Raw genomic sequence first — 72,089 nt, forward strand, 5'->3', positions numbered from 1 at the left:
GGCGAAAGTGAGCAAACAGCAGTGCAACCTAGCTGCCATTTGTCATTGCTGCTGATTGAAACTCATCTGCCTGTCATCCTTGCCGCCCCTGCCGCCTCTCCCCCACCGCCCCACCGTTTCGTTTCGGGAAGTTAAGGGAGAGAGGGAGCCCAAGTACAGGCCCTGGAACAAGCACGAGCGCGGCTGCCGGTAGAGGCAGCTGCCAAGTAAGAGCCCGGGGGGGGGGGGGCCACTCTGACTAGGTCCGACTGGCTGGTGGCACCCCCTGAGTGCTCCGCTCGTATGTAAAAACCGTCCCTCCGGACTTCCATTCTCCGCCCACTCCCATTTAAACCATTCAAACCAGAAGCCACTCAGCTCCCATCACCCAGAGTCTACACCAGCCGCAACACTCAAAGTACCGTGCAAGACAAAAAATGCGCTAAGGTACCAAACGTCAGGCCTCATCATATAAAGCACCACGCAGCAAAAAGTCTAAGAAGTCAGACGCACCAAAGCAAGCGCAAGCAACTCCACTCTTAGTTGCTTTGCGGCAAAGGGGGTGTGACGGCGACGGTGAGGGACTAGTAAGTCAGAAAGTCTCCCTCAGCCTCCATCCAGCCCAGGCCATTTACCAGGATCTCAATCAAAGATTAATAAATTTTTCTTTTTAAAAGACCCTGTCTCAGCTTTATTGTCATCAACAAGGGAATCAAGGAACTTACCAAGTCCTATTCATCCAGACAAGACACCAATCCATAGTTACCTAGGAACCTCAAACTGTGGCAAATTGCTGATGGATCATATTCAAGCCTTAGAATCCTCTATTCAACATCAACCGGAGTCACTAACTGAGCAACTGCCCAGAGCTATTAAAAAACTGAACTTGTTCAGGCAATGATTCACAACTCCAGTTCCCCACCAAAAAAACTCAAAACAACCAAGACTGGGCAAAATCTTGTCCTGCCCTCACCTATATCTCCAGGTCAGGAATCACTGGAAGTGCTGTTTAACGTCCTTAACAACAAGTCGATTATGGGGGACCACAATAATCCCCAAATTGCTCCCGGATTCAGTAAACCAACGGCGCACTCAATCAAGAGGTCCACGAGGCTGGACGTCCAGCTTGCCTCCCCATTTGGCTACCATCCTCCTAACTTGGATACTGAGTCATCGCTTCCGGTTCCAAATCAATCTTTGCACGAACTGAATCTAGATTTAAACTATGACCAAATGGTAGTGGAACAAAACCGGATTCCAGTGGCGTCCACGCCTCAAAAAATTGTCGCTTCAGGCTCAAACCACAGAATTCTGATTGACTACAGCTCTGGAAACAACAGCAGCCAACGAAAAAAACCAACACTGTCGCACATATCAATCTCTTCAACTAATACAACCCCACAACAGGAAGAGCAAAAAAAGAGCTACTGTAGTCAAGTGCCCACTGCGCCCTGGGGGAACACTTTGATTAGCACTTTGGACCAGGCCATAAAGGCCCTCAATTTTCAATCAGACAAGATGGAGGTTCAAATTGACCTGATAAACGTCATCGCAGAGCATATCGCCCAACTTAGCTCGAAAACAGACGCCATTATTACTCTTTTGACAAACAAAAAAATCACGGTTACTCCCCTTTCAAATCAGGCCCAAATAAACAAATGTTCTACTAGTCCCTTGTCTAGTTGTGGCTGCGGGAGCATCATGGAGAAACTGGCATCGCTCCCTGCAATTTTAAAAGATATTTTGGGGGCAGTAAAAAAAGGTAATAATCAGAAGTCTATATTAGACTCACCAGGAGAAAGTCACAACATGGAGAAATCAAGCATTCTAATCGCTCCCCCTCAGCACATAATAGCCCAGAAGGGGATAGGGATCCCGTATTGTCACACCATTTAATGGTTCGTCACAAAGCACCTCCAATCATGACTGCCCGCTTATCTATAGGCACGGAAAAATTTGACCTCCCGCACCTTGAAAACCAGACGAAAAAGCTAAGAAAAAAAGCGAGGAAAGCTAGGTCTAAATTAAAAAGCAACCAAAGGATTACAATCGACAACTTCTTCGCAAAACCTGTGTCCGTCTCGCCAAAAGAATTAGGATCAGCAAACATCTCCTCAAACACCGCCACTAATTCATTAGCAGGCCGTAACTTCTCACAGGAAAATGTTTTGTCCAAAAAATCGAAACAGGGGACGCAGTCCGGTGGCCCAAATCAGGCATCAATTGAAGATCTGAGCAAGTCCCATGATGCATTGATTGCTTGCACAAACTTAAGATCAGCCCCAACCCCCGCACTGGTAACAACATCAACGATGAAAAGTCATCACTCCTCTTCAAAAATTAGGCAGAAACCTGGACAAGGAAATCAAATAGCTCTCGGGGATGAGTTATCAAAAAAAAATCATTCACTAGAGCCACTACCAACGAGCACCAACGTACCAACAACTCAGCGCATGATGCATCGAAGTAGCGATCAAATTCTCGCTCAGGCAAAACACGACCTGACCCCCATAAAAATAATAAAAACTGGGATCGACCGAGAGTGCATAAAACAAAATCCAATGGCCCCAGCGGGAAGAATTCAATACAAAACTGGAACCAATGAATTACAAAGGATTAATTCTCCGATTATAATAACAAAAATCGGGTAAAATCGTAACTGTACAGTTCGGTCAAACCCCGTTATGCAATTTAATGACAACTACACGCGACAAACCCCCCCTTCTCCTGCCAGGGGTACTACTGACAAGGGCATCATAGGAAACGCGACTCAAAAAACAAATAATTATTTTTCCGTAAAACAGTCTGATTACATAGTTCCATGCTCGCAAGACCCGTCAACTACTCCAATCGCAGAACTTGAACCCATCCTGACATTCACTCCGGAATATGAGTCAAAGGGCCTGCACGATATCTTAAACAGAGGAAATTTGTTAAGACTATTCGGTCTTGTTCCCGAGTTGAGAGGAATTTCTTCGCAAGACCTAGTCTCAGTTGAGTTCGTCCCAAAAATTGATAATTCAAATATCGAATTCTCTGTGACCACCTGGGCCTCCAAGGAGATAGCAGTAAAGATCTTCGAAAACAAAGGCCCATTTGAACACTGGGGCATAACCATCACACAACATATGCGCCCAAGATACCCTTTCCCGCTTGCAAAAAGCATACAGAAAAAAACAGAGAGGAGCCACCTAACTGCAGGCAAATCTCGTGTCTCCAGGGTGCCCGTTCGGCCAAAGTAGTCCAAGAAGTTGGTGGACTCGACTCACATCTAACGCATCCTCGCATTGGGTCAGGGTGAGGCCCCTGTACAACCCATGGTTTGCCAACTTGATGCAGAGTAGTGTATAGTGCTGCTTTAAGTTATTATAGGCACATTTCCAACAGAAATCATGATTTGTGATGGAAAGTATTGGAAAAACTATGGGCATATATGTTTCAGGTACTTCTAAGTAGAGTTGGGAGAAATCTTTTTTTAAATACATGGTAAACACATGCAATATACCAGACAATACTTCTCAATTCCACTGGTTCACATCCACCTGCGGATCACTGACATAATATCAAGGGACAAAATATAGAGTACTAAAAATATTGATGCCAAAATATCAACAGACAAAATATCGAAGTTCTATGTACAAACAGGTAAGTACAAAAATATCAACTCCAAAATATTGTTTAAAAATATGTACTTCGTAAAAATATCGAATTTATAAAAATTAATGTAAAATTTAAAAAATATTAAAAATAAATAACTAAAATATACTTAAAAATACTTAAATAACCTTACAATTATTAAATAATTAATTTAAGTTATAAAAAAATAATACAATTTTATTTGTTAAAAAATATATATATTAACATAATATAGTAAAAAATATACAATATTATTACCGTAGGATAGCGGGAATGTTAAAATTACTATTCCCACTTCAATGAGTGCAACAGTAGGGAAAGCGTTGGATAGCGTAGGGGTAAAAATTACTATTCCCACTCCAGTGGGTGCAACAGTAGGGAAAGCGTTGGATAGCGTAGGGGTGAAAATTACTATTCCAACTCCAGTGAGTGTAACAGTAGGGAAAGCACTGGATACCGTAGGGCTAAAAATTACTATTCCCACTCCAGTGAGTGCAACAGTAGGGAAAGCGTTGGATAGCGTAGGGGTAAAAATTACTATTCCCACTCCAGTGAGTGCAACAGTAGGGAAAGCGCTGGATAGTGTAGGGGTAAAAATTACTATTCCCACTCCAGTGAGTGCAACAGTAGGGAAAGCGCTGGATAGCGTAGGGGTAAAAATTACTATTCCCACTCCAGAGAGTGTCACAGTAGGGAAAGCGTTGGATAGCGTAGGGGTAAAAATTACTATTCCCACTCCAGAGGGTGCAACAGTAGGGAAAGCGCTGGATAGCGTAGGGGTAAAAATTACTATTCCCACTCCAAAAAGTGCAACAGTAGGGAAAGCGTTGGATAGCTTAGGGGTAAAAATTACTATTCCCACTCCAAAGAGTGCAACAGTAGGGAAAGCGTTGGATAGCGTAGGGGTAAAAATTACTATTCCCACTCCAGTGAGTGCAACAGTAGGGAAAGCGTTGGATAGCGTAGAGGTAAAAATTACTATTCCCACTCCAGTGAGTGCAACAGTAGGGAAAGTAAATACTTCATATATTATTTAAAAAAATATATTTATATTAATATCTATAAAAATGTATTAAAAGAAATTACCAATTTGAAATCATATAATAATTAATAAACTTAAATTACACATTCAAATTATTTATCACAATTAGTAACCTACTAAAAAAATAATAATACAAATTAATTACAAATTAACAATTAATGAATTAACAATTACAAATGTATTAACAATTAATTCAAATTAAATACAAATAAATAAATTTAATTATTTAATTAATTATAATTAAATTACTTCTCACCCTATTCCCCTATAAACCCACAAGCCGCTACAGAAAATAAATTAGTAAAATTAACATAATTACCAATTAATCAATTAAATAAAATTAATTGGCAATTAAAATGTAATTAATTAACCTAAAAAATTAATTAACAATGAATTCAAAATAAATGCCAATAAATAAATTTACATATTTAATTAATTATAAATAAATTACTTCCCACCCAATTCCCCTATAAACCCACAACCCGCTACAGAAAATAAATTAGTTAAATTAACATAATTATCAATTAATCAATTAATTAAAATTAACTGCCAATTAAAATTTTATTAATTACCAAATAGAAATTAATTAAAAAATTATTAAAAATAAATACAAATAAATAAATTTACATATTTGATTAATTATAATTAAATTACTTCCCACCCTATTCCCCTATAAACCCACAACCCGCTACAGAATTAAATTACGCAAAAATTAAAAACCATAAAATTCATTAATTAAAATAAATCATAACATAAATACACACTTTTCACACATAAATTAACATAAAAAACACTATAAAAATTCAATATTATTAAAAATTCGATAATTTTAATAACCTATATTATATACTTCGATATTTTGACTTTCTATATTTTTAAAATTCGATATTACATTGCTTACCTTCAAAACGATATTTTTGATGACTATATTCTGTCCATTCGATATTTTGTCCATTCTATATTTTGAACTCGATATTATGTCCATTCGATATTTTTTACTCGATATTTTGACTGTTTACCACACCTGCCTGTGGTTAATAGACATAATGTAGGCAAAATGCCCTGCTAAACAAGAATTTGTTGTACCCCGCCATAAGGAAAGTGAAGAATGAGGAATACATGTGCCAAACAGCAAAGTAAGGGGCCTAGACAACGTAATTACTTTAATAACACGGCCCTACCATTGACAGTGCATGAAACGAAGTTTCCTAGCAGTGCAGCCAGTGTCTGGTTCCTGCCTGCTAGAGTGTCACAAGGACCCTGCTGGCCACAAGGATGAACAAAGGCTTCCCTGCTTTGAGTTTACTTCCTTAGGGGCAAGGGTAATGTATTTATCATAATGCAATTATCATTGAGGTAAATATATTGCCCGATCTCTCACAATGCTCCTTAAAGCAAATGAGTTGTTGGTGTCAGGCCTTTTTTCTCCACTCACTGAACCATTCTGATTCCATTCTGAAGGTTGGAAAAAACATAAAATATCCCCCATTTTGATATTTGATTGAACAGTTGGATAGCCCTACTTCTGATGTATGAGGAATTGGGTTGTTAGTTGAGGGAGTGAAACCCTACCAAAGTCATATTATTCATCTGGAATTTTAGGGGCATATTTACAAACCCCTATTGTCACCAGAACATTGTGGTGACGATAGGGGCTTCGCCTTATTTACAAGGCAGCGTTAAGCCACTTAACATGGTTTAACGCTGCCTTGTAAATAAGGCACCCTTTCACTCTGTACTTAGCGTGAAAGGGGACGACAATGAGTGTTGCAGTGGTTGTTTCATCGGAACACCCATTGATTTTAATTCTGCCCCCTATTTACAAGGTTGGCTTAAATAGGAGGCATCTCCAAAATTAAGACCAGGGAAAACCTTGTCTTAAAATGGCGAAATAAGGATAAATGCTTTATTTCTCCTCTTTTTTGCTGTTTCCATGTATGCTCATTGTGCAGCATACATAGAAACAGCAAATTGCCATTGATTGTTTATGTGCACCCTCCCTGCACATAAACCATGAAAATAAAAATGACTTTTTGCAACTTCTATGCGTGCTGCACTAAGCAGTACACATAAAAGTTACAAAATGCCATTTAAAGATTGCTTATGTGCAGGAAGGGAGACCTTCCTGCACATAGACAATCTTCCCCTCAACGCAGACAGTCTTGCAGACACACACACACAAACATACATACATATATTACAGAGTGGCAGTAGCCACCCTGTAGTTATAGTTATAGTTAGGGTTCATAGAGGTAGGAATTGCTCTGATTTTTGGTCGTTAATTACTTTTTTGCTCTTTATTCCTTTTTGTACATTGGCAGATGGTGCAAGGTTTTGCAGAGATTCATCAAGGGGGTGCAAGAAAAAAAGGGAGTTCCCAAAATGCATTTTGGCACCAATGCATTTTCCATGGACTTTGTACTCAGTTCTGACACTTTCCAACATGCCAGTCCACTCCACTGTACCAAGCACCACTCCACTCTACGAAAATGGATGAATGGGTTTAAAGGAAATTTAGATTATGATATGTAGATGACCCTTTCAGGTTAGTACAGGTAAGTAGAGTTGATATTTTGTAAGTTATAAGGCATTTTTGGTAAATTATATTTTACTGAAGTTTCAACATAAAACAATATAGCTTAGTCTACTGCATCCCTCCTCGCTGACCCACCCCGCTCATTTGTTGCATATCACCATACATTTTAGGCACCTGCCACAGTGAATGAGTTCTGTGTAGAAAGTAGACTTAAAAAAACATTAGAAAAATGTCCAATAATTTTTCCTCTTCGTCCCTGCCCCCATCACACACACCACTCAAGCTTCATCTGATGAAGCCCTAAATTCCTCCTGGGGTACTGTATTGGCCTCCATAAATGTCCTTTTGCAAGTAATGTATTCTACTACAGCTTGATTGGATCTCATCTCTAGTGGCTGCCAATCACCAGGAATCGGTCTGGACTTCACCATTGACGTAAGGTATCTCAGGAGAGGAACCATATTTTCTTGAACTTTTTGTTTTCCTTTCTTCGGTTGTATGTCAGTTTCTCCAGTGCCATCGTGTGCCTCAGATAGTGCACCCATAACTCCGGTGGTGGTGCCACTTTCTTCTTCCAAAAGAGCATAATTAGCTTTTTGGCTGCTCCTAGAAGGTGGCCTAATAGTGCCCTGCCTTTGGTCCCACTTTCCCTCCCACCATTCCCGAAAACATTCAGTAGAATCAGGGTAGGTTCTCTCTGTAGTGTAGTCTCCAGGATAGAGTCTATATGGTTGGCAATCTCATGCCAGCACCCCTGTCTTTTGGACAGGTCCACCAAATGCGTAGGCATGTACCCCTATCTATATAATCTCATGCCAGCACCCCTGTCCTTTGGACAGGTCCACCAAATGCGTAGGTATGTACCCATATCTATCCCATATCTCCAGCATCTGTCAGACGTATTGGGGTACATAGTTTTGAGTTTACAAGGTGTTAAGTACTGCCACATTAGTAGTTTATATTCCACCTCTCTATGATGTAGGCTCATAGCGTTTTTGTCTAGATTCTGCCAGTGTGCAGTCCACAGCTTGTCCCCAATTGTGTGAAGTAACTCTGTTTCCCATGTTATTTGGTATGATCATTTCAGTCTGCCAGACTCCTCTGTGAGAATCGTGTAGTGTTCCTATTAAACTCTTAGTCTTGGTGTAGGTGCGGAGAAACTTCTCAAACGTTTACCGCAGTATAGTGCAAAGTTAGTGCAGTATACTGTGGCAGAATATATAACTAAGTATCTTTACACTTCTAACTTTATGCTACTCCACTCTACGCTATTCTATTGTACACAACTCTACTGTATGACACTACACCTTATGGTATTCCACTGTATGCCACTCCACTCTATGCCGCTCAAGTGGATGCCACTCCACTGGATGCTATTCCACTGCACGCCACTCCACTGTATATCACTCTACTGTATGTCACTCCAGTAATCGCCACTACACTTCACACAACTCCACTCTATGTTATTACACTGTACATCCCTCAACTCCATGCCACTCAAATCGACGCCACTCCATGCTACTACTCTACTCCACTGTATGACACTCTACTCTGGGCCCCTCCAACTTATGCTATTACAATGTATACCACAACAGCCATCCCACTAAACTCTGTTGTTTGGTATGATCATTTCAGTCTGCCAGACTCCTCTGTGAGAATCAGATAGAGTGTTCCTATTAAACTCTTAATCTTGGTGTAGGTGCAGAGAAACCTCTCAAACGTTTACCGCAGTATAGTGCAAAGTTAGTGCAGTATACTGTGGCAGAATATATAACTAAGTATTTTAACACTTCTAACTTTATGCTACTCCACTCTATGCTACTCTACTGTATGACACTACACCTTATGGTATTCCACTGTATGCCACTCCAATCTATGCCACTCAAGTGTATGCTACTCCACTGGATGCTATTCCACTGCACGCCACTCCACTGTATATCACTCTACTGTATGTCACTCCAGTAATCGCCACTACACTCCACACAACTCCACTCTATGTTATTGCACTGTACATCGCTCAACTCGGTGTCACTCCACTCCATGCCACTCAAATGGATGTCACTCCATGCTACCACTCTACTCCACTGTATGACACTCTACTCTGTGCCACTCCAACTTATGCTATTACAATGTATACCACAACAGCCATCCCACTAAACTCTTCCCCATTCCACTCTACAGTATTCCACTCTACACCACTCCACTCTACGCCACTCCACACTACACCACTCTAGTTCACTCTTTGCCACGCCACTGTACGCCACTCCAGTCTACACTATTCCACTCTACACCACTACAGTGTACCTCACTACACTCTACATCACTCCACTGAAAGCCACTCCACTCTACCCAAGTACGGTGTACGCTATTCTACTGTACGCCATTCTACTTTATGCTACTCCACTCTACCCAATGCTATTCTACTATACAACACTACCCTGTACCTCTACTCTACAACACTCTACTGTGTGCTATGTCATTCAATGCTTCTCCACTCTACACCACTCCACTCTACGCCACTCCACTGTATGCCACTTCACTATATGCTATTCCACTTTATGCAAATACACTCTATGCCACTAACCTCTACGCTGATTGACTCTACACCACTCCACTCTATGCCATTCGCTCTACGTCATGCCACTGTGTGCTATTCTAGTCTATGCCAGTCCACACTATGTCGCTCCAGTATATGTCAATTCACCGTACTCAATGCTGTTTCAGTGTACGCTACTTTACTGTATGCTATTCCATTACATGCCACTCCAGTGTATGCCAACCCCCCTGTACACCACGTCACTGTATGCTATTCCATTGTATGCCACTCCACTGTACCCCACTCCACTCAACTCTACACCACATCACTGTGCACTTTTCTACTGTAAGCCACTCCACCCTACACCACCGCACTGTGTGCCTCTCTACTCTACACCATTAAACTCTACCCTATTCCACTGTACCTAAACTCCACTGTATGCCATTCCACTGTACACTAATCCACTGAACGCAACTCCACTTTATGCCTCTCCACTATATGCTACTCCACTCTATGCTACTCTATGCTACGTTATTCCAGTGTAACTCAATCCACTCTACCCAACTTCACTCCAAGTCACTCAACTGTACTCTGCTCAGCAACACTGTACTCCACTTAACAACAGTCTATGCCCCTCCACGCTAACACACTACACTCCACTCTATCACAATTCACAGTAAAACAATGTACTCCTGACAAAGCCAGTGTACAGCACTCTACTTTACTTTATACCGTCGTACAACACTCTATGACAGTCTGCGATACTCTATGCAAATCCCACTATGCCGCTCAACCCCCTTTATTATATTCTAGCCTATTAGACTCTACTCCACTACCTCACTCTATGCCACTCCACTGTTTGCTACTGTATGCCACTTAACTCTACAACAGTCAATACCACTCCACTACTGTACCGTACCATACTCTATTCCACCCAACTCTACTGTACAATACTTTAATCCACTCTGTGGCACTGCACTCTACTCCACTCTCAGTCAGTTCTGACACTTCCCAACATACCAGTCCAATCCACTGTACCACACACCACTCCACTCTATAGCACTTTACTCTGCAGTATGCTATGCCAGTCCACTCTATTCCACTCCATGAATATCGCTGTCAATACAGCGATATTCGGTGACAATGCTCTTAGCCATGTTATCCACCTCTCATTGGATAACATGGCTAAGAACTGGTCAGGGCAGGCGTTAGCTTTTGGAGATAGTCGCGCTTAGCGCAAATATTTCCAAAACTACGCCTGTGTGGATCATAGGCGATAGCGATTGCAGCGACTGTTTTCAGTCGCTGACATTTTGGCACGCCCACTTTGCATGTCATTAGCGATAATTATCGCTGACATGCAAAGCAGGCCCCAAAATGCCCGCTATCGCCTACAAGCTGTTGCTAACTGGTGTTAGCGACAGCTTGGTAATAGGGCGATAACATTATCGCCGCTTTAGCGGGAGAAAGTCCCCTAAAGCGGCGATAATGGCCCTTGGTAATATGCCCCTCTATTCTCCAACATATGTATCCATTCTATGCTATGCCACTCCACTGGACTCCACTCCACTCTACACTTTACCACACTCTATGGCATTGTACAATGCCCCACTCTACCACAATCTACTCCACTCAATGCAACTACACTCTACAAGACTCTACTACACTCTGTGACATTATACTACATTGTACTCCACTCTATGCCCTTACATTACACTGTACAACCCTCTACTCCACTTGATGCCACTCCACTTCACTGTACAGCAGTCTACAACCCTTTCGAACACTCTACATCACTTCACTGTACTGTACAATACGCCACTCCAGTTTGTAATACTTTACTCAATTCTACGCTATACCTGTCACCTCTAGTGCACCTCATGCCACTGAACAATTACTGTAAGTTGTGTACTGTCATACATAGTGTTGTCACCTCACTCATCACACTACATTAACTATAACTCACCACTCTACATGCACTGTGTTCTCACAATAATAGTGTGGCCAGTGAGCTGACAACACTGTGTATTGAGGTATTATGCTATATTATACTCTGTTGTTGTTATGTTATGTTATGTTATGTTAGCATTACTATAGCATGGTGAATTATCCTTGGAGGTATATCTCGGCACTCTGCTAAAGTATGAGACTAGTGAAGCTAACTAAAATAATCATGTTTTTAGGACTTTTGTAAACTTTCTCAGCACAATACACAAACAAATTTGTAAGGGAAGTTTATTGCAGTAGAGGGGGGCCAAATAGGAGAAAGACCTCCCTCCAAATCTGGAAGTTATGATTGGCAGAATTTGAAGTAGGGCTTTATCTGTGGATCTCAACTATTTAGTTGGATGATACTATCTGAGTCTATTTTGGAGGTAGGATGGAGCATTGCCATTCAAGGATTTATGAGTAATGCAGCACACTTTAAAAATAAGCCTTATTCTAAAAGGTAGACAATGCAGGTAGTGCAGTATTGGAGCAGAGGGAGAAGCAGATGGGAGATTGCATACAAGTCTGCAGTTTAGACAATAAAGTCTCTTTGGCACCCACAAGTAGAGCATTTCTATAGTCGATACAACTTGCGATTAAAGCCTGAACTAGGGATTTCCTAGAGGAAGGGGGAGCGGAGGAAATGCTTTCTACCATAGTCGCAAGGGGCAAAACAAGTTCCACAGTTGAAACATGTTCTTTGATGGACAAAGAAGTGTCCAGCTTAACACCAAGGTTTTTAACTACTTGTTTTGGGTGATGGGCCAAGTCCCAGTTCAGATCCCCATAAATCAGACTTCCACAGGTGTTGAGATTTCCCAAATAGGAAGTATTTCTGTCTTTTCTCCATTTAGTTGCAGGAAGTTATTAGACATCCAGGAAGCTATCTTTCTCATGCAGTCAGAGAAGTGGGCTTTCACCCCTTCCAGATCGGGACCAAAGGAGATGACCAACTGTGTGATATTGGAATACAATATTTTCTCTAAACCACATGCCTTGATGATTTGTGGAAAGGGGCAACATAGATATTGAATAATGTGTGGCTTAGTCTGGACCCCTGCTATACCCCTTTTCTGATCGGTATGGTACATGATTTTAAGGGGGTTTAAAGAGATGGTTTGAGTTCAGCCTTTCAAGAAAACAACAAACCTTTGGAGTGCTATGCCATAGGACCCAATGACATGCAGCCTGGGAATTAAGATAACATGGGAGACCATTTTGAAAGCCCCAGTAAAGTACAATAGCACAAGCAACACTGGGTTCCCCACATCCAGGGATGATTTGATAATATCAGTGACAGAGACTAGCACAGTCTCTGTACTGTGACATGTTCTAAAGTCTGACTGAGAGGGAAAGTGGAAAGCTGCTTGTTTATGATGTTCTCTAAATGTTTGCTAAGGAGAGGGAGCAGTGAGATAGGGCAGTAATTAGAGGGATTATTACGGTCAGTGTTAACCTTTTTTAAGATGGGGAGTCTTGGGATGTTTGCCAGATGATAGAGACTAAGCCAATGGGCCGGTTAAAAAAGGGACTTAATGGTGGGAGAAATTAAGCTGGAGAGAATGACCACAATACTGGGAGGTCACAAGTCTAATTGTGATCAGGATTTGGCAGTTTCAAGCAGCTTCTCTATCTGCCCCAAAGTGCAAGGAACAAAACTATCAATATAAAAAATTGCCTCAGCAGACAGCAGAATACGATCTGGTGAGGCATCCAGTTGGCTCCGGGTTGGTGGAAAATTCACATAGATATTGTTTATTTTCTCTTAAAAAAATTGGCTGAGTCACATAGCTCTCATGAAGCCAGGATGGCACGTGTTCAGGCATGAGGTTTGATAAAATCCTTAAGGGGCCTATCACAATGTTGGTCGGAAAGCCTCCGAACTGGGGTCAGAGGCTTCCTGACCGACATCGTCGGTTTCAATTCCGTCCACCTATTTATAATCTAGGTGGTCGGCATTGAAACCAACTGGTCATTCCGGCTGGATTTCGACAGGCCAGTCAGAGGCCGGCCCGTAATCCCAATGGAAGGCGTTTCTGCCATTGGAATTACGATGCTCGGTATTCGACAGGCTTTCCAGGCTGGGCTTTCCCAGATGGAAAGCCTGTCGGAAAGCAAATTAAGGGGCCCCTAGCAGGGCTCACTTCTCTTTGCGTACCCCAGCTGTGGTGCCACCCTGTTCATCCGGATATTAAAAAGGTGATGATGGACGGAGTGCTTGAGCAAATAAAACACTCACCCCAGTCAAATGATTTGGGTTTAATTCATCATCATTCTTTAGCTCACTGCACCACCCCAGTTCAGACATGGCCATATGCAAATAAGTCTGACCCTGTGCCTCATGGGAACAGTCCAGCCCGAATTGCCAAGCCATGTCTTCACTGGACCGGAAACATGCATCCTGGGACAGGTTTCTGGCTAATCAGCCGTCATCAGCCAGGCTAACTTGAATCCAGTGGCAAAGTGAGCAAGGAACCCACGTCTGGGCATACCCTGCACACTTAGGGCGAACAAAGCGATACCAAAGGGGATGATGGATGGAGCGCTTGAGAAAATCAAACACTCACCCCAGTCAACTGATCTGGGTTTAATCCATCATCATTCTTTAGCTTACTCCACCACCCCAGTTCAGACATGGCCATATGCAAATTAGTCTGACCCAGTGCCTCATGGGAACAGTCCAGCCTGACCTGCCAAGCCATGTCTTCCCTGGACCAGAAACAATCATCCTGGGACCGGTTTCTGGCTAATCAGCCGTCATCAGCCAGGCTAGCTGGAATCCAGTGGCAAAGTGAGCAAGGAACCCACGTCTGGGCATACCCTGCACACTTAGGGCAAACAAAGCGATACCAAAGGGGATGATGGATGGAACGCTTGAGCAAATCAATCACTCACCCCCACTCAACTGATCTGGGTTTAATCCATCATCATTCTTTAGCTCACTCCACCACCCCAGTTCAGACATGGCCATATGTAAATCAGTCTGACCCTGTGCCTCATGGGAACAGTCCAGCCCGAACTGCCAAGCCATGTCTTCCTTTGCCTGGAAACAAGCATCCTGGGACCAGTTTCTGGCTAATAAGCCGTCATCAGCCAGGCTAGCTTGAATCCAGTAGCAAAGTGAGCAAGGGACCCACGTCTGGGCACACCCTGCCAACTTAGGGTGAACAAAGCGATACCAAAGGGGATGATGGACGGAGCGTTTGAGCGAATCAAATACTCACCCCAATCAAATGATATGGGTTTAATCCATCATCATTCTTTAGCTCACTCCACCACCCCAGTTCAGACATGGCCATATGCAAATCAGTCTGACCCTGTGCCTCATGGGAACAGTCCACCCCGGACTGCCAAGCCATGTCTTCCCTGGAACGGAAACAAGCATCCTGGGATAGGTTTCTGGCTAATCAGCCGTCATCAGCCAGGCTAGCTTGAATCCAGTGGCAAAGTAAGCAAGGGACCCACGTCTGGGCATACCCTGCGAACTTAGAGCGAACAAAGTGATACCAAAGGGGATGATGGACGGAGTGCTTGAGCAAAGCAAACACTCCGATCTGTTCAGCATTCCATCCATCAATTGGGTGTCTTTTGCTTTCTCGCCCTAAGTGCGCCAGGTATGCCCAGATGTGGGTCCTGGGCTCACTGTGCCACTGGAATCAAGCTATCCTGGCTGAAGAGGGGTGAAACCTGAAACCGGTCATTGGATGCATGTTTCCGGTCCAGGGAGGACCTGGCTTGGCAGTTCGGGCTGGACTGTTCCCATGAGGCACAGGGTGAAGACTGATTTGCATATGGCTAGGTCTAAACTGGATTGGTATGGTGAGCAAAAGAATGATGGATTTAACCCAGATCTCTTTACTGGGGGTGAATGTTTTGATTTGTTCTGCATTCTGTCCATCAATTGTGTGTCTTTTCCTTTCTCCACCTTAGTGCGCCAGGTATGCCCAGACGTGGGTCCTGGGCTCACTGTGCCACTGAAATCAAGCTATCCTGGCCGAGGAGGGGTGAAACCCTGAATCCGGTCTTAGGATGCTTGTTCTGCATTCCGTCCATCAATTGTGTGTCTTTTGCTTTCTCACCCTGTTCATCCCTGCAACCTGTGGCAGGCAAGGTATTCTCTATGGAAGATTGTGACTCGGCCGGTTTACAGCCGCAGAACAAGCTTGTATCATAATTCTGTGGTCGGGACTGCTGACAAGTGGTCGGCCAATCCCAATTCTGTGATGATGTCGGTTGGAAGCAACTCGGACTGACATTATAATCAGGCCCTTTGGAATTTTTATGGAATTACCTGCCTGTTCGATCTTGTTTATTATAAAGTTTTGGACCATTTTAATAGTATTATCATAGGTCTTCAGCAGCTATTTAAATGTTTCTTTATCTGCGGGAGCCTTGGTCCTTTGGAACTCCTTTACAGCATTTTGCACTTGGATTTTGCAAATTTTAAGTTGGGCAAAAAAATCAAAGAAGACTATTTCTGCTGGAGGTGGCAGGAGTCTGTCTAAAACGATACTTTGGTCTAGTGCCTGGGAAAATGAAGATAAAACTTGGCAAAGGAGATTGGGGAGACAGATTTCCACCGTCTTGTGGCTTGTCTAACCATTCCGTTGGATTTTACCAACTCATTTGTTTTTGGAATTTGAAAGCTAATCCAATTGTGGACTGTCCAGAGAAGCGGTAAAGGGGGTTCACACCTAAGCTCAAAGGAGTTAGGTAAAATCAAGTCTAGGGCATGACAGGCCAAATTAGTAGGCCCACTGCAACCTGTTTAAGTCCTAGCATCTTCAAGTTGGCCAAAAGAATGGCACAACATTCTTTTGGATATTTTCACAGTGAAAACTCAAATCCTCCAAAAGTAAAAATTTTTTAGATGTTAGGATATGATGAGCAATACTCTCCGCTAATGGATGTTTGAAGTTTTTCTTAATTCTAGGATGACAGTAAATTAGCACACCCTTCCAAAAGTCTGTCGCTGAGAGCTCGATTCTAAAGATTCACATACCTTCACAATCAGCTAAGGAAGTCTCAATAACAGCTTTTTTCACTAATGTCTTTGAAAGTGATTGCCCCAACTCCTCCTGGTCTGGAGTTTCTATCCAGTTTGAGCAGTTGATACGTGAATAGATGAGTGACTTATAGTAATTTGAAGGTGTTGTATAAATAACATATATAAGTTATAAGTATAAGTATAAGTATAGAGGGGCAGATTTATGTTAACTGGCGCATTCCCAGGGATGCGCCAGTTAATGTGCGCCACAGTGCGCCACAGCTCCGCCACCCATGGTGCGCCGCATTTACAATGCGGTGCACCATGGTGCAAAAACGGCACAGTTGCGTGACGCATCTGTGCCGGAAAGGTGGCGCATTGCTGGAGTTGCGTCGCAAGCGCAATAATTGAACCTTGATTGGTTCCTATGAGAGCGTGTTGCAGTACCAGTGATTGGCCATGTTGAGTACTGGACTTTGTTTTTAGTAGTAGCTTAGACTCAGAGGGCCTGATTCACAAAGATAGCTCTCACTTTAGAGGAATTTACATTTTTGAGCGATTTTGCTACTTTTTGGTTTTCACTAACTGTGTTTTTGTTGTAACTTACACTTTTGTGAATTACACTTGTGCAGTTAGTCTGGCGCCACACATGTACAACCACTGGTACTAGATCACCCTCCCATAGAAAACTTGGAGGTAGGGATTAACTACAAAAGTGTAAATTACTATAAAAGTGTAAGTTAAGACAGAAATGCAATTTGTTGATACCAAAAATAGTAAACTTACTCAAAAGTGTAAGCTACTTCAAAAGTGCAGTTTGTGAATAGCACATTGTAGTAAGTGTTGTAATACTGCTGTAGCCTACAAAACATACTACATAGTGCAGTTTGTGAATGTAGGCCCAGAGTTTGTGAATGCCAAAGTAGTAAACTTACTCAAATGGGTAAACTTACTAAAAAGTGCAAACATCCTTAGGGTCTGAAGGGCCTCATTTATGAGGCTGTGTGTCACTTTTACGCCGCCGGTGCGTCACTTTTTGGGACGCACCAGTGGCGTAAAAAAAGACCCTTGTTGCACCATATTTACAAAGTGACGCATCTAGTTAGGTGCGTCACTTTGTAAACCCCTGCGCCACATTATACCTGCGCCAGGTATAATATATGCAAGGGGGGTGTTTTGACGCAAGAAAGGGTCATGGAAGGGACGCAGTGAAATCTATAAGATTTCACTGCGCCATTTCTTGGCCGCTAATGCATCAAAATCTTACGCCTGCTTCATGGCAGGCGTAAGACTGACGCAGGCACTAACAACATGGGACTTGCCCATGTGAAAGTACACGTTGCTGGAGTTGCGTCACTTTTGTGACACACTCCAGCAATGCATCACTTTTGCGCCTACAGATACGTCAGAAATACTTACGTATCTGTATCTGTAACTCCTTGCGACATGATGCGTCATATTATAAATATGACGCACCAATCATGTCGCAAGGAGTGCGCACAGAGAAGTGACGCATCGCTGCGTGAAAGCAGCGATGCATCATTTTTCATAAATGAGGCCCTGAATTGTTTAATCCTTACAGACTGACTTGGCCTATGATATCAGGTCCTAAGTCAAACAGTGAAATCTTTGACCAAAGAAAAACTGAGTGGTGTATTCGATCTGCACTCTATCTTGGTCAGCTTCAAATTGTGCCTACATCCTGGTCTACCACTAGCATGGACTTTCAACGTAACTTTCTGTTTTTTGGTGCTTTTATCCATTAACTGTTTAAATACTCATATCTTTGGTTCTCCTTACTGGATTGTTGTCATTTCGGTGTCCTTTTGTTTATTAAATGTTCGTCTATTTTATTAATGCATTTCCTATTATTTTGCATTTTATAACTATTTCGGTACTGCACAAATACTTTACACATTGCCCTAAGTAAGCCTGCCGGCTCTGTTCCATAGCTACTAGGAGGTTGAAATCAGGTTCATTTACTGACTTTGATGGTTCACCCTGGCAAAGGTTGTGATCATTCCTTGAGGTGAGTTATCACCCACCCCACATTTTTTTACACCATTGATATCCTAAATTGGTGTGTAAAGTTATTGAAGTAATCCTTGGCCATATAACTCTACGCTACAACAGTTGCTAAGATTAATATTTGCATTTTTATACTGATGATTCATGCAATGCGCCTCTTTTCCTGATAGCATTTAAATTGATTGCTTTAGTAAAATGTGCGTTCCTATATGCCTCCTCTGTCACCTTGTGCTTGGTGGACTGAAATGGGCACTACCCCCCAAGCATCAGTTTCTTCCCTCAGGTCTGCACACTTTTAACACCAATTATAATGGAGGGTTGCTCTCTGCGAAGTGTCACGGGCATCAAATGTGTATAACAGTATTTTTGGAAAAAATAGAACAGAAATGAAAAGTAAGCAATTTGAAGATTTGGGTTACATGCTGACCTTCCAATGTAATCTTCTAATATGGTCACATAAGACATGACAGCGCAACAATAGAGGGCAGTCAGATCTTAATTAACAGAGGAATAAATGCACATTTTCTACACAATTCCCACCCTGTAGCAACATTTTGAATGGTATTTTTGATTCGGAGGATTGAAAATGTAACAACTCACGTTTTTCTATAATTATCAAAATTTAACATTAATCACTGTGGAATAATTAATATTCCAGATGGTTTACCAAGTGATTAAAATGCTATCGTATCGCATGGAATGTGACTTTATTGTTTCCTGCAGTGCTCACTACTTATCTCATGGATTCTCCTTTCCTGCAGGGGTTCACAGTGTGATATTTAATAATAGTTTAATTTATCACGGAAACTGCACTTTCTATGTTAATGTAAATTCCAAAGTCACAGATATTTTTTATATGTGCAAATAGTTTAAAAACAGTATAGGTATCATTATAGCTATTGTTACAGCGTGTACCAATCAACATTTCACTACCACATACATTTGTGCACCAGGACCACTAGGTCATTTTTGCGAATCCCTTACGGAGCACTCCTACACTCTGACCGCTACCAACTCCTCATGTTTGATCCGGGGTGATCTAAACATCCATTTTGATAAAAAGGAAGTCAAACCTACTGCTGACCTGATAGCAGACCTCGAAACCCTTCAATTAAAATTACTAGGCCATCTACCTACTCACATCTTAGGACATCTGTTGGACCCAGTCTTTACCAACATCAACGATCTTACTGTCCTGGACCCCATTCCAGTCCCTTGGACTGACCATCTCCTTGTCCCTTTAAACTGGCAGGTCACTCGCGCTCCTCGTCCCACTGCCCCTCCTAGCAAGCCTTCACAATCCTGGTCTAAACTAGATGCAGAAATCTGGAAACAACATCTAGAGAGCTCCCCGCCTGCACTCAACAACAACCCCATTAGCGCTGATGCAGAATTTTCAGCATGGATAGGCAACACCCTAGACAAAACTCTCCCCAAAAAAATCTCCTGCAATCCACGGAACAAAGCCACCTCCCCCTGGTTCACTGATGAATTGCGACTCCTAAAAAAAGCCTGCAAAAGATCAGAAAGAGAATGGAGGAAAAATTTTGACCCCACCAGGAAAATTGAATACAAGACAACTCTTCTCACCTACAAAAAAGCAACCAAAGCCGCACAAACCAACTACTTTGAGGAGAAAATTAAATCATCCCTCAATTCAGCCCGAGAAACGTATCAAATAGCCAGGAAACTCCTCAAAATACCGGAGCCCCCCCCTCACCCCCCTGGTGGAACCCTCAGTTACTCGCTGCAATGAACTTGCAGAATTATTTTATTCAAAAATTGTTAACATCATCAAATCACTTCCCCCTACCCCCCTGGACGCTCCTACTGCTCTCCCGGACGCCAACCTGCCCACCCCACCTCCAATGTTATTCATCACTCAGCTGTCAGCCTTCAACCCGCTTACAACTGACACCACCCTCCTCATACTCAGTTCCATTAAAAGTGGCAGCCCAACTGACCCTGCTCCACTTAATATTTTGAAACTAGTCGGATCTACGATTCTACCTTATCTGACAAAACTTATCAACAATTCACTCACCCTAGGCATCGTCCCTCCCAGCTGGAAAAGAGCAATGGTGAAAGCATTGCTCAAAAAACCCCACCTTGACCCACTGGAACTCGGCAACTACAGGCCGATCTCCCTACTCCCAGGTATCAGCAAAATAGCTGAGAAACATGTCAACCAAAATCTCTCCCAATACCTCGAATCTAATAAACTACTGGAACCCTCCCAAACGGGAATCAGGCCAGGCCAGAGTACCGAGACCGCAATATTGGTGGTAGTCGAAGAGGCAAGGAAGATCATAGACTCAGGAGGATCAGTGGCAGTGATCCTCCTGGATCTCAGCGCTGCATTCGACACCGTCAACCACTCAATCCTGATCCAAAGACTCAGACATCTTGGAATCACAGGAACGGCTCTGGCCTGGTTAGAATCCTTCCTCAAAAACAGATCCTTCCAGGTGACAGAGGGCACCTTTACGTCCAGACCTACAGCCATCAACTGCGGGGTACCCCAGGGCTCGTCTCTGAGCCCAACCCTTTTTAATGTTTATATGTCCCCCCTCGAGAAAGTCGTCGCCCCTTACGGTATCAAACTACTGACCTATGCTGACGACACTCAACTGGTGGTCTCCCTTAACCAGCAAGACCACTCCATTCCCAACCTTCACACCTGTTTAATCGAAATAACGAAATGGATGAGTAGTTCCCACCTCAAGTTAAATAACGAAAAAACCGAGATAATGTTTTTAGGCAACACATCTTTATACAGCTCCATTTCCATTTGGCCGTCAGCCATGGGCCCTCCCCCTGTGTCCAAACCAGAAATTAAGAGCCTGGGCATTCGGTTAGACGAAGAGCTTAACTTCTCAGCCCAAGCGCGGAAAACTGCTGGAACCTGTCACGGCCTGCTTAGATCAGCTAGGAAAATCCTACCCTTGCTTCCGGCACAATCCCGCAAACTCCTCATCCACGGCCTTGTGCTATCCCGATTGGATTATGGCAACGCCCTGTACCTGGGGGCCCCCAAAAAAGTTCTAGCAAAACTTCAAACGGCTCAAAATGCGGCAGCTCGCATTCTTACAGGAACCCATCGTCGATGCTCAGCCAAACCCTCCTTGAAGGCCCTACATTGGCTCCCCATTCAAGAGAGAATCCAATTTAAGGCACTCTGCACGACCCACAAGATTCTGCACGGCATGGCCCCTCCCATACTCCAAAACCTTATCTCACCCCACACCACCTTTAGAACGCTCCGTTCTTCTAACTGCAATTTAGCCTCGGTACCCAGGATCAGAAAAGCCCGCTCAGGCGGCCGACTGTTTTCATTTAACGCGGCTAAACTATGGAACTCGCTTCCCTCAAACCTTAGAGCCCAACCTAACCTTCTCTCATTCCGCAGAGCACTTAAAACATGGCTTTTCCCATAAGGCACATCACACCAGGTTCTTGTCTATCAGCGCTGGGACGCCCATGGGCAGCCATGCGCTCTACAAATCTGTAAAATAAATAAATAAATAAAATGGAAATATATGCAAGCCCCTGGATTAGGGGAAATACACGAGGGGCATTGAGAAGTGTTTATTTTCTGGTTGCTTAAAACAACATATGTGCATTGAAATATTTTGGCATGTATCTGCCTGAAAGAGAAACTTGGAACTGCCCAATTTATAATCTGCAAAATATAATCCTACATCTTAAATTTAGGAAAGGTAACCACATGACTAGACGTATCACATGCAAACTAATCCGACCAATAAGAGATGCTCACATAATCTGGTTCAGAGAGTAAGGCTTAAATTAGTTAATGTTTTCCAAATACTCATGTGAAAAGCTCGAAAAGATCCACATTATAGAGACGCACCTTGAAACGATGGTAATAAACGCAGAGTTTAGACTAAACTACGCAGAGTATCCTGTATGGAGGAAAATACACATATGAGGGTGCATTGTTCAAATGTTAATCACCAGTGACAAAATCTCAAAAAATGTTCCCAAAGTAAGAGAGTTGGGTACGACTGCGATGACAAACAGTCCAAATTTAAATGTGCAAAACATTGTACATGCACATATCAAAATGACTAGCAAGTAGGTTCCCAGGGCAGCTTTGCTTTAATAATAGATGTCTGTCTCTCTTTAAGTTTTGCCTAGCCAATGCATACGAAGTAGGCATGCGCTAGGAAAAACTTAATGATATCTGTGTGTGGGGACTGGACCGTCCCCACTCTCTCATTGGCTAGCTCCATAAATGGAGGCTAGCCATTGGGAGAAGGCTCTGTCCGTCAATCTCGGACCAGATTCGGGGGCGTTCCCGAGAATTTTTGGCTTTTGGCTACGCCACGCTACGTCAGCCGAAAGCCGATTCTCGGGAACGCCCCCGAATCTGGTCCGGCATTGAGCCGGCACCCACCTTCGTGCTCATAGCGCTTTTCTGCCCTAGCGAGTGCTCACCTCGCTTTTTTGTAAATAAATTGTCCCCTGGCAGGCGCCCAGGGACCTTGCCGCTATTGTTTATTTTCACCTCGAGGGAGCCCACCCCTCGGTGAATTCACTCCCCGCCTGCAGTAGCTGAGACGGGCCGCCGCGCTGCCCGCGACGACCCGGAAGCTGAGGGGGCGACCCGGAAGTCCCGCCCCCCCAGCGCGGACAAGGAGAAGCAGCTGCACCCACCGGCAGGGCTCCATGGTGGAAGAGGAGCCCCGCCGCCGCCCGTGAGAGCACCCGGCCCCAAGAAGCGGGACCGGTTGAGGAAGAGCTGCAGTGAAGTCCCGCCCCCCCAGCGCGGACAAGGAGAAGCAGCTGCACCCACCGGCAGGGCTCCATGGTGGAAGAGGAGCCCCGCCGCCGCCCGTGAGAGCACCCGGCCCCAAGAAGCGGGACCGGGTGAGGAAGAGCTGCAGCGTCCAAGTACCGGTGAGTGCGGCCGCAGAGAAGGGAGGGGCGCCGGGACACGTCCATTACCCGGAACTCGCTACATGGACGCGCGGACCGGATGCGTCTTCTGACCTTCTGACTCAGATGAGAGCCATCTCGTCCACCCGATGCTGACCGCAGTAGCCCCTTATTATCTCTCTCTGACCTCATTCTTATTTTCCCTCCCAGGTCGCCTCGAATAGTTCTGGACGCACCCGTCCAGTACAGTACTACCACACGTCAAAGTTCCTGGCTTAGCTCGTGGTGTGGAGGATTCAGCCGTGCTTTGCTGTCCCACTAGTTCAACCAATGAGATCTCGAGTATGTCATTGATATCCCCTGTGACAAGAGCACTACACTTTCCATACTCTACTCTCTGGTATCACTGAGTAGAATTGCACCATAGTTTTCGTAACCACCTTTGGAAGGGTGTTTGAAGATCATTTTAGCTCCTAAATACACCGCCTGAGGGCTTTATTCCTACTCGGGCCATCACTGCTGCCACTCTGTGCTGGTGGTTTATAGTGTATTTTGCCGCCAGCCGCCATCATGGTTACAATTAGGGTTCCGTAGGGAGGTGGGGATGGGTGGCGTACACCAAAGAGCTATAGGTAGCTGTCTCTGAATACACACTTAACACACCAGCACAGATCTTGCCTTGGTATGAAAGAGTCTGAATGTCTGTTTTATTATTCTTGTGTTGGGGTGAAGGACGACAATTCTTAGTTTATCTTATCATTTATTTAAAGCAAACGCCAGGTCTGGGCTCTCCATCACATTGCAAGTCGCTATTACCACAGAACTCCTCATTCTCACGCTGCAAAAAGCACCCGGCAATTGGATAATGGAACCAGGGTGGATCCCAAGGGAGCATTATCAAGCTTCAATTGATGCGCAGTCTGCACAGAGGCCATGAATAATTCTACGGCCTTAGCAGGAATGGATCTAGAGTCCTGCTGGAGCCATGGGATGGGAGCAGTATGTATGCTCCTGCCATAGTACTCGCGGATCATTGAGGGCCTGAAAGTATGGTAAACCTTCTAGGAGAAGACCCGTTCTTTTTGTCCTTGGTTAGCTCTGCTAGCCACTGCCCTCCAGTGTCCTCAGTTAATATCCTGTTAATGTTAATCATTGCATGTTTCACCTGTCTATGTTTACAGTGCACAGATTCTAATGTTGCTGCCCGAGTGGGGAACCTGTGCAATAACTTATCATTTAAAGTGTGTGATGTGAGCATGTGTCTTTATTATGGCAACATTACTTTTCAGAAGACTCCTCCCCCCCTCCCACTGCAGCATTGTTTTGGTGCCTCTGTTGCCTGCTTGTGACCCTGTTTACGTGCCTCTGTTGCCTGCTTGTGACTCTGTTGCATGCTTGCGACGCTGTTTGCGTGCCTCTGTTGCCTGCTTGAGACTCTGTTGCCTGCTTGTGACTCTGTTTACGTGCCTCTGTTGCCTGCTTGTGACCCAGTTTTCGTGCCTTTGTTGCCTGCTTGTGACCCTGTTTTCGTGCCTCTGTTGCCTGCTTGTGACCCTGTTTTCGTGCCTCTGTTGCCTGCTTGTGACCCTGTTTTCGTGCCTCTGTTGCCTGCTTGTGCCTCTGTTGCCTGCTTGTGACCCTGTTTTTGTGCCTCTGTTGCCTGCTTGTGACTCTGTTGCCTGCTTGTGACCCTGTTTCCGTGCCTCTGTTGCCTGCTTGTGACCCTGTTTTCGTGCCTCTGTTGCCTGCTTGTGACTCTGTTGCCTGCTTGTGACCCTGTTTTCATGCCTCTGTTGCCTGCTTGTGACTCTGTTGCCTGCTTGTGACCCTGTTTCTGTGCCTCTGTTGCCTGCTTGTAACCCTGTTTACGTGCCTCTGTTGCCTGCTTGTGACCCTGTTTACGTGCCTTTGTTGCCTGCTTGTGACCCTGTTTACGTGCCTTTGTTGCCTGCTTGTGACCCTGTTTTCGTGCCTCTGTTGCCTGCTTGTGACTCTGTTGCCTGCTTGTGACCCTGTTTTCGTGCCTCTGTTGCCTGCTTGTGAACCTGTTTTCGTGACTCTGTTGCCTGCTTGTGACTCTGTTGCCTGCTTGTGAACCTGTTTTCGTGCTTGTGACCCTGTTTACATGCCTCTGTTACCTGCTTGTGACCCTGTTTACGTGCCTCTGTTGCCTGCTTGTGACCGTGTTTTAGTGCCTCTGCTGCCTGCTTGTGACCCTGTTTTCGTGCCTCTGTTGCCTGCTTGTGACCCTGTTTTCGTGCCTCTGTTGCCTGCTTGTGACCCTGTTTTCGTGCCTCTGTTGCCTGCTTGTGACTCTGTTGCCTGCTTGTGGCCCTGTTTTCGTGCCTCTGTTGCCTGCTTGTTGTGTCCTTCTGCCCTGTCTGCCTCGTGATTTGTGCCATTCTGCCCTCCGTTACAATCATCACCCCCTCGTTTTTGTGTCCTTCTTCCCTCTGTCTGCCTGGTGTTTTGTGCCGTTCCTCCACCTGAACTGAGCCCTTTAAAATAAGGCCATGCTCAAAAAAGTACCGCAGCCCCTGCCCTGAACCATAAAAAACTGCCCCCTACCTCCGTGAAGTACTCTGACTCTGCTCCCTACCCTCCCTTGGCGCCTAAAACTGTCCCCTGCCATGCACCCTACAAAGCCTCGACTTAGTAAACTGTCCCTTCTCTGTGTGCTTCGAGGCCGTAAAATGTAAGCCGAGGCACAAATGGATGGTTAGATTTGTGGGGTAAAGTTTTATTTAATGTGATTTTATGTAGCGCGAACTTTACCCGAAGGTGTCAGAGCGCTTTACATAAGAACCAGTTGCCAAACCTAAGGACTTTGATTCACATGCCTTAAGTAAAAGATACAAACAGGAAAACAATTGTAATGTACTAGATGTAGTCACACAAAGAAGAGACTGTTGATTCTCGTTATATTTCTATATACATATGGAAGGGATATGAATAGATGTACTGCAAGAGTCACATAGGAATGTTAGAGTAGAAAGGTCTACTGCATATACTAGTGAATACAGTCATCTCTATATACAGAAAAAATGAGTTATATTTAGAGGGGTCCGAGTGGGACACAGTGGGTGGATGGATGCATGATGGATGGATGTATGCATGATGCATGGATGTATGGGTGGATGCATGGATGGGTTGTTGGTTGGATGGGTTGGTGGATTGCATAAATTGTTGAGGGATTGGCTGTATATATGCATCTATCCATCCACCCATCCATGCATCTATCCATACACCCATCCATACACCCATCCATGCATCCACCAACTCATCCATGCAAGTGTAACAACCAGAGCCCGCAGCTCTCCTTCGTCTCTCTTCGCCCCCCCTTCCCTGAGCCCGCAGCTCTCCTTCGTCTCTCCTTGCCACCCTTCCCTGTGCCCTGCCCTGCTATTGTAAATGACAATGCCATTTATTTATGTTAAAAAAAAACATAAATAAAAAAAATGTCAAGAGCAATGCCAATAGCTCTAACTTTAACAAAGGCAAAACCATTGCATTGTAAATGCTTGTTCTATATCCCTCGGCTCTCTTTCTCGTCCCTTTTCTTTTACTTTCGTTGATCCTCTACCTCAAGTTTTATTTTTATTGTCTCTCTTCCTCTCTTCTCCCTCCCCTCCTAGCTTGTGTGTGCTTGTCTCCCTTTTATCCGCCATCTCGCATGCGTCATGCTGGAGCTCGCAGATATGTCTACCCATGAAATCACCAACCGGATCCACTGTAAAGGCTCACAATGTCTACTTGATTTTTAGCCAGGTCTTGTGGTACATTGGACTAATGTGACCGCAGGCTTCTGTGTTTAACCTCATGGTGATAGTTTCAAAATACAGTGGTGCCACTTAGCCTTTCATCCATACTTTATTGTTATTGCAGTGCCAAGATACCCTTCTGAGTAAAAATGTGCTTTACAAATACACATTATATTCTTCTGAATTTTTGCATCGGTTGAACTACTAAATATTGACAACAACATTATGGATCAAGGACATCAGGGACAAACTAACTTCCTCGGTACATATATGTGTTGTTTGGTATCAAAAATCTAGCCTTACCTGTCAATATTTTATTAGGTCTCGCTGAGTCGGCAGGCATGTGCTGCTCGGAGAGACTTTAGTAGGTGAGTTTTCAAAGTGCTGCTGGCTGGCTACAGCCTTGCGTTCACATGAGCATCCACACGCACAGCCGCCATCTTTCTTCTCAGTCACGGGTCATTAAGTTGCTTGTTCCTTTCTTTCATGGCTCAGTAAGCCTTACAGCATGCTTCTCCGCCCCTTCCCACACAGTCCTCACAAACCCCTCCCGCACAGCCCTCCTCCTCTGTAGCAACCCTCTTCCCTGCCTAGCCTTTCCTCAGGACCAACGCATAAACACACAACACACACACAACTACACATACACAACCACACACACCCACAGCCACCCACACTGACAACCACACACACAACCACACCCACAACCTTACACAAACACAACCACACACACACACACAACCACACACAACCACACTCACAACCACACACAACCACAACCACACTCACACCCACACACACAACCACACCCGCGCACACACACTACCACACACAACCACACAACCACAACCACACACACAACCACACTCATACACACACAACCACAATCACACACACACACACTACCACACACACAGAACCACAACCACACACACCACAACCACACACTCACAACCACACATACAACCACACCCACATCCACAACCAAAACCACACACAACCACATACACAAACACAACCACACACACACATACACAACCACACACCAACACAACCATACACAACCACACCCACACCCACACACAACCACACACAACCACAACCACACACACAACCACACTCACACACACAACCACACACACAACCACACACAACCACACACACCCCCACACACACAACCATCCACAATCACACACAACCACACACAACCACAACCACACACACAAACACATACGCAACCACACCCACAACCACACACAATCACACCCACAACCACACACACAACCACAGACACACACAACAATACACACAACCACACCCACAACCAAACACACAACCACTCCCACAACCACACCCATACACACACACCCACAACCACACACACACACACAACCACACACACAACCACATAACCACACACACAACCACACACACACAACCACATACACAACCAACACCCCACAACCACACACAACCAAACACAACCACAACCTTACACAACGACACCCACATCCCCCCACACACACAACCACACACACACAACCACACACACAACCACACACACACACATCCATGACCACACACAGCCACCCACACCGACAACCACACACACAACCACACCCACAACCTTACACAACCACACCCACACACAACCACACACACACAGAACCACACACAACCACACTCACAACCACAACCACACCCACACATACACACACAACAACACACACAACCACACTCACACACACAACCACAATCACACACACACAACCACACACATGCAACCACACACACCACAACCACACACACTCAAAACCACACACACAACCACACCCACAACCTTACACAACCACAACCTCACACACACACAACCACACACACACAACCACACAAATGCATACACAACCACACACAACCACAAACACAACCATACACACCCACACCCACACACAACCACACACATAACCACACTCACACACACAGCCACACACACAACCACACACACACAACCACCCACAATCACACACATCCACACACAACTACAACCACGCACAACCACACAGAACCACACCCACAATGACACACACACAAACACATACATAACCACACCCACAACCACCCACAACCACACCCACACACAACCACAGACACACACAACAATACACACAACAATACACACAACCACACCCACAACCAAACACACAACCACTCCCACAACCACACCCAGACACACACACCCACAACCACACACACACACACAACCACATAACCACACACACAACCACACACACACAACCACATACACAACCAACACCCCACAACCACACACAACCAAACACAACCACAACCTTACACAACGACACCCACAACCCTCCCCACACACAACCACACACACACAACCACACACACAACCACACACACACACACACATCCACAACCACACACAGCCACCCACACCGACAACCACACACAACCACACACACAACCTTATACAAACACAACCACACACACACAACCACACAAACACAACCACACACATACATACACAACCACACACAACCAAAAACACAACCATACACAACCACACCTACACCCGCACCCACACACAACCACAATCACACACACAACCACACTCACACACACACAACCACACACACAACCACACACACACAACCACACACAACCACACACCCCACACACACAACCACCCACAATCACACAACCACACACAACCACACACAACCACACACACAAAAACATACATAACCACACCCATAACCACACCCATGCACACAACCATACACACAACCACACCCACACACACAACCACTCCCAAGACTACATCCAGACACACACACCCACAATCACACACACACACACAACCACACAACCACACACACAGCCACACACACACACACAACCACCCACACAATCACACCCACACACACAACCACACACAACCACACACACACAACCATACCCACACACACAACCACACCCATAACAACATAACCACACACATAACCACACACACACAACCACGCAACCACACACACACAACCACACACACAACCACACAACTACACACACACAACCACACACACAACCGCAACAACACACACAACCATGCACACACACAAACACACACACACGACCACACCAACACACACAACCACACACACAACCACAAACATAACCACAACCACACATACACAACCACACACAACCACACACACAACCACAACCACACCCAACCACACACACACAACCACACACACACCAACAACCACACCCACAACCTTACACACACAACCAAACACACAACCACAAACACAACCACACACACAGCCACACACACGACCACACCCACATCGCCACCCACACACACAACCACAAACACACAACCACAACTACACACAACCACGCACAACCACACACAACCACAAACACACCCAACCACACACACACAACCACACACACAACCACAACTACTAGCAACCACACACACAACCACACACACAACCACAACCACACCCAACAACATACACACAACCACACCCACACCGACAACCACATCCACAACCGCACACACAACCACACACACAACCACACACGCACACAACCACACACACAACCGCACACACACAACTACACACACAACCACACACACAATCACACCCACAACCACACCCCCACACAAAAACACACACACACACAGCCACACCTAACCATAACCACACCCAACCACAAACACACCCAACCACACCGAACCACACACAACCAGACGCACAACCACACCCACAACCACAACCACACAAACCACATCCACACACTCACACAACCACACACACACACACACACATACACACACACATACAACCAAACACACAACCACAACCACACACAACCACACACACAGCAACCACACATACAACCACACACACAACCACACAACAAACCACATAACCACACAAACACAACCACACACACAACTAAACACAGAACCACACACAAAACCACACAACCACACAAACACAACCACAAACACACACAGCCACACCCACACACAACCACAACTACAAAACCACAACCACACACAACCACAACCACCCACACAACCACAACCACACACACACAGCCACACACACAACCACACACACAACCACACACACCACACACACAGCCACAACCACATCCAGCACACACAACCACAACCACACACACACACACAACCACACAATCTCACACACACAACCACACATACACACACAACCACACACACACACATACAACCACAACCACACACACACAACCACACACACCCACATACACAACAACACACACACACACAACCACACACAAAACCACACACACACAACCACACACACAACCACACACACAACCACACACACAACCACAACCACACACAACCACACACACACAACACCACACACACAACCACAACTACACACAACCACAACTACACACAACCACACACACAACCACACACACAACCACACACACAACCACACACACAAAACCACACACACACAACCACAACTATAAACAACCACACACGCACCCATACCCACACACACAACCATACACACAACCACAACCACACCCACAAACACACACAACCACAACCACACAACCACACAACCACACACACAACCACAACCACACACACAACCATACCCACACACAACTGCAACCAAACACACAACCACACCCACAACCACACACAAGCACTCACACCAACCACACCCAACCACACAACCACACACACAACTACACAACCACACACAACTACACACAACCACACCCAACCACAATACCACACACAACCACACACACACATCCACACACACACAAAAACATACACAGCCACACACACACACACAAGCACACATCCAACCACACACACAAAACCACACACACATAACCACACACACAACCACACACACAAAATCACACACACACAACCACACACACAACCACACACACACACCACACACACAACCCCACAAACATCCACACACACAACCACACACAACACCACAAACACACACAACCACACACATACCCAAACAGCCGCACCCACACACACAACCACACACACAACAAACCACACACAACCACACACACAACCACACAACCACACACAACCATACACACCGCACACACAGCCACACCCACCCACAACCACATCCACACACACAACACACAATCACGCACCCAACCACAACCCCACACCCAAACACACACACTAACCACACACACAACCACACACAACCACACACACACAACCACACAGCCACACACACACAACCACACACACACACACACAACCACACACACAACAACAACCACACACTACCACACCCACAACCACGCCCACACCCACAACCACACACACAACCACACACAACCACACACACAACCACACACAACCTAGCCACACAACAGTTGATGTTGTTGCACCAAGGATATTGTGCTGCATAACTAAATACTTAGAAGATCCCAAAAGCGAGACCTATTGGCTATGCCAATGCTTGTTTTTGGTATTATGTCCCATTTATATTGTTGCTTGTATATTGAGCAGACACACCCTTTCATCATCCTCTACTCCTGCATATTTTCCCTTTCATCCACATGCAGTAACACAAGACACATAACATAAATAGTAAAGATGCTATGTATATAGCACTAAAAAATGATTAGGCAACACTGAAAGATTTTCACCCTTTACTCCATATAAAGGAATGAGTATGTTGCCAAGGTACATTCACATTATTCTTAGGGGAACATACATTTAAGTAGAGGAAAACATATATTAAGGCCAGCAAGACTCAGAATGCAATACCTTAAAGTTGTTTTTTAAAACATATTTTATGACTCGGTGTGGTGATTGGATGGTAAGGCCTCAGATGATGGAAAAATACACACAACCACACACACACACAACCGCACATACAACATCTCACACACACAAACCTCACTCATAACCATACAACCACATACACACCCACACACACAACCACAACCAACACACACAACCATACACACAACCACACACAGAACCAACCACACACAACCACACGCACAACCACACCCACCCACCCTACCCACCCACACACACACAACCACACACACCACACACACAACCACACCTACAAACAACCACACCCACAACCACACACACAACCACACACCCAACCGCAACGACGCACCCAACCACACACACACAACCACACAGACACACACACACAACCACACACACCCAACCACACACACAACCACACACAATAACCACACACAACCACACTACCACACCCACAACCACACACACAACCACAACCACACACAACCTAGCCATACAACAGTTGATGTTGTTGCACCAAAGATATTGTGCTGCATAACTAAATACTTAGAAGGTCCCAAAAGTGAGACCTATTCGTTATGCCAATGCTTGTTTTTTGTATTATGTCCCATTTATATTGTTGTTTATATTTTGAGGAGACACACTCTTTCATCAACTTCTACTCCTGCATATTTCCCCTTTCACCCACATGCAGTAACACAAGACACATAACACGAATAGTAAAGATGCTATGTATATAGCAGTAAAAATGATTAGGCAACTGAGGCAACACTGAAAGATGTTCACCTTTTACTCCATACAAAGGAATAAATATGTTGCCAAGGTATATTCACGTTATTCTTAGGCGAACACAAATTTAAGTAGAGGAAAAGGTAAATTAAGGCCTGCAAGACTCAGAATGCAATATATTAACCCCTTCAGCGCGGCGCGAATTTTCGCGCTGTGCTGAAGGTTCTAATGAGCCTATCGGCTCATGACGGGACGGTTTCGTCATGAGCACAGCTCAACCGACGCTCATGACGGAACCGTTCCGTCATGAGCATGGAAGGGGTTAAAGCTGTTTTTGTCAAACATATTTTATGATGAATCGGTGTGGAGATTGGATGGTAAGGCCTCAGATTATGAAAAAATACTTAAAGATTTTGGCAACATAACTCAGTCAGTTAAGTGATTGCCCCTCAGAGGTTTCTGATAATTACATCTCACAGTTTTGAGGCCTGGCAGGTGTGCCTTATCCTTCAAATCTCCTGAGGTTGATCAATTCAGAGCCATGAAAGAGGGAAATCACAATATCCATTGTTTACAGCACCACTAAATTGTAGTAACAAGTGCCTTTGAAATAAAGCCAGTATTATCACACGTTGTAAGATCATTTTGGTAATACATGTTTATCCTAGACTTCAAGTTCAAGTCAGTAAAAGACACCTTATCCTTGTTAGATGTGAAAGATCTGTAATGGTGTTCATTTAAGTAACTTCTCTGCAGAGTGGAGGGGTGAATGGTTCATAATCTACCCGCTTCACCACCATCCACTGGTGTTGAGATTCCTTTTAGCCCTGACCAGGGAATCCATTAATAAAATAGCCATTGGGATATCCTGGAGTCAATTTTAAATAGTTTGTCTGCACTTACTCCTTTTATGATCCCGACTTTTCTATATGTTTGTATTGCTTACCCCACCCGATTGCTCCACCTCGTGCTTTGGTCTGCGCAGAGGTGTGTTTAGCAGCCCAATGATGAAGCATGCAACACATTTTTGTTGGTGAGGGCAGTTTCTCAAAGATATGTACTTTGCCAGTTCTACCTCTATTAAAAAAACAATTTATACTCTCCTACTTCTCAGTGTGTTATTAGTTATATTTAGAGGAGGTCAAAGTAGGAGGTCTCCTCCTCCCGCTTCATTATGTGTGGCTCATTCAAGTAATGTCAATCAGTAAAATGAAGGCATAATTATTCACATGTGGACCAGGGTAAAGAAACACAATGAAGCATCAACTTAGAATTATGTAGCAGGAGTATATAGCCTCCAACTTCTCAGGCTGTGCTTGAGGCCAGTACTAAGATGGACATTGGTTGGGGTAGCCAACCCTGTTGCATTCACCAGAGATGCCTGACAATTATTCGATCTTGATAGACCATGTGTCCATTGCTCCAGTTGCAGCTTTGGTTGTTCTAGAGTGGAAACATACTCTGTGCGCTCTTACAGAGATGTAAGGGCTGATTAAAACAGCCTCTGTGTTCCCACCACCATCATTACAGAGTGTGGGAAACATGGAGATGAACTTATCAGATGGAAAAGCCAGCACTTGAAATTGTGTGTGGATCCTGTCATGAGCTGCGGGTTCAAGTGTAGCTCAGCCTGTCCCAGTTCCCGCCGTACAGTAAAGAGACTAAGGGCTTGATTACGAGTAAAGTTGTTATTTATTGCCCCTGATAAGTAATGTTCCCACAGGGTACATAATTTATCATGTGCCATAAATAGCACTGATTGTGAGTTCATGGGGAATAACATTTGGATGTTGGTTTTAATGCACCACAATCCACATGACACTGTAAATATTGTATGTTTTGCCCTGTTAAATTTTGGCAGCTTCAGCCTGCCGAAATTGAACAATTGTTGTTTTATTTGATGCATCTGATAATTACTGAATGCGATAAATATCTGCAAACTCATAATTCCGAATCATGTGTAAACAGGGGTCTACGAATGGGGCAGAATATTACGAGCAACTCGAAATAAGGCCCTAAGAAGAGAGTACAGTGCTTACTACAAATGGTCCATAGCCTGCCCTGCACCCCAACACTATGACCACATTCTTTTCTTGCCTTTTACTGAACCCCTGATCCGATTTGTCATGTGCTCAGAGAAAGCCCAATAATCCCTGGAATTAGAGGTACTCATGCAGATTAGGACCAGGTAGGGCCAGGTTTGTATTTTGAATCCTGTGCTGGGGTCACTAACGTGTAATAGCACAAATACCTGTCTGAATCTGTGATTCCGAACCCTGCAATTTTGGCACCCCTGCACTATACTACTGATAGCTGTGGTCATAATCTGCATTTGGCTGTTGGTCAGGATGACCATAGCAAAATGGCTGTTCCTTCTCCCCTCATGTTCAGAGCCCTTCCATGCACCTGAAGTACCTGTACATTGAAATGTAGTTCACCATTGCTTGAATTTTTCGTATATTTCACAGCAGCAATCAGTTTATAGTATAACCTATCTAAAGCCAGTGTTTTCTATGCAGGAGTTTGGGAAAAGTCTACTGTCTGCATTATCGATTGTTTTGCACTGAGTAAATATTTATGCTATTGTGCCTTCTGTAATATTTCTCAATGCACTTAACAGACTTCCTGTGTTTGTCTGGTACATAGGTAAATCTCTTCTGGTTCCCATACTGCGACTCTACTTTTGTGAGCTAGTAGTACTGCTAGCCTCTAGTATGTCAAGTAAGCTCAGGTCAAATTTCAGTTTCACAGCGTAATTCACGAAATTTCCAGCATTTTGTTTTCTTCTTTGTATGTGGAATCCCACGAAATTACACCATTATGTCTCTTGGTGTAATTGGGGGGACAGCAGGTAAAATAAATCAAAATGTCGGAGGATGTGGCTCTTGTTCACGGCAATTGTGTTTTTCCACTATTGTTTAGCACGAAGTGCATCTTCGCATCTAAAATATAGCAAAAATGCAAAAATTGCATTTTGTATAATTTTTTATATTTTTCTAAAATTTCACGTAATTATGCAAAATGAAATTATGCAAATGTTACATACGCCTAAGAAGAACATTGCCTTGGCACACGGATGGTGCTGCCTCCTAATGGACAGCAGAGATCAGGTAGCTGCATTGCTCTCAGATATCACAAGAATTGCAATTTGATGACAAAGTGAAGGTGGAAAAACACAGCCATTCGTTACCTTCACAAGGTACTTCCACACGTTAGATATGTCCTGTGGAATCAGACATCCTTCCTGTTAAATAAGAAAGGATCAAACATGCTCCAGTTCTGAAGGATGCACTAGTTTTATAAGCAGGCTTTTAATAGTTTGTGGTGGCATTCATGGCATTAAGGTGTAAATAGATCAGTGGTCTTCAAACTTTTTTATGTTGTGCGTCCCCGCCCCATGAAAAAAGAATAATCGCCCCCCATAGAATTGCACATGATTATTCTATTAAATTGGCAATGTTTAACTATGTCTAGACTTTTTTGAACATTGCAGTAAAGTTCTAATACTGCCCTAAAAATCCAATTAAATGCATGATTGCTAAACATACTATTCTAGTCAGGAAGGCCTTACTGACGTGTAAAAGTATCCATACTGTGATTCTTAGAAATGGGGCTGGGGGATTTGAATAATATTTGGAATCCCTTCCCTTTTGACACATACTCCCAGCTAGGATATGAATGACTAAAGATGTTAGTGATGGCCCACTGCAAAGTGACTTACTGACGCTCAATTTATTTTTCTGCGTAAAACAAAGCACTGTTATCAGTATAATGCTTCTTTTGACCAGAGCCTGGCACCCCTGTGAACACTTGATGCCCCACGAGGAGGGCCGGCCTCTCAGTTTAAAGACCCTTGAAATAGATGTTTTGCAGTTTAAGATCTCCAAGACCTTCTTAAGGATTTATTAATGTCTTGTACTCTTGACTCTTACCTCTTGACCCTGCTTCCAGGCAGGTCACTCCCCACGCCGCTCAGATCCACCTGATTGCTCCCATGCTCCTAGCCCTGCTGCTGCCGGATTTGAGGCCTGCTGTAGGTCCTGCTCGCGTTTGATTTATTTCTGTACTTGCACTGTGGTTGTATATTGTATTTGTGCTGTGCTTGCCTGGTTTCTGTGCTTGACTTGTCCTTTTTGTCCCTCTGTACTTGTTGAGCCCCCTTTGCCTTCTGTTCCCCCTCACCTGCTTTTTTCTCATTCCCGCTTCCCGCCGATGTGTCCCCTGCGGCCCCACCCCCTCGCAGTCCATTCGCCTCCCCGCTTGCGCCTCCCAGCTTCTCCTCCCTCCCACTTCTCCTTATATGGCGGCCGCTGCGCGGCAGTGAGAGTGACCCTTGACCCTTGTTCCAGGCAGGTCGCTCCCCTCGCCGCACAGCTCCACCTGATTGCGCCTGTGTTCTGAGCCCTGGTGCTGCCGGGTTCGAGGTCCGCCGTAGGTCCTGCTTGCATTTGATTTATTGCTGTACTTGCACTGTGGTTGTATATTGTATTTGTGCTGTGCTTGCCTGGTTTCTGTGCTACGATGCCAGCACCCTCCATGCACACAACCCCGGAGAAGAACATACCTGCTACCGGGCCGTCCCGAAATGCACCCAAGGAACCTTCACCTGCCGAACCTGCAGCTTCAACAGCATTCGCCCCGCCAAACCACCACCCAGGAAAGAACCAAACTACCTCAGCCTCCTCCTCCTTCATACCCGGTCCACCCGCAAACACGCCGTTGAACTCTGGGACCTACTCGACTCTACCTCCCCAGACGTCGCCTTCCTGACGGAGACCCAGCTGAACCCCACCTCAGCACCCGACATCGCCATAGCCATCCTGGAAGATCCTGCAAGATCACCCGCAGGGATCGCACCAATGGAGTAGGAGGAGGAATCACCATCGTCCACAGGAACACCCTCAAAGTCTTGATCAACACCGACGACACCCTCAGCGCCACCGAACACTTGCACTGCCAGATCCACACTGACCCCAACACCTCCCTCAGAGGAACCCTCGTCTACAGATCCCTCGGACCCCGACCACAGTTCAGCGACTCCAAAGCCGACTTCATCAGCACACACGCCCTCGCCTCCACGGACTATATCCTCCTCGGGGACCTGAACTTCCACCTCGAGAACAACAACGACACCAACTCCACCACCCTGATCAACAACCTCACCAACCTCGGACTCAAACAACTCATCACAAAAACTACCCACGCCGCCAGCCACACGCTTGACCCCATCTTCTCCAAGCCCCCATGCACACCACCTTCAACCACACCACTGAACCCCACTGGACCGACCATCGCTGCATCCACTTCACCTTCAGGAAGCTCCCCACGCACCACTGCACCCAACAGATGCCTCCCCGCTGCTTGATCAAAGTCACCAATGACCAGCTAACCACCACCCTCGCCCAGAGCCCAGCTGCTGACCCCACCGACCCCGATACCGCTGCTCGCAACCTCAGACAAGGGATTCACGACTGCGCCAACACCCTCGCCCTGCCCAAGAAACCCTCCAACAGTCACACCAGCAAGAAAGCCAGTTGGTTCACTCTCTGGGCACCTTCTTCCACCTCAAGATCGCCGACATCCAATACAGCTTTAACGCCACGACGACCCCGACAACCACTAGGAGCTCCACCCCCTCGACCACCACCCGCACCAACCGCCTGCTCTCTTGGACCAACATCAACAATGACACTGTCAGATCCATGCTCACACCACATCTTCAACAAAGCCAGCACAGCCATCGCACCCCATCTCTGGAAAGTAATCCTCGTCTCCTTCAAGACAGCAACCTTCCCGGAAAGCTAGAAGCATGCCGAGATCAACGCCTTACTCAAGAAACCCAAGGCGGACCCCGAGGACCTCAAGAACTTCCGGCCCATCTCCCTGCTCCCATTCCCGCCAAAGGTCATTGAGAATACGTCAACAAACAACTGACCTGCTACCTCGAGAAGAACAGCATCCTGGACCAGTCCCAGTCCGGGTTCCGCAGCAACCACAGCACTGAAACTGCCCTCATCGCCGCTACCGATAACATCAGGACCCTGCTGGATAGCGGAAAAACAGCAGCCCTCATCCTCTTGGACCTGTCAGCCGCCTTCGACACGGTCTGCCACTGCACACTACGAACACGCCTCCACGATGCCAGTATCCAAGAGAAGGCCCTGGACTGGATCACCTCCTTCCTCTCCCGCAGATCACAAAGCGCCCGCCTTCTCCTTCTGCTCCCATGCCTCCAAGATCATCTGCGACATACCCCAGGGCTCATCCCTCAGCCCAGCGCTGTTCAACATCTACATGGCACCTCTCACCCATGTTGCCTGACAGCATGACCTCAACATCATCTCCTACGCCGATGACATCCAGCTGATCCTCATGCTCACCAAAGACCCTAACACTGCCAAAACCAACCTACACAAAGGAATGAAGGCCGTCGCCGAATGGATGAGGAACTGCCGGCTGAGCTGAACTCGGACAGAACGGAGGTACTCATCCTCTGATCAACCCCTTCAGCTTGGGACGCCTCCTGGTGGCTGACAGCACTGGGAACAGCTCCAACACCCACTGACCAACCATGCAACCTAGGGGTCATCCTCGACTCCACAGTCTCCATGACCAAGCAGGTCAACACTGTCTCCTCCTCCTGCTTCAACACCCTCCGCATGCTCCATAGGATCTACAAGTGGATCCCCACCGCAATGAGAAGAACGGTCACCCAGGCCCTCATCAGCAGCAGGTTTGACTACGGAAAAGCACTCTACGGAGGAGCCTCGACCAAACTCCTGAGACGGCTGCAACACATCCTTAACGTCTCCGCACGTCTGATCCTTGGCATCCCCCGCCGCAGCCACATCACACCCCACCTGAGAGACCTGCACTGGCTCCAAGTTAACAAGAGGATAACCTTCAAGCTCCTCACCCATGCACAAAAAGCACTCCAAAACACCGGACCAATGTACCTTAACAACCGACTCAGCTTCTACACCCCCACCTGCCAGCTCCGTTCCACCGGCCTCACCCTTGCCGCTTTCCCCTCTATCCAAAGAGCAACCTCCTGCAGCAGATCATTCTCCCACCTAGCCGCCAAGATCTGGAACACCTTCCCCACCCACCTACGGCAGATCCAAGACCTACTGACCTTCAGAAGACTCCTCAAGACCTGACTCTTCGAGCAGTAGCAGAACCCCCCACCCCCAGTGCCTTCAGACCCTCACGGGTAAGTAGTGCCCTTTACAAATGCTATGATTGATTGATTGATTGCCATCTTGACTGGTTTATGCTGGTGTTTTCCCACTGGAGAGGGATTGTTCTTCTACATCTGCCAACTTAATGCTCATAAGTTGGAATTGGGGTCTGTGGTGTTGCCAAGAACAGCTTGCTGTATTTCTTTATGAGAAAGCAAACACTCCACATATTTAGCATTTTTCTGGTTATACAATCAAGTTATCTGGTACTCAGATGTGTGAAAAGTGCAAAGTGTGAACATATGTGTGAGACATTCTGCTCCTCGTACACTGTGAACCATGGTGCGGGTGACTGTGCCCCAATTACTCAAGCATGTCCCTTGTTACCACAAATTCAGCATGCAAATCATTCATGGGCACCTGACAATCCTTGATGCTTGTGTAGACTTTCATTTGGTGGCTAGTTAGGATTGAGCTGACTCCAATGAAGCGCCTCATACAGCTGAGGTGGTGACACTATAAACAGAAAATGTTCATTTGATGCAGTGATCTCTGTGTAGGCTATATTTAGGACACAATATTTATGTCAGATGATCATTTTAATTAGTGATAATCTAAAATAACGTTTTGCTTCAAATACATCTGGTACTACATCTCTGGCCTAGCTATTTTTGACAAAAATTTACACTTTATTAATATATGACAGGTATAAAAAACTTTTAAAAAGGAGGTATTCTCCCGGCCCACCGCTGAGTTTTGATTTACCTAAAAGTTGTTGTAAATTTGAGAATTGTTGGTTAAAAATGTAGCTGTGCATTTTCCTTATTGGTAATAACAACCCTAGCCTAGTCTCTTCACCATATGATGCAAGATGTTGCAACGCTCCATATGCAAAAGACTCAATCAAACTGTATTACAGAGGTGTTTGCTCTTTCATAATTTATGTGAAACTTGTGTTTGATTGCTAATCAAAATAAAAAGGTAGAAAAAAATATTTTTAGGTCCTGGAAGCAATGTGAGCAATGTGTTAAGAATGGCTAGCTCAGGTCTGTGTGTTTATTTTAATTTATTTTTTTAATTTTAATTGTATTGTATGTTTTTCTTGAAGTTTATTTGGTGATGTTTATATTGAATGAGATGTTTTGCTACTGGTGTTTACTCTTTGCATTGCACATTTAAAAGACATATAATATATCTATGATGATAATATGGCATGAAGTGACATGACAACAAACCAAGTATCATGCTATTGCCTAACCTCCTGATAATGATGATTCTAAATGTAGCAGTGTCTTTAAAACATAGATCACCATTTCTAGAACTCTGTTGATGTGACCGCTGCAAAAGCCTGGCCTAGAAATTCAGCTGTATCTGAGGTAATATGCTGATATATTTCATTGGGGTTATGATGCTAGTCCTTTACCAGTCAAATGTTTATTAAGCCTCTCTCAAAACAATGACATTTCATGTTCTGTGATTGTGGTTTATAAATGAATTTTAAACCTTATAAACACATTTGACAAACCTTTTCCACACACTAGTGTGTATCTCTTTCAAATGCAGTTAATAGGGTCTTTGGGGAAAAAAATCCATCTCAAAGTAAATTACATTGCTATATATATTGTCAATTTTTTAAATCAAATTAAGTCAGTCATTTCTCATTTCTACTTAATCTAATGAATCTTAACAAAACACCAGGTGGCACATTTATCAAAGTTTCATGCTGCGCAACACAGAAAACCACCTTGCTGCGCTGTGTGAAAGGGAAATGGCAGGATTTTGCCATATTTAACATTTTAAAACGCATTATTGTCCTTCCCTTGCATGCGGGCGCATAGTGTGCTGCCTTGCATCAACGTGGGTACCCTTGTACCATGGTTCAAGGGTGCCTGTGTTGTAAGCAGGATTCTTTTGTGCAGGAAGGGACGCCTTTTCTGCACTAAACAATCCTCTGATGCATTTTCCTCTTTCTATGTGTGCTGCTCAATGCCCAAATATATTACTGATCCAGACTCTAGAACTCAGATTTCTTAACTATTTAAATACAGCAAACTATTAACTCCGTGAATAAATCAGACAGGTCAGAGACTGTCTGCTATTCACCCTGTTCTAGTGTAGATCAAAGAAGACAGGCACATCTCCTACCACCATGTGGGCAGGTAGGCAGCACAGAACTTGGTGGGATGCAGCCTGCAACATTTGGGTGTAAACTTTGTCTGTTGAATGGCACATTTAATCAATCAGATATTTAAAACAGAGAAAAAGTGAAGAATATTTTTAGTTGTCTGGCATGAAATTAAAGCGTCACGAATACCAATTTCCGGGGCAGAGGTGGCATACCAGTGTCATCTACCGCCCTTGACATGACAGTATGTAAGAATAACTTGTTTTTATATGGCATTTTCTACGAGCTTTGCCATTCCCTACTGGTTAAATAACTGTTGCTGAACTCAATATATCTCCTTTAAAAAACCCTTGAAAGAGGAAAGAGAGGGCCTCATCACAAATATCTAAAAAAATCCGAATTAGGGGATAAAGGGGAGAGGGGGCACGAATTCCGATTTTTAGTTGTGAGTAACCCGTGCACATGTGTAATCTTCCAAGAACACTTTTCTCTTGAAAAAATCTGCCACAGTTAACCTGAATGTAAATGGTCTCAAAGAGGTGAAACATGTGGTAAGCAGGAGTTACAGCTCCTATACCATGTTATTTCTCATTCTGACCTTATTATTTAGGAATGATGCCCACCCAGAAGTTCCTGTTTTTATCTGGAGTGCTATTTGCGAACAAAATATTAGGCATCAAATAATGAGGCCCAAGAATCTCACCACGAGTTTGCCAGTGTTTGATTAAGACACGTAAAAAAAGATTCTTCTCCTGAAAACTTTGTTACTAAATTAAACTTATACTTTCAACTGGTTAGACACGCTATTACAAGGAAAATGCACAACAAATGCCACAACCTAGCATGCACGTTGTGTATTGTATACCTGGCATACTTAGCATTTGGAAAGCGTGCACTACAGAAGAACTGGGCATACTGTGTGCCATACCAATGGTGAACTGGGGTTACATTCAGTGCATTCTGAGATACTCACCGAGTTCCTATTCTTCCACATTGTAGCCACTGCTCTTGTAGCTACGAAAGTGGTGACTAAAGATCTGCAATCCATAGCAGTGTCCAAAGTAGTAACTTGTAGAAAGGCCTAACAAGGATCGTCTATTTGAATATACCTAACATTAGCATGTGTAGATACCTAACCTGTGGTGAGGTAAATCTCAGCGGCTATCGTTATTAGCAAAAACAACCGCAGGTTGAGGCACCAAGCCTGGCACCTACAGATGAAGTCTATTGCTTACATCTGACAATGAAAAAAACACAAGACACTCAGGGCATATTTATAAGCCCTGAATGCCACCAAAGCATCACTTTTTCTGATGCTCCAGTAGCGTTGCGCCATTTCCCATATTTACGAGGTGGTGCTAAGCCACTTAATGTGGCTTAATGCCTCCTTGTCAATGTGCCCCTTGATTCTGCAGTCTTCTGTTGCAAAGGGGCGGGCAATGGGTGTTGAAGTGGGCGCTCCACCACAACACCCATTGATTTTTGATGTTGCCCCATATTTACAAGGCTGGGGTAGCACCAAAATCTAAGGCCAGGTAATACCTGGTGTTAAAATGGCGATACGAGGAGAAAATATTATTTTCTCTGAGTTATTTGCACTTTCTATGTATGCTGCATTCTGCAAGAGCAAATCAACATTATTAATTGTTTGTGTGCAGGAATGTGCCCCTTCCTGGACATAAACAATCTCCCTTACAGTGCAGGCACCCTTGTAACATGACGGAAGGGTGCCTGCTGGCACTATGCAGCTTTTTTAGTGCCAGTGCTAGGGAAACGCAGGGGTCTGCGGATTTTTGTAAATTTGGCGCATCCCTGCGTTTTGGAAATGTCGGAGCGCAGCATTGTCAAATTTGGCGAAACACAGCAGTATGGCATTTCCTTGCATTCTCACCATGTGCAGGTGGCCGCATGCCCCTAGCAACTACAAACATGCCCCTTGCATCTACTGGCATCTAATGCCTAATAATGTCACTTCTTCTTATGGGCCCAATTCACAAATGTATTTTCCATCATAAGTGCTCCTTTATGACTGAAAATACCTTCATTTATGCCCACTTGGAATTTATAAAAGTAGTCCTGGGAGACATAAAAGGATTTAATACTGATTGTCTCTTCACCACGAGCCCAGAGAATTCCATGCAATGGATGAAGTGGGCGTTCAAAACCGTGGTTAGCCTTGTAAGCTTGTAAACACTTATAATTGTACATTTGTGGGTGTTTAAAAAAAAAGAATTCGGACACTTTTCCAGCCTGGAAATGGCTGGAAAGTTACTCTAGACAAGGCCTGGAATAACACCTGCTCCTGGATTGGAATGGGAAAGGATCACGTCCATATTTGCTCGCAGTGTAGAGTATGGGCAGGGGCTTAAATTGGTCAGTATGATTGGGGGGGGGGGGGGGGGGGGAGGTTCAGATTTCCCGACAATCACAATGTTAGATAATGTTAAAATACATTATTTGACAAGCAGGGCGCATGAGAGGGGCTTATGGGCAGTGAAAAGGGAGAGAAATGCAAATTGGTATGAGTACTAAGTGAGAAAAACAATATTTTATAAACTAATCAACATTTTCTAGAGCTTTCAAAACAGAGATGACAGAGTGTGTGTGTTTTGACAGTGTGTGTATGTAAATCTCCCAGGTTAAATCCGATAGACACCTCACCACACCCAACTGAAAGCGCCTGTATTCATCAGAAAATAACTTTATTTGGGGGGGTGTAATACCCCAAACACCCCCTTGAAGCTAGGCCCCTGATTAAGGGGATTCTCCATGGGTGAAGGCAGGCCCAGTGAGAAGCCTAATACAGCTTTACAGCTTTGAGAAGCCCATTGCTCCCTTATTGAGGGCCCATATGTCCTGCTTTTATTAGAGCCCTTAGCACACATGCCACTCTGCTGCAAGGTGTTACTTGTTTTATTTCATTGACTTTGAATGAGCTAGTTGTAAGTCGTTTGTCTTTCTTGCTAATGTGGCCTATCCTAAAGGGCGCAGGAGAGGATGTGATTCATACCCCCTTCCTTACTTAAGAACTGTGTGCCATTGAAAACTATTCCTCTGGAACCACTTGGAGTTCTTCCAAACGAGATGCCATCTGTGTGAGTTTCATTTCTTTTCAAATACACCTACTTTGTCGGCAAATGACGCTCTTTCTTAAACTTGGAAGCTAACTCAGCTTGTAATTCCTGGCTTTTCAGACGGCCTTACGTGTTTCGATGTGGTGTTATATTTTTAAACAATTTCCAGCTGACAGTGCACTATGTGACCAACCACACTAAATATATTTGCTGCTACTTAACCGCTCAGTAATGTTTCTGAGAAAAGTATCTTGGTGCAGGGTGTTTCCTGTTGCAATTATTCTTTTTACTGTATTGCATAAATGCTTCCTTAAACAAAAGCTGCATAACCTTTCTTCAACATTTCTTTTGCTCATCAGATTCCTGAGCACATTTTAATGGTTCAGCGTTATTGATAAAACCTGCCGGGGTGCTGGTTTTTCATGTGGCCACAATCTGCAAATTAGGGAAGTTTATTGTGAGCCCAACTAACACTCGAAACCGGGCCTGATTACTAGATGTAGTTGGGCACCAACACATTTCTTTCCAGAAACAATGTTGCAACAGTGGAACTTTTCTTTCTGAGGGAATTACCAGTGGGCAACAACATGGGGCAATTTTGCCCTGCTTTGAGTAATTTGTAATGTGTTTAACAGCGTGAAATCCCAGGGAAATTTAGTACCTTTTTGTGTAATTTTCAGTGCTTACTTTTCAGAAGAATAAGTGCCTGTAGCATCCTCCCCAGCCCGGGTACATGTAAATGATCACCTCACACAAGGAGCTCGGTAATACATACAGGTCTTTATTCTTCAGAGTATAACTGTTTACTGCCCTTACTATGTCATGAAGTTTCTTAACCACACCCAATCACTTATGTCACTATTCTAGGAAGTCCATCAGGGACCAGAGGGGTCCAGCTATCTCTAACATATACAACACTAAATCTCCCCTCTTGTTAAATACAAAATTGTACACAACAAAATACACATATACATCAAAACTCCTCAATGAGTCATCAAGGTGCTCGAATCAATCTTCCAGATCTCGTTGCCTGAAGCTGAGGAGATATGAAAGCGGCATCCGTGGCAGGCACAAATGACACAGACACAGGTACAGTCTTTGGGCTCTCCTGACTCCCAGATGGGAGGGTCACACTCTGAACATCTAGAATCAATGAACCTTGAGGCAGGTGTTTAAATAAAGAAGAATCTCTTGTGGTGGATTTTCCAGAGCAATGTGCAGGCACCATGTGTTCTATGCTAGTCACAAACTTCAGTGGGTTAGCATCAAAAGGAGCATCAGACTTGCTTTTTTTGTTTCTACCTGACAATGACTTGGTCTCCTATTTTGAAGGCAGTACTCCAAGCACAACAGCATCCATCTGCACAGGTCTTTATTTTGCGTGTGTGATACGAATCAGTAGTGCGAAGCATATCAATGTCAATAGATCTTTTGGTGGTCTATTGAGGCAATTTGGCTCCTATGGCTCTACCAAGCATTAAGGAGGCAGGACTTTCACCTGTGGCAGAATGGGGAGTTGACATACATGCAGGAAAAAGATAGTGAATAACTGATTTGAGTTCAAGTCTTTCCAGTACAGCACGCTGAACAATGTTGCAGGTGTTCATAAATCACTCAACTACACCATTCGCCTGGGGACAGAAAGATGTGCTTTTCTTATCCTTGACATTTAGTTGAGTGAAAAAATCTTTAAATTCTCGACTATTGAAAGGTGGGCCATTGTCAGATTTCCAAATCGAAGGAACACCTCAAGTTGCAAAAATACTTCCTAATCTCTTAATGACTCTTTTATGAGTGGTTGACGACACATCTTCCACTAGTGGAAAAGTGGAATGTTTATCAACAATTATTAGAACATTGGAATGTTGGGAGCTCCATTGAAAACAATGGAGTGCTCCGGGCTTATAATGGCTGGTATAAGCCTGGAGCTCCAACATTCCAATGTTTCTTTGTTCACAGCCCTGGCTGTGAACAAAGGCTTAAGGGAACCTGAGGGGAGTCCAATCCCCTCACGCTCCCAAAAGGCTTTGTTTTTTTTGTTAGAACATTCTGTCCTCTAGTGACAGAATGTTCTAATAGTCTTATAGCCCTTCGTAGATGGGCTATACCGCTATTAAAGTCCCTCTCCCTTTTTAAAGGCCCTCGCCTTCGGCTCGGGCCTTTAACACTGGAGAGGGCCTTTAATAGCCGGTATAGCCCTCTACGGCGGTCTATAAGGCTATAGTAATAGAGGATGACCATAGTCAGGGGATCCAAAGAAATCAATTGCAGCCTTCTCCCATGCATGCTTTGGAAGATCAGACATGTTTAACGGATGCAGGGTTGTTTTGGATGACAATTAGTTCCACAAATGACATGGCTTTAATTCCTTTTCAAGTCTTTAATCAAAATGAGGGAATTACACTCGGTCCAATAGAGCTTCTTTAGTAGCAAAAACTCAATAATTTATTGTCTCAATCTTTCAGGTATAACAATTCTCGACCCTCATAATATAATGCCTTCTAAGCAACTGAAAGTCCATCTTGCATTTTTTTTTATTTCTGGTAGTCAAGGCCATCATGATGAGTTCAAGAATGTTTTCACCAAGACCGATGTGTTATAATGTCATTGAGTATCAGCAAATCTCTGTTAGTGCTTGTGGCATCAATGATTTGCTCCACTGATATAGCAGCAGGGGTACTTGATTATACAATGAAGTTAACATAAGTATCAGCCGCTTTAGAAGTGGTGCCATGACAAGGTATTGGGAAACATGAGAAGTAGTCATCAGGGTTTTGATCTTTCCTGGATGATGCACAATTGTATTTTGATACTCCTGCATTTGCAACCCCCACCTATCAATCCGAAGAGGCATCTTGGCTTTAGGTTTGCTAAAAAAGGTGAGCAATGTGTGCTGGTTGTGAATACTGTAAAGTGCTTTCTATATAGGATCACTTGAAAATGCTCACAAGCCCACGCCACAGGGAAGCTTTCCTTTTCAGATTGTGGTGACAAACTCCTGCTAGTATAAGCCACAATATGTCTTGGTGCATTAGGATGTTCAGTGTGCTAGGCAAATATGGCACCTATCCCCACTGGGCTGGCATCAATAACAATCTTCATTTGTACTTTCGGATCAGAGAATGCCATTTCAGTTGCATTATCAATCGCATGTTTGACTTTCTTGAAGCTTAGTTTACAATGACCTGACCACTGAAATGGAGCATTTCATTTTGTTAAGTCTATCAATGGGGCACTTACAGTGGCAATGTCATATATACCTTGAACAGTAACTGGCCATACCAAGGAAGAATAGCAGCATAGTTACATCTTGTGGGGGAGAAGTTGATGGCAAAGCCTGTAATTTATTTGGATCTGCAGTCATTTCCCCATCAGAAAAAATATGACTAAACACTTGAGCTTTGTTTTATGAACCTCATTCTTAGCTGCATTTAAAGTGAGACCTGCATCAGCAAGTATATGACACACTTGTGTAAGGGATTTATCATGTTCCTTTCGGGGGGGGCCCCAAAAACAAGTATATCCTCACTGTAATTGAAAGCATTTGAGACTGGCTGTATTATGTGACAAATTACATCCTTAAAGAGTTCTTCAGCTCATGACAGTCTGAAACATAGTCTTTTATATCAAAATAAATAAACATGAGTCAAAAAAAAGTAATGTACCTGCAATTTTCTTTCAGTTCGAGTTAGTGATACTCTTTGTTCAAATTAAGGTGGGAAAATACTTTGGCTCCATTCAGCTGCATAATCATGTCAGCAATATGTGGACCTGGATGTCATTCTCTTTCAATCGTCTTCTTAGCTGATGTGCATGGCTCGCCCACTCTCCTTCTTTTGCACTATCACTATGGGTGACACCCACAGTGTCGGTCCAGTGGATCGCTCAATGATGTCATGCTTTAATAGCGTCTCAAGTTCTTTCTCAACAGCCTCTTGTAATTGAAACGCAATTCAATGATGTTGTTGAGCAATAAGATGGATGTCCTCATTTATGTGAAGGTGTACTTTCATTGTCCTAAGTCTTCCCAGTCCCTGAAACAAGGATAGAAACTGATTCACTATCTCATGATAGGCATTGAGGTTGTAGTTTGCAAAAATCAGCCCCATGTCAGCAGCAGTGCTGAAACTGAGTAAACATGCAGTCAATGAAGTGTCTGGTAGGACAAGAATTGGTGCTTCGACCGCCATCTTTTTGCGCATCACCATTACTATAAATGAACCTTGACTTTTCAGTGGTGTAGAAGCAGCCCACATATACACTTTGGTTTTCGACAACGTTAAACGAGGCACAGGAAACAGTTCATTGTACTTTTCCACTGGCATAATGTTTATCGACTTACCAAAGTCTAGGACAAAAGGTGTGGAGCACCCATTCACCTTCAGTGTGATTTTGTGACAGTGTCTCAAGGGATTTTGCACTTTCACTTGTCGATCTTGCTTCAAACGGCATTCTTCTTTGCAAGAAGCTAATGCTATATATGCACTTTAGCCAGTGGTTGACATTGACATCACACACCCATCCTCCTCACTGCCACTTGACAATCATATTGTCAAACTTTTAGACAAGAAGTTTGATGACAATTGATGTTGTTCAGTTTCTAATTGCCTCAACTGATGTTGCTGCCTGGCTTTGTGGCCGTGGTTGGAACATCTCTTGAACTTTCTGGCATCTATTTTGTTTTCTTGACGTGACGCATGTGATCTTCCCTTCGCTTTGCTAACTGCTACAAAATGGAATACTCTTTCTTGCACCCTTTGCATGTCTATCCAATGGTGGCACATTTACCTAAATGTGGAAATCCACATTGAAAACACAGGTTTTTTTCTTTGTAGACATTACTATGTGGCCTTTTACCTTGTGTTTAAGTTTATTTTTCACACTCTACGCTGATTCATTTTGGATGATTCCAGCCTCCATATTAGCTGCTTGTCTGTCAGCTTTTTCTTCCACTCTAGCAGCCATGAGTAGTCTCCACAAGCTGAGTGCCTCTTTCGGCATTCGTCATCTGGAGGAATAAAAGAGACAACCATCTGTTACTTTGAGGCGCATGGCCGCTTCATCGCTGCACCCATTGGAAAATGGAAGTTTGCGACTGCACCATGTGCGGTTTTATCCTAATTAGGGTGATTGAACTGCTGATCAATGGTTGGGCGGGTCTTTCCCCACAACAGTGTCATCCGCCCAACATCGAAATGAGAGCCTTAGTGATTATCTTCTCATTTGCTTCTTTCAGCGCATCAAGGAAATCATCGAAGGATTCGATTCAGGTAGTCCATAGGTCACCAATATTCAGCTTTTTTGTGGTATTGAAGGGAGGCTGTGGTTTCAAGTAATGCAGCAGCATCCAAACTTGTGGAACCTTCTGCTGTTGAGAGCATAGTCTACTCCGGCAGCATCTGCTGCCCACTTATACTTTATTAAGACAATAAGACATAACTGTGTGCCAACATTTGGATAGTTGCATCTGCTCTCTGGTTGTAAAGCGCTTGCTTCTTCTTTTGCGAACATACACAACACTACGGTGTTGAGGCCCAACGTTTAGCTCAGAAGCTTGAGTCAGGGGCCATCAAAGGCCATGGTATCAATTAACAAAGCCTGTGCAGTCCTGATGTCACTTCATGCCTCTTTAATCCACCAACATACACTACCTACCTCGCCATCTCACTCTTTTCCATCCCTGCTTTCTCTCTTTGTCACTGTTTTTCTGGCCTTCTCAGCCTCCTTCCTGTCCCTTTTTCATTTTTCTCTCTCTTCTTCTGGTTCTACGTCTGCTGAGGTATAGGTACTGATCCCAAAAATAAGGAGTTTGTGGGCCCAAGCTAGAGATATTAGTTTTGGCCCTGTAGATAACAAATTTAAATTGTATTACCCATTTCCTGCTAATTCAAGCGCACATGATGCCAAACAATACTAAATGATATGTTACAATTCACTGTGGTTCCTCAAAAACAATTGAAATATCTATTTCCCACTAGCCCCAAAAATCCATAAGGTGATGCTGGGTAGAGAGCGAACACAAGGAGATAACGGATGGAGTGCTGAAACGTTTCAGATCCTCACCCCCAGTCGCTGATCTGGGTTGAATCAATCATTGTTTAGCTCATTTCGCCCCCCGAGTTCAGACCCATCCATATGCATATCAGTCTTGACCCTGTGCCTCATGGGAACAGTCCAGACCGAGTTACCCGGACAGGGAAACAAGCATCCTGGGACCGGTTTCAGAGTAAAACCCCTCATCAGCCAGGCTAGCTTGAATCCAATGGCAAAATGAGCAAGGGACCCATATCTGGGCATACCCTGCCAACTTAGGCAAACAAAGCAAAGACAAGGAGATGCTGGACAGAGCTCTAAAACTTATCAGACTCTCACTCCCAGTTGCAGATTGGGGTTGAATCCATCATCGTTCTTTAGCTCTCTAGCCTAATTATCTATCTTGTGTCCAATCAGATATATTCAGCATCAGGAAATCAGAAGATTACATCTGTGGACATCAATAAAGCAAATGATGGCTAGAAAGTATAGTAAAAAAAAATGTCTCAGGCCTCTTGTGCTTTATCCCGGCTTGGTGGATAAAACTCATCTGAATCATGAGAAATTTCCTTTACACTCTGGAGTTTAATCAACCTATTTTTGTTGAAGTCTACTATCAAACCCTTAGACATTCTTGGGAAAATATGTTTTCTGGTCAAGCCTTATCAAGGTTGACTCAAACCATTTCTCTATTCATTAATATTTTAGTTTCTTTGTTTTTATTTAAATTATTGCCACAGAAACAATAATTTAACATGTTTAACTCCAGATCTACTGACCCCGATTATACAAAAGTGCCAGTCTGAAACCTAAGAAGCAACTCCTGAAGAAAATTGTAAAGATGAGGAATGAAGAATGAGTTCACCCATATATGGACAGTTTGATACCATATTACCCCTTAATCAAAACAAAGAATAATGCATAGCTACCATGACTGTCTTAGCTATGCAATTACAGAGAATTATTAGAGGAGTGACAACCACATGCTATAATGTTAACACCCAAGTGGGATAATATATGTCATTTGAGCAGGATAAAATAGGAAGCCATTAAATTCACAACACACTTTAACCAGATACCAGTGAGTCGTGGAATGAGTCAGGGTGGCAAATATGAGCAACTGTTATTGGCTGGCAGAGTGACAATCTAGTCTTAGTCCTTGGTTGGCATTATTGGGCATCATACAGAGATCTCACTGCCGAGCCGTGAGAAGAGTTGACAAAACTCACTAGCACCAAATGCTCATGGAAATAATCAAAAATGCTGCACACTGCCAAGGTCAATAAGGGTTTGTTAAAAATCCTAACCAGAGTTGTAGGCCCGAGACACAGTTAAAGCCCTTAATGAAAGTAAGGACCTTTAATAACCAAAAGAGCCCAAGGCAAAAGAGAAATACAGCTATGAGAACATTTCACACTTGGGGGTTGAATGTTCTACAGTAAAAAGGAAGAAACAGAAAAAAAATCTGCATTTTGAAGCAGAATGTCTTTATCATCCAATGTTGGCAGTGAGCTACTCCATTGTCTTTAGCGGACCTCTCAAACATAAAATTTCATAATGTATTTTACTATACAGGAACACACATTGATCTGGGCTCGAATTTATGTCTAGGAATACATTATTCTTCTCATGTTAATCCACAAACATGCTCTAAGAATAATGGAGACAGCAGAAAATATATCTAATCGTGAACATCATTACTGGGAATCGTGTCATTAGTGTCTTTATAGTACTTGAGCCTCTAACACATTTATGTATATTTATTACAGGTACACTAAAATGCAATTTACTATTTTACCTCTCGTGAAGGATGATCAGCATATGCAGTTGGCACTTTAACTAAAAGATTATGTATGCTACAAAAATGTTAGATCAGGTATATACATTGTTTGTTAAGAAACCATTTCCACAATCCATTATCACCGCCCTTTCCAAATTCTCTGACGTACACAATCTACATGGAGCAATCTGTGGAAGAGATAGCACATGTAAAGAGTCTATTAAATAAGTTCCCTTCTTGAGACTAACAATGAAGTATCTTTACCCTAGTGAACTAATGCACCAGCCACTATACCACAATCTAAAAAACAGTTCACTTTTCATATAAGGGCCTCTGCATGGAAAGATGCAGTGTCAGAAATCACAATGAGCCCACTGGCTTATACCAAACTGGAATAACCATGGATATCCAGTTTATTATATTATTGCTTCGATTATAACATTGAGTTTAGTAATCAATACGTAAAAGTTAAGGGTGACCTCTAACCATCCTCTTCTTCTTTACCCTCTTATTCTTTCTTGACCTACCTTTCGCTATCTCTAAATTTTCTGCAATGACTAGGTCTGCTAAAGAAACGTGTGTGTGTGTGTGTATATATATGGGTCTATTTTCTATCCCAGTCTGACCCGGCTATGTATATGGTATTTGTATAGAGAAAAGCAGAAAAGCTCACTAAAATGCAGTGCTGAGCTCTTTGTTGGACTGGGACAGAAAATAGACCCAGTTGCCAAGATAAATGTGGCACCCATTAGCAAATCATGTAGCTGAGAAAATGTCCCACATGTGTAAATCAGAGCACTTTTGAGCCTGTAAATGCAAGCTGTGTAGGTGTTTTGCAAAGTCCAGGAGACACAAAATATCGGGCTCATGTGGCCATAAAACAAGACAACAAACAGCCCAAAAACCAGACCATACACTGATCTGTTAGACAAGCCCTTCAGGCACTGCCAGATCTCTCTATAGCCCTGTCTGATCCCAAAAGCGTTGTTTAGGGTCAAATACAAAGATAAAGTTAATGAGGCATTTGAGAGGAAGTTAGGTTCTGGATTTGGACGTGAACTTATACTTCGTTGTGATGTAGTGTTCTTTAAACTACAGTGACATCAGCTTTGCCCTAAATTGGAGCAGAGTTGCAGTTGTCCTGATAGATATAAGGATGACATTCAAGATCCTGAGGAGCATATTATCAACAAGTAGCGATATTTATCGCTAACTAAGCTTAGCGACCTTTTTTCTATCGCCGTGCATCGCCTGACTTTATCGCAGAGATAACGTGTTATTAGCAACGTTTATCTCAAATGTGATAAAATTTACGGCGTTAGCGGCGAAATGTGTGATTCACGCATTATCGCTAACAGGGACTTTGCCAGAATATCCACCTCCCATTGGATGTAATGGCTAAGAACTGGTCTGAGCAGGCGTTAGGTTTTGGAGATATTCGCGCTTACCGCAAATATTTACATCGCTACGCCTGCGTTGATAATAGGCGATAGCGATGTTAGCGACTGCTTTCAGTCGCTAACAGGTTGGGTACGCCCACTTTGTATGTCATTAGCGATAAATATCGCTGACATGCAAAGCGGGCCCCAAACCGCTCGCTATCGCCTACAAGCTGTCGCTAACTGCTGTTGGCCGTTAATGCGGCGATAATCTCTTATCGCCCTCCTTGATAATATGCCCCTATGTTTTTTATTGTATGCACTTTTTTTCTTTAGTATGATAGTTTTCTACTTTTATTCATAGTTGAGTTTTTCGAACTGCTGCATCGCAGCTCTCGTTTGGATGCGTGGCTACAGCGGGTTAATTTGAGGTGGTCTTGAATGCCAATCATTATTTGTCATTGCCAATGTTTGACAGCAAAATAAATAAATATAAGGTATAGACTTATAATAGTCTTACTTAATTTCAAATGCCATCTATAAGGAGCGCAATGTGAATTAAATAACGTCCAATGCAGTTGTGTTTTTATTTAAAGACGCACTGATTTCTACCTTCCAGCATCTCCTGCAGTACTATTAGTCCAATAGCACTTCTGAATCGAGAACAAGATCATATATCTACACTACCTCATTCTGCGTTGTACTGCCAGACTCACCAATCTCTGGGTCATTAGTATACAATGTTCTTTGCTTTGCTTGTTTTGCATTTTCTCCACTGGTCCGTTCTATTTCATGTTTTACTTCATTAGTCTAATGGGGGTTTACAGTGCAACTGCCCTTCTGGCCCTGCAGCTATAGGCAGACCTCTGTTAGCAGATAAATAGGAAATATCCGAGCTCAATCCAGAACACTAGTTTCACCTAGCCTGGGACCGCATTTCATAGTCACAGTTTGAACATGAGGTAAGTGCAATTCTATGTAGAATAACATTTGTTTCTTCGAATTTCGGTAGTATGCAAACCTGAAAATATTTCACCGACATAATACGAAGGTAATTAGCATGAAGGCAGCACTTAATTTGTGCAGGAGGGGGACACTAGCACTCCTTTTTGAGAACCAGGCTTATTGTTTATCATCAGACATTGATCAATAGCAACAGAGAGAAAAGCAGAAAGGGGGGAAAGACTGAGGAAAAGAAAGACACTGAAAACAAACATTGCCAAAGGGAGAGCTCAGGGATGATAATCGAATCTTCAAAAGTGAGAAAAGGAGACAGGAAGTGAAGGGTGGTGAAAGAAAGAGGCTTAAGACAGAATCAAAACAAGGCAGCTTTGGTGCAACTCCAGCCTACAGCAGCACCTGCAGTAGGCCCCTAAGAAACTTTTTTGGCCCCAGAAGACACTTTTTGTTATTTACAAATGAAGCACTGCATGAAATATGCAATGAATTCAAAAATAGAATATATGGCTTTAATACTGTTTTCAGGTAAATATTTAATTTCATTCAATGAATGTTGTACCTGAATACTGATTCTAAAATATCAATTCACCATAACAATGTGCTCAAAATAACATGACTATAAAAATATGGAGGACAGAATAACAGGGATAAATCTTTTAGGGGAAGGACAATATATTTAAAATATTGTTAAATACTATTATGATGTTATTATTATAGTTATTTTCTTATAAATCAATGGTATTGCTATATAAAACGTTCATAACAACCATTGGAGGAATCAACACGTAAGACATCCAGTCATCACCAACTCCTTCTGAATAACCCTACACTAGCTGACAGTATTTCAAATCGGACAGTTTTCTCTACATAGACCATAATACTCCCACCAACAACAGCAAATGTTGTGATCTTTGTACATCGGTTCCTCCAGTTTTGAGCATCATTCCATAGCAGTGAACCAAGCTGATAGTTTGTGCGCTTATGGAGATTTCCAACACCGTGTGATGTCACTTTTAGCTACAACTATGGCTAATCCCACTAAACTTGTTCAGGCTTGAGGAGACGGACCACGTGCCCTGCTCTCATATAGTTAAAATATGACCCGGGAGATAGGGTGCACGGGGCCAATTGGGCTTAGTTAATGAGGCTGTTAATGCATTTGGACTCTGGAGGGTGTGGAGTGTGACCCTCTCCTTTTTAATCACAGGGCCCCGATGCTGGGGTCCCTTTGGCCCAACTGTGGCTTAGGGAGGGGGTCCTCATGACCCCCTCATCCATTAATTCGACATGTTCTTTCTTTTTTTTTAAAGAAGATTAGCAATCCTGCAGGAGTTTCCAGAGGGCCTAAGGGAGGTCAGGGTATTCTCCCTTCCCCTGATATATTTTTTAAATACAACTTAGGGCAGGGAACTAAGTCCCTGAGTCCTGTAATAGATTCCAGCCTCATTTTTTTACAAGTTGCTAGTAACCAATCAGAGCATGTCTACCATGGGAACAAATTAGCCCCAGGGGAAAAAAGCTCCCTAGCCCAACCAGAATGTACTATTTTTCAAAGATCTGGGTTGAGGGACTCTCCCAACTGTCCAGATATACATATCTAATTGGAGTGTAATATCTCCAAATCTACTGAATGGATTTACAACAAATCAAAAAAGCATGCTTTCATGACCAAGATCTAGCTTCCTGCCAAATGTGGTGTCATTACATTCTGTCGATTTTGCAATATCGCTTTCCAAAAAATGGAAACAGCATAGGGATTTTCTGTCTTGGGACCACCTTTTTTCTCTACCACAGCTTGATGGATCACCCCCCAAATTTCCAGGAAGGAGCTGAATGCAATGAACTTTTTTGGGAAAGTGTCACGAAGATTCATCAAATGGCCAACGTTACTAGCAAACCAAAAATCACTCTGTCTCTGTAAAAGCAGACCTAACTATAACTACCCACTACCGCCAGTGGGTCATTTATTTATAAATTATATATTCACTGACATAACCAAAGGTTAAAGTAGCATTTTAGTTAGGTGAGAATACCAGTGACAACATAACAGTTTAAATGTACAAACCTCTGAAATGTATCAGTTGTAGGTATCGCTGGTAACAATAGCATAATTTCTGTGGTTCTCTATGTTTAAAACATTATGTTGTCACTGAAATTCTCACCTAACTTTAACCTTTTATTTGTTCAGTGAATTTCTAGTAATTTCAATGTAAAGAACTATTTTGCCACTGTATGTAAAGGCAACACCCCCGCCTCAGGCAGTGTGCAGCAGTGGGTTGGCCACAGGTTGGTCACAGCTTTGCCATGTACAGCAGCCAGGGCCAACCCCCACAGGCAGCCTAATCCATACTGCGCAGACCAAGCCTGTGGCCATACCCTCCATCAGGCAGTCAACTCCACACTGCCCACATCTTTTGGCTGTTTGTGGTAAGAGGTTGGCCACAGGGCCGGACATGTGGACAGACACTCACACAGGCAGCCCCCCCATGCCTCCTTGCCACAATACCCTGGGGTGTGTTTTAATTATCGGTTGGTGCCCGGTTGCCTACCAAATTACACATTAGGGGCCTCAGTGTAGCTCCAGGTCCTCCATGGCTCCAGGCTGCTACCAACATGGTGCAGGAGCAGGGAATTCTCCCACTGGGGAGGAAACAGCTGCCTATGCTTGCTCCCACAGGAGTGCGGGCAGGGAAACAGAAGTCTGCTACCACTGGGTGGGAGCATGTTTAAATCTCCCTCTGGCTGGGACTAGACTTGCCTTCTCTGCCTGTGCTGCAGCAGGCAGGGAAGGCATGTTTGCTCCCACTCAGTGCAGAGTTAAAAAAAGGTCCCTCTGGGCAAAAGCAAACATATATTTCTCTGCTTGCACTGATGCAGGCAGGGAAACTACTGTGTCCCTGGTAGTGGTCTCTCCAAAACATTGTACTGAACGACCTTTGTGGATGGTGTCCCCGGTATCTTTTTAGGCTCAGTGAGCCTTGCGGTCCCAATTTCCTACATTATAATATCAGGCCTGGCAGATGGGGTCCCGGGGCCTCTTAGAGGATTGGGGAGGCACACACTGCCACAAAAAATACAAATTTGCTGCGCCCATGCATTTACGCAACCCGAGGGGGTTATTAGTTTACATGAAGGGAGCCCGCACATTTTTTTTAATTTCTGTTGCTGATTTGCAGATCCCCCATGAAATTGCTGCAACATTTTCTTTTAAAAACTTTTAGTTCCAGGCCTAGAGGGCCCCTTTATGTCTATTTTTCATTCTTCTTTTAGGATTCACATCACAGTCTGTGTTGATCTATTGGCAGCCAATAAGATTTCTCCAAGAGATCCATTAAGTCCGCAGATCCTCTGCAGTTTGAAATATGCAAAGTTTTTGAGCCTTAATTGCTCACAAACTACTGATCTAGCTTACTGACGAAATTGGAGTAAATCTGTTCAGCGGTTTGGGGTTTATCTAAAATTCCTATGGAAAACATATTTTGGGACTGACCCTTTATCTCAGCATTCCCTCTAATTCAAAAGGAGCGTTTTAATATTCCAGCAAATTATTGTTAAAGTATTTCAATATCAAAAAGTCTGGATTTATCGAGCCGGAAGGGAGGCCCTCTACGATATTCTGAACGCAAATGGATAAAAGAATAAAAGACATATGGTGATTTTGTACAGACGTGGGAACTTAGAAATAGCACAGTCCATACTTACGGCAAAAAAATTATATACTAACTTATAAAGAGCTGAATTTAGAAATACGTCGTGGAATGTGAGCAGGAGTTTAGCTCACCAAGAATTTAAGCAAATGTGATATGCTAGTAATTTTGAATTTGTGAATAAAAATTGCTTAAAAGTTGGATTGATGCACATATTGAAGATGGTGACCAAAATTTGATACAAAGAGGGATCTCTTTTGTCAGGGATACAGTTTAGTTTTTTGGAAAGAGAACAAATAGTAACCAGAAACAAGTTGTATTTGGGACAAAACAGTTGCAGCAGGATTAAGGTGCAAGATTAGATATTGACTAAGTGGATTCAAACTGAGAGAAGCCCTGATGATGTCCCGAATGGGGACGGAACGCATTGGCTGTTAAAATTATAAACTGTTTTTCAAGTTGGCTGACATTTATGATTTGACTGAATAAAGAAAAGAACTGTACATCAGACTCCAGGAAGATCTTCTTTTGGACTTTTTGATATTGAAATACTTTAACAATAATTTGCTGGAATATTAAAATGCTCCTTTGGAATTAGAGGGAATGTAGTGAAAAGTGGTTGGTGACGATGAACCATAAGAAGTTGAGCGTGTTCATAGTTAATTATTAGGTCACAGATAACCAATAAATAGTCTTTCAGTGCACACAGGAGTGGACCCCATTGTCTTGTTCAGTTTTAACCCTTTTTCTCGGCCCCTGCTTACCTGCTCCCCCCAAAATGTTCCAGTTAGGAGCTGCAGAGGCAGAACATTTTGTTTTGTAAAATTTTATGAGGATAAGTCAAACAGTGCCAAAATTATTAGGAAAACAAACAAAAAAATTCCTATGAAAAAATGGTCCTAACTATACCCACTACATATAAAAAAAATTGCTGACTCCAGTGATTTCATCCTTCTAAAGTTTGCCTCTTGCCGTGCATGAGGGCTAATAAGGTCATGTTTAGTTGCAACGGTTTTCACAGAGCTCTGTGTGTTCTGTGAAAGGATTTGCATCACCAACAAGATGTTAATTATCAGACTGGGAGAGGTGGTGAGGTTCTATTAGTCATGGACTTCGGTACGAACTAAGTGGTGGCCACATCTATTGCCTTTATTTGTACTTACTATCATTATGGTTGTTTATAAATTGTGCTATGAAAGGTAAGCCCTCTGCAAACTGAGTGTGAGGTTCCTCCTTATAGATACTCCAGGGCTGATGGCCAAGTGGGGGCTGGTGGAAATTCTGAAGCCTCTATTCTAGCCTTAACAGCAGAAACCTTTCAGGAACTGATAGCTAAATACAAGGGTGCTGAACATGAATTACTGAGATTTCCTGTTTTTTCGCTTCCTGCTGGTCCTCTGAACATGACTTGGATGCTTCTGTTTTGTCTGGTACTGAGCAGACTTTGATACCTCTGTTTTGCTTGTTTCGGGATAGGTTAGCTAAAGGTCAAAGAAGGATTAGATCTTGTTTCCACATACATAAGAGGAACTATTGGTTTTCCTGCTGAGCCAGAGGAGATTACCTCTACTAGCTTGGCCTTATTTTCCTCGTTCCTACATGCTTGATCACTGTCTGTGATTCCTGTCATGAACAATGCAGTTCTTCAAATAAAAGGAGTTGTAAACCACCACCATCTCAAATTTCTTGACTAGGATTATTCGTGTAGAGTATACATACGTTTCAAAAACTGTGGTGCTAGATCCATTATATTCATAGGAACATGGATGCTGCCATGTGTACTCCAAATCTCTTTCATAAGCATTCTGGGCAGGCGAAAATTGTTCTGAACACTTAGCTGGGATGGATTTACAGGCCCAGTTTCAGGAAGATGCTTTTTTTGGTGCCTTGTGAGCAACTGATCTTTCTTTGGATGCTGTGAATGTCAATCAAAAATATTTTTGGTCCTGTGATTAGAAAACAGAATATTCAAACGTCTACTGTTCTCTGTCTTAATCTGTCTAAATTTCTAAGGGGGTTATTACAATGCCTGTCAGACTGGCTTCTGTGGTCCTTTCAGTGGTGGTCGGACAGGTGCGTTCTCATCAGAATTGGGCGGTCCGACCACCAGATTACGATGCATGCATGTAGTCTGAATGACCGCTGACAGACCGCCGACTCCAACAGCCTTTCTCTGAATGGCAGGATGGTGGTCTGAGAAAAAACAGCAGCCATAGGGCAGTGCAGGGATATCTGACCGCCGTTTGGATTACAATGTTGGTTTTCGACGACCTGTCCATGGCGGTCCAATCAACTTCCTTGAGTCATTGGAAACTAAAGTTTTAGGGGAACAAACTCACCTAATTCTGCTTCTCCCCAGCAGTCTCCACTATGGATCCCTTTGTCCAGGTCCCCCCTTCATCTGAGCAGCTATACTCCAATGCACCATCCGAGTAAGTTCTTCTGCGGTATGTATCCCCATTGACTGGACTGTGCTCATTCCGCCACACTCCAGCAATGGAGTACATGCAGCACAAGGCATATCCCCACTTATGTCAAGCATGTGTGTCCAATTAATATGTTTTCTGTGATTTTGTACTCACTTACAGCAACATATTCGGGGATATGTGCACTGCCGTAGATGAGACTCCGGACGTAGCAGTGGCTGCATTGTAATATGGCAGGGGGAACTTTGCCGGCCTCTGCATTGGAATCAGATCGTAGCTACAGTGGTCAGATGGTTGGGCTGACCAGAATTGTAATGACCCCCTTAGTTTGGACCTTCTGCACATGTCCTTAAAAAGTTAAAAAAAACATGCTTTACCTTTAATCGAAGGTTTGTAAGATCTGGAGTCCTCTCAATCATCCTTTCAGTCCAAGGCTTACTTCTGGCCGCATAATTTCTTTCCATCTAATCAATCTTGAGGCAGGCATTTCTTTTTATGGGCAAGAATTGGGGGGTCAACTCCGACATATCTACTTGCACAAACCTCACTGCACCTTACTATCATTCAATCCTTGTTTTAGAGTCTACTGTGAAAGATAAGAGTATTTTAGATCTCTGTGTGCAAGTAGATTCTGGTCCCTTGGTGACTCCTTGGTCTTGTTCTCTTGAAAAACGACAGGCCTTAAGAACAGGGGTGAAATCCATTGTGGAAAAGGGGAATTTCTCTGGTTTCCCCAGAGGAATGGGGAAAACGAATGAACTCTAGTCTCGTCCTGATCTTGAAGCTCTCATGGGTTCCTATTTAATCATCAATCTGAAGGCTGTCAATACGTTTGTTAGAAGAATTTACTTCAAAGTGAACATACCTCATAGCAGTTCTTGTCAAATAATGCCAGTAGAATTCATGGCAGCAGTGGACGTGGAGGAGGCCTAGCTTCATATCCCTATTTGGCCCTTTCATCAATAGTTTCTAATATTTACCATTCTCTCAGAGAACTAGCATTTGGAGGTTTTTATCACCCTGAGCATGTTTTTTCAAGTTGTTTGTTTCAGACATGGGGTTTCTTCACAAGAAGGGAATTACTCTTCAACCGGACCTGGGCAGATGGTTGGTTGTCCATAGATATTTCAAAGTTCAGACATTTGAGAACGTTGAAGCCATTTGTAACCTATTATACTAATTGGGGTCCCATAGCAATGGAAAGAAATCCAGACTAGAGCTGACTTATGACCTTCTCTTCAAAATTTAAGACACATACGGGAATGGTTCAAGAATGGGCCAATATCAGATAAATGGGGCGGAATCTCGCCGCAACCAAAAGCACAGCTGAACGTCGCCATCTTGGAGATCATATGATTATGCAAATTTTTTCAATGTATTCATGGTAATCCTTATCTTAAACGCTTGTATTTCAACACATTTTCCACATTTTTCCCTCCACACGCGAAGTGGTATGCCAATTTTCACGTTTTCTAATGCTCATGTTGGGCCCTCCGAACCTCTTACACAAGCACGAAAGAATCAAATTCGTCCAAGGCAGTGTATGTTTATTTCAAAACCCAATGCATTTCGGGCCGCTGGTGCCCTTCATAAGGGGTCACTACAAAGACAAGTGTAACAGTAACTGTTACCTTTTGAGCCATCTAACATCAATAACATCGCCAAAATGACGTACAGTTAATTTAAAAACTCTATAACAATATACCATACTTCATTGCCCCCACATTAGATACTTATTATGCCAATATACACAGTTGCATTACCAAAACTCTCACTCATCAAATCATCCTCAAATTTTCCTTATCCCACCCATACTACTCCCCAACTCATCATCTGTTCTTATGCCCGATAATTCTAACGGCATTTCCTCATGCGATTCCGCACGTCTTGTTGCTGTTAATTCATCTCTCTAAATTACTGGCTCAGTAGTTTTATTCTGCTAATACCACCCACACCACAAACCAGCCCCTCATCCGAATATATCACCTGCACACCCCTTATTCTACAATTAGACGCTGCCCCCTCTTGGTCATGCTCACAAGTCTCCTTTGCACTCATGAGTTCACTGTCTTATCATTCGCCCCCTTACGCTAAGCCTCACACAAGCGCTACACTCGCACTACAATTCACTCTATTTAACCCATGCCTATACGTTCGTTATTTTACTTTCATATCATTCTACCCCTTTCACTGAACCTCACGCTTCCGCTGCACTCGCACTTCAATACACTCTACATTGCACCCCAAACTTGCTCCTCATGCGCTCCAAATCGTACACCCATTCATCCTCCCTGCTTCTCCAACCGCTCATATATAATTGCATCTCACCCCTACGTTCCCAATGCCTCTTCAATACTTACATCCATTCCTGCCCTACTAATATACAAACGTTAATTTCATCATACTATTACAATTGTGATATTCCATACCTGCCACTGCCGTTAACAAACAACGCTCTTCATTTCTCTTCAACAAATGGTATCCTCCCTTCTCCCGCCCCTTATTTAAACACATGCAACCTTCCCCATAGGTTAACTAGCATATAGTACCCCGCCCTCAAAGTTTCGTGGTCAAATTACTTTAGCGTCCAATGGACTCCATTTCCCATAATGCAAATCAGTTGTGAGGACTGTGAGCCTAACACTGCAATTGTCGACGCTTGACTCCATGGTAACTTAAAATAGTCTTTGTGAGTATCACCATTTATAATTGAAATTGAATTGCCAGCAGCTGTTGTTGAAAGTTTCAAACCAATGTAATGTCAGCACTGTCTTTACTGACGAACCACGATGTCTCACTGATTGTGTGGATTTTATCAGTATTATCCTTTTTCTCACTTATTCCACTTTTTTTTCTACAGGTGCTCTCCCAGTTCGGAGCATTCATTTGAATTTGAATTTCATGACAGGGTAGGGATGCACATCAATGTATCCATTTATCCAATCTTCAAACAGAATGCGTGCTGAATGGCTAGGTGGCATGGCACCTAGCCATTAAGCATGCATTCTGTTGGAAGATTGAATAAATGGATACATTGGTGTGCATCCCTTCCCCTGTCGTGAAATTCAAGTTCAAGAATGGGCCAGTCATATCCTGCCACATCTTAGTGTGCATTTGGCATTAAGATTAGTAGGTTCAATTGGACATGGTCAGCAAAGCACACCTCTTCTGGGGGAGTGGTCTGTCCTTCCTCCTTAGGATTCCAGGTTCTGAGGGCCTGGTTTTTTATGCTATCTTGTCAGAAATCCCTGCTTTTTTATGCTCCAAGGGATCATCTGCACATTGGACCTCTGCTGAGACACAGTCTCCAATGGTGGGTATCTCAGCAGTACAAGTTCAAGATTTCTGTAACATGAGAGCTACCCTAAGAGCTTCCCTGTGAATGCTGGCAGCGCATTTAGAGTAGGGGTTTCCTTTTTAGTCTCCAGACCTTGTAGTTCTGAACACACGCCATAGGGCTGGGTTGTGCACATCTCTGGTGTCTCTACCACTCAGGTCCATTGGAAGAAGGAGAACGTAGTCTGTTACTCAAACTGGAAGAAGCTTTCTGCAGCTCTCAGAGCCCTATTATGCTTTGAACCATTGGTGTAGGACCAACCTATAGTGACAACACAACAATGAAGACTTATTTGGCTTGTAAAGGGGGTAAGGTTCTCTAAAAGGTTGCTGTCTAAGCTCTCCTCTATACAGGAAAACATCTGTATTCTCTGAAAGCAGTCTACATTATAGGGGTGAGTAACTCAAGAGCACTTTAATTGAGTCAAGTGCTTTGCTCATATCAAAATATGTGCCTGTCCCAAATTGTGCTTCTTGAATCATGCAAAAGAATCATCAACACAGCAGTAAATCTTTTTTGCCAACGAAAAAATGACCATCTCCATATATTCTGCTCGAAATATCAAATGGGGGAAGTTGGGGGTGTATACCCAGTGCTATCCATGGCCCCGGAGTTGTCTTTTTGTTGACTCCCCATCCCTGTTTCCAGTTATGCCAAAGCTTTAGCTTGATTTTTAAGAGATGGCCAAGGGATGATCTGGGTAGTTTTATGTTGGCCCTAAATATCCTGGTACCCAGTTCTTTGACAAATTATGTCAATGTCAAGGTGGATTATTCCAGTGTCACCATTCCCTCTTCATTATTCTCCCATCTTAGGGGCCAAGTCCGATCCCGTCCGGAAGGCCTCCGAATCATGTTCGGCAGTAGCGGATCCGATTCGGAGGCTTATTTTCCGACCAAGTCATACACAGGACCAGACATCCAAGTACAATGCGAATTAACACGTAAGCGCCGACCAACCCGTATCCGGTTCCGAAGTGCTCCGTATGACCCATACGGACACGATTCGTATGCGCAATGGAGGCGTTTTACAACTGAGTGAGTACAATGCACAAGTCGGCAGCAGGATGGAGCCGAAACCTTCGACTCGCAGCACATCCGGGAAGCTGCCTTTGGGGGGTTGTACAGGGCCACCCTGCACCCGTAGCCTTATGAATCGGTCACAGTGAAAGACCCTAGGGTCCCCCTACACATGCATGTACGGTGCAGATGGCACCAATGTGTATAAACTACAGGGGGTGCCCTTGTTCGCAACATACCCATTCAGTCAATGGCTGCCCGTGTACTTCAATGGAGTCTGAGCGACCCAAGTCTGTCAGCATACAGATGCATCGTACTCGCTCGGTCAGTCAGACTCCAGGGGCACGGCTCGGTCAGAAAATCCTCCGGATCTAACTCGGATGGAGACCGGAATCGACCCCTAAGTTTTGGTTCTCTGGGGGATGGTCTTATTAGTGTGGTGTTTGAGTGAATGCAACTGGACTCATTGTAATTACTCAAAGTCATTGCCATTTATGTTTCTGAGAAGTTGTTTTTATCATAAAGCCTATAATCACCAATACACCTCCTTTCAGAAATGGTGTTCTAGTAAAGGAGAAAAATCTTGAGAATGTTACCAAATTGTAATCATGCAAAGTGTTCAGGTTGGTTGGTCTTATCTCGGCAACTCTGATGATTCACAGGGCCATTATTTTATTTATTAGAAAACCTTGATTGGCCTACATTCAGTGAAATTTTTTAACTCCCACTTTCCTTGTTAAATTTTTAGGTTATGGGAAGTCCCCTTTCCTCTAGCCCAGCAGTTCTTAACTTGAGTCTGCAGACCACTGGGGATCCACAATGCTTTCTAAGATGGTTTGTCTAGAAAATGAAATAAAATTAGCAGATGAATCGAATATATGTAAATAAAAAAAATCTAAATCGGAAATTTAAACTTTTAAAACACAAAAGCTAGAAATTAAGCTGATATACTAGCATGATCTGTGGAAGCAGAGGAGATACAGCAAAAATAATCTTGCATGGATCATTTTTGGCCTCAGTTGAACCACTGGAATACACGGAGAAAAAGAGAGCATGAATCAAGCATATTGCTTTCTCCTTTTAAAAGTACAACCACATTTTGAAATACTCCAACTAAAATGTTAATTGTAATTTTTTTTGTTGGGGAGTAAAATACAATATTTTATAATTTGTGTATTCCTTTGATGTATACTTGTTTCTGTATTTGCGTGTACTTTTTCAGGTTGAAATTGTAATAATTGCCCATGCTGTTTTGTGGCTTCCTACAGTGATTTAGTGGGTGCCCTTAGGAGTCAAATGGTTAAGAACTGCTACTCTAGTTCTTTCTGTTCTTTGGGATGCCATTAAAGGAAGTGTCTCTGAAATTCCTTCATATTGAAACCTTCTTTTTGGTGGCCATAACCTCTGCTAGGAGATTAGGGGATTATGAGGTTCATAGTTTTTAAAGCGCCCTGACAATGCATTTTTTCAAATAAAAGGATCTTTTGTTTTGGTACAGGCATCAACCCAAAAGTTGTGTTTAAATTCCATAGAGAGGCTAAACTTGTTCTCCTTATATCCCATTGTAATCATTCAACATCTGAAAAAGTGTAATGCTTTCCTTAGATATATATGAAGTGGGTTCTCTTTATCTCAAAAGGGTTTCTTTAGCCACTTTAAGTCACTGGTGAAAATCTACAATTTTTCTAGCCTAAGGCCTCTCAAGCAAGAAGTTGACAGATCATGTTCAAGAATTTTCCACAAGAGGTATGTCTGGCTTATGGGCTGAAATGCAGCCATCGTTGACATAATATTGGTCTATACAATGTTGAAATACAAAAATATCAGGAATTAAATATTGATCATAAAAAACATTACAAGTTAAGGTAACACATGGCAGTATTTGGTTATTTGCAGGTCTGCAGTGTGCCTGATACATTCCACCTCTCTTATAGGCCCGCTTTCAAGAGGTGTCTGTATGGAAGGGCCTACTGCGTCAGATTACAGTATGGACAGGTCTTTAAAATGATTCAGAGATGAGACAGAATTAGGTGAGAGATCAAGTCATTATGGTGGACAATATTCTTTGGGGCTTATTTACAAGCCCCTTGCGCCACTTTTGTGTTTCTTTTCCCATGTTAAAAGTGACGCAAAAGTGGCGCAAGGGGCTTGTAAATAAGCTCTTTTATTTTTAATGCATTTAATAGGAGGCATTGTATATCTAGGCCGCTCTGCTTACCTTATGTAAACACTGTGACCAACAGAGTTCACAACTTGAACTTAGCTTTGGTTGTACATGGCAGAGTGGACAGCAGCGTCCATAACTTTAAAAGAGAAAGAGAAACGATGTGAAGGAGAGTGAGAGAGAGAAAGAGAGAAAAAACAACATTAAAACTGTGAGAGAGAGAAAGTTATAAATGGAGCAGTTAATACTGGAGAAAATACTCGTAGCTCACCGTTTACCTCCGTTGTGTGTCCAAGCACGTGCTGGTTCATAGTGCACCCTACAGTTTAGTGATCTGAAAGATAGTATATAGAGTTAGTAATAGCATAGTACATACAACTGCACACGTATATTTTTCATTTATTTATTTGTACACTCAGGATAATGTATTTCATCAACATCCACTGTAAGGAGGTGTCTGTGCCCTGTTTTTCTTCCAAAGTAGTATATCCCATGCACTCCCACTGCATAGCGGTGAGTTCTCAATATTGCGTACCCAGACTGTTGCACCCCATTGACTCGCAGAGTCCGGAGGTGAGTGTTTTTCTTGGGAAGTCAGAGGCAGATTTAGAAGCTCCTTGCGCCACATTTCCCACGTTAAAAGTGACACAAAAGTGGCGCAAGGGGTTTGTAGATCTGCCCCTCAGACTGTTGTAACCTATCCTAACTTGTCGGAGGTAATTGTACATTTCTAAGCAGTGAAGCTGCTGCACACTACCCACTCTCTCCTTTCACAGATGACTTTTCCTTGTTTCTGAAACAAGCTTCTTTGCTCACCTTGTGCCATTGGCGTGATTTAAAGAGGGTGCATCATGTGTCAAAGCAGCCTTCTCAGACGTTGTTACGATGGCCACGCATCATTGCAGAATCCACGAACGTAGAGCTTTGTGGGTGTTTTGGGGAGGAATGATGCCAAGTTGTGAAACACAACCTGTAAGATAATAAAAAGAAAGTTAACATTGTATCAAAGGAGAGAGGAAGTGAGAGAGTGACTGAAAAGAATATTCGCAGCTCACCTTTCTGTCACTGGTGTGTTTTTCACCACATGCCAGGACATAATGCACCCTGAAGCTCTACATCTAAAAGATAGTAAAAGAAAGAAGTTATGATTGGTATTTGTTACTATCTTAATTTGGAGTACAATAAGATCGCCCTTTCACACACCTTCCATCCTGCATTTAAAAACAACTATTTGTACAGTTTATATTCCGGATGTTTGACCGATTATAAAAATGTTCCTGCTATTGGAAAAAATATATATAAATGCACGGTATATAGGACTGCGTACGCCTAAATCGCTTCGTTGGTTTTTTGTATCCTGTCTGCTGCAGCCCATCGACTCCCTCCGATGCGCACCCAGGCCTCACTGCTCACCTTTTCATAAACAGGACACCTTCTACATCATGCAGTCCTGCTCTGCCACCAAGAAATCTGATATTTGGTGCAGAGTCTTGATATCGATATGGCTAACGACATACTCTTGCTCCCATCATCATTATAGGTTCCTCACCCTCTCAGTCCTTCCGGTACCACTAACTCAGTAACCAAAGAGGCCACGCACTTAGTTGTGGGCCCTTGTACTCGGTGGTTCAGGCCTACATGAGGTGTTCAAACCACTACGACAGGCCATCTCAGCATTTGGGATGGGAGCAACTCTAAAATGGTGTAGATCTTGTGCGCCCCGTCTTTTTTATTGGTACGGTCACGTGTGCAGTGACGCATGTGCTGGATGGGTGTGGGTGCATACCAGCCATGAGGGAGTGTGTGTGTGCCGTTCTGACAACTGGACCTAGAACTAAGAAATCACTACAATGGAAATCTGGGCAATGTTTTGTTTGTTTTTTCCTGGTAGCGTAAGTATAGTGGGCTGGCCTGACGTATGCCAGTGCTGGCGAAGCCATGATTCCGGAGCTAAGGGCAACATTCCACCGTTAGCTATATGAAAAATCAAGTGATTCGGGTGTCCGTTTTGTAGTGCTGACGTCACCCGGGTCTTAAAAGCCAATGTGTCATTATATCTGTAAAGTTCCACAACTTGGCCAACATGGAAGGTACAGGATATCACTGACTCTATATTTGTTCATAGTTGCATACAAAACAGATGGTGGACATGACGCATTTCTGTGATTATGAATGTTTGTTATACATTCAGTGGAGTGTTGTAGCTGTAGTAATACAGGGTTGCGAAAGGTTTAAGTTGCAATTTTTGGCACATGAAGGGCAGCTAATATATATATGTATGTGGTTATTCAGGTACACTGTAGGACTTGGTGCTGGAAATCAGTGTTCGAGGCTTGGAGTTGCGTCCACATCCTGTTATTGTAGAGAAATGACGTAATGTACGCGTGCCTGAAAATGTACTGTAAATACGGTGCTCATGTAAATTGCTGATATAGTTTTGAGTTGATTTTGCGCTCTATAAATATGCTAAAAAATAAAAAAATATTAAAAAAGGAGGGATATCCCACACTTACCATCAAAGGTAAGATGGTTGTAAACGCTATTTATAGGAAAATATAATGTGGTAGGGCACAGTAGCAGCATTTTACAAATATAATAAATACAGAGACACAGATAGATAGTTGAAGTGGGTACAGGCACGTGTGCTCGACTCCATTTTATTACAAGTAGAATAGTAATCATGATATCATACACAGATATTTAATCATAAACAGTTTATGACTTCTGCTGTACAAAGGTAGGAGCATTGTATGTGAAATAATACACAAAAGATTCTATCGTAAAGAGTTCATGAATTGTGGTGCACTGAGGTAAGGGCAGTTTGTGTGGAGCCTGAGATGATGCGTGGTTCAGGCAGACCGCACTCGTAAAAATGTGTTTTGACTATTGAATTTTATCTTAACAAGAGCACGTGGCGATTATTTATGGTGTACTAAGTTAGTGGTACGTTTGGTGTTT

Source organism: Lissotriton vulgaris, chromosome 6 (genome assembly GCF_964263255.1).
Source record: "Lissotriton vulgaris chromosome 6, aLisVul1.2, whole genome shotgun sequence".
NCBI lineage: Eukaryota > Metazoa > Chordata > Amphibia > Caudata > Salamandridae > Lissotriton > Lissotriton vulgaris.